The sequence below is a fragment of the Phalangium opilio genome, unplaced genomic scaffold (assembly GCF_054372755.1).
Source record: "Phalangium opilio isolate 3A_F unplaced genomic scaffold, DU_Popi_V2 ptg000013l_1, whole genome shotgun sequence".
NCBI classification, from domain to species: Eukaryota; Metazoa; Arthropoda; class Arachnida; order Opiliones; family Phalangiidae; genus Phalangium; species Phalangium opilio.
Genome location: NW_028324148.1, coordinates 3,469,071 through 3,541,159, shown reverse-complemented (window position 1 = coordinate 3,541,159; position 72,089 = coordinate 3,469,071). Strand labels below are relative to the sequence as shown.

The 72,089-nt window shown below is 37.7% G+C and overlaps 3 protein-coding genes and 2 non-coding genes across 7 annotated transcripts; 2 read left to right on the top strand and 3 right to left on the bottom strand.

The window, feature by feature from the left end:
- Positions 1 to 8,682: 8,682 nt before the first annotated feature.
- On the top strand, positions 8,683 to 10,959 carry LOC149707833 (epoxide hydrolase 1-like). Its single transcript, XM_089863816.1, has 3 exons — positions 8,683 to 8,706; positions 10,184 to 10,308; positions 10,644 to 10,959. Exons 1-3 carry the CDS (start codon positions 8,683 to 8,685, stop codon positions 10,957 to 10,959), a joined length of 465 nt encoding a protein of 154 aa, XP_089719942.1.
- A 7,780-nt stretch (positions 10,960 to 18,739) lies between these two features.
- Positions 18,740 to 39,618, bottom strand: LOC149707831 (uncharacterized). 3 transcript variants are annotated; one of them, XM_089864119.1, is made up of 7 exons: positions 39,514 to 39,618; positions 39,280 to 39,438; positions 30,147 to 30,315; positions 29,838 to 30,084; positions 29,466 to 29,649; positions 18,941 to 19,061; positions 18,740 to 18,881 (listed from the first exon to the last, which is right to left on the bottom strand). In XM_089864119.1, exons 1-7 carry the CDS (start codon positions 39,563 to 39,565, stop codon positions 18,740 to 18,742), a joined length of 1,074 nt encoding a protein of 357 aa, XP_089720245.1. In that variant the 5' UTR covers positions 39,566 to 39,618. The 3 variants fall into 3 exon arrangements, with proteins under 3 accessions (XP_089720245.1, XP_089720244.1, XP_089720246.1); XM_089864118.1 differs by having other exon boundaries at positions 39,280 to 39,618; XM_089864120.1 differs by lacking the exons at positions 39,280 to 39,438; positions 39,514 to 39,618 and adding an exon at positions 36,334 to 36,451.
- Positions 37,439 to 38,867, bottom strand: LOC149707832 (uncharacterized). Its single transcript, XM_089864121.1, has 2 exons — positions 38,290 to 38,867; positions 37,439 to 38,213 (listed from the first exon to the last, which is right to left on the bottom strand). The coding sequence occupies exons 1-2, from the start codon at positions 38,363 to 38,365 to the stop codon at positions 37,447 to 37,449; spliced, it is 843 nt and encodes a 280-aa protein (XP_089720247.1). The 5' UTR covers positions 38,366 to 38,867; the 3' UTR covers positions 37,439 to 37,446.
- Positions 39,619 to 45,411: 5,793 nt separating the features above from the next.
- On the top strand, positions 45,412 to 45,484 carry TRNAV-CAC (transfer RNA valine (anticodon CAC)). Its single transcript has one exon. It is a non-coding gene; the product is annotated as a tRNA-Val (tRNA).
- An 11,981-nt stretch (positions 45,485 to 57,465) lies between these two features.
- Positions 57,466 to 57,549, bottom strand: TRNAL-UAA (transfer RNA leucine (anticodon UAA)). Its single transcript has one exon. It is a non-coding gene; the product is annotated as a tRNA-Leu (tRNA).
- Positions 57,550 to 72,089: the final 14,540 nt, after the last annotated feature.

Sequence of the window (72,089 nt, the reverse complement as noted above, 5' to 3'; positions counted from 1 at the left end):
AGTTTTATTTTAGTAAAAAAACAACGATTTTTATCTCTCATAATTTTGTTGTCCACACAATCTAATGAAAATATTCCATAGAAAATAATTAGCCCCTAAAACAATTACGTTAATTTAAGGGTGAAACCTTTCTCTTTCATAAAGTTTTTATAATTGACCCCTAAAATATCAACGACAATTTATGAAAGGCCCCCCTTCGCAACTGTAATAAAAGCGCCATCTAGTACACATATTGGTTGAAAATATTTCCACTGTGAAACTGGATATTTCCCCACATAAAAATCGACACGCACGGGCCTAGATATCTCGGAAGCTCCGGTTTCAGAGGGAAGTTGACTCTAGTTGGTTACTTACCTCCATAGCCATTTGGCATCTTCCCATTGCGCAGAATTCTATTAGACCGAATTCCCATTAAACCGCATCCCGCCAATGTTTTTAATGAATTTAGCCCAAGGGCGGGTTTGGTATTTATAATTTGTCGAATTAAGCGACCCCAAAATGCTATGTAGTTTAATTTCTATTAATGTCGTTTTTTAATGAAACCCTTTTAAATCCATTTTTACAGCCTTGGAAACGCGCCACTATTTTTTTAATTTAGGTTAGTAATACTTATCATTTAACAATGTTACGCCTTTTCCAAAACATTGAAGTTTGACTTCTCAAATAATATGCCCTTTCCAAAAAATTACTGTTAGCAAATGTGGATGAGAGGGAAAGTATGACCATGGCCATAGAGCTTGTGTTAAAAAACGCGTACATCAAAGTTTCGCCAATAACTAGTTAGTCTACTAGTGACTGATGGACTTGCAGACTCGCGACTGAAGGTATAGTTCAGATATTGGTTTAACCATAGCCCACTCGATCACGCGCATCACGACGCAAGCTGCTCGCGCTATAGCTAAATTACCGAGATTTGTTTTAAACGAATCTAGTTTTATGTGCCCTTCTATTGCTTCGATAACCTTACTTAAATCCATATTATACCTTCAAATACCTTTTAAATCATTACCAGCTACTCTGTCCTGACTACAAACACAAATCGAGGAAGTTCTAGCATACATAATAGGAGACGGCGGTAACCGCGAATTAAAACAAGACCTATTTTAAGGGAGTGAACAGGCCCAGTATATTTACGCCAATGAAACGGTCAACTACGGCGAAACTCTGATGACTCGCAACTTTTGGCCGTTTTCATACATAGGCGTAGAGTTTCGTAAATGTTTGGTGGGGCCCGGCCCAACCGGCCCGGACCAATACATAGATAGCATCATGCAGGATGCATGCATATGTTGTATATAAATTTCTAACGAATATTAAGTACTAAATTTATATAAACTACATTATATAGTATATTTATTAAGTATATCCATGTACTATGTTTTCCTCTAAAGATAATGTAGGCCGTTTTAAAACAAATTTATCCATATTTGCGCATCACAATGCGAATGTAAAAACCCTTACAAAAATTTCGAGACCACTTTCAAAACTCTGGAAAATCACCAAATTAGGAAACTATGAGAGCGACTTAACCCATAAGACTAATTTATACTTGTGCTTCGAAAAACATTTTGAAAATTGTTTATCTACTCTATGGAGTTTTACCAGCGCCGCGCCTTACCAGGGATACTAGATGTTTAAAGAGGGATTATCAGCTTGAGCCTTTCACGTAAGTTCAGACGAGACTGCGGCAGAGGGTTTTTAACGGGGGTCTATAACGCGCGCCGTCTTGTTTTTCCCTATCAAGGACAAATTGAATTCCTTTTCCGAGAATTTCCCCATTTTTTGCGTTCCACCGGACCTAAGCCGTTCCACAGCGCGCCTATTTCTCTCAGATTTCGCATCCTCCCGCCATCATCCTTGATTTGGCTTTGAATTACACTAAAATCTACAAGTCCGGTAGACTGTACTGCGCATGACACGCCGATAACTCTGTCGCAATTTCCGTCTCCCTTCGAATCCCTCTTAAAGCAGCTAGTATCCCTGGCCTTACATTCGTCGCACTATTCCAAAAGCGGATTATGCTTCACACATAAAGTACGTAAGTCCCACTTTTCCATAGCTTTGGCCATAGATTTCATGACATTTCCGAAGTAAAAACTAAACAGACGAACAAAAAACTTTTTAACCAATCAAAAGTCCCCTAACCGTAGATAGCCTCTTTAATGCCGGACCAATCAGCGACGGCTATTACTATTTTTTGAATGGGACCTCGACTCGACGTCGTCGGTGACATTACCGGGATACTCGAAAGGCAAATTTGCGGTATCGTTCGTTAGTCGTTATATTATATTAAACGTTTTAAAGCTCAAGTTTCGAAAATTTTCGAGTCATTTAATAAGTCTTCAACTAAATATAAGATTTTTTTAATTTCAACAGAAAAATAGCTCTGCGAATAACAGTAGACTCGAAAACTACACTAAGCTTCGGCTAGGTAATCTTTGGTATTGTGTATAGTTTTAACTAAAGAATATTCAGTCTTTATAGTAGTTCCGTAATATATGTACCTGATAAATCGGAGGTATCACAAGGATCCGAAGGAGCCGCCCTACCGAATTTTATTCCTCCGCATAAGGGGGGGATTCTTTCCCAGGAGCTTGGAGAATATCGTGTAGCTCCTCCAGGCACAATGACACATGTTACGTACTTCATGTGTAAAGCCTAATCGGCTTCTGACTATACTAGACTAGACTAGAGCATGCTAAAACGGGTTATTTTCAGAAGACCAGTTGCACTTTTCAATCCCATCCCTCATTCCTTCCACTATTTGTGTCAACGGTCAACGAAATTGTTGTAGTATCTAAATTTAATTAGACGTGAAAACCATGAAAACCAGCCAATCTGGTTAGGATGGGCTGCCAGCCGCTGCTGCCTTGACCGGTCAACTCACTTTTTCAACGAAATGGAAAAAAAAATCTCTTAGAAACTACACTTTTTAACCACATCGTATGATGTACATCAACGATGTGGACATTAGTATGACCTGCCCTGTTGGCGGTGGCATTGTAGGAGTATCTCTGTACTGCCTTTGGCAGTATAAAATTTTTCTTTCCTCATTGAAGGGAGACTCAATGGGCGAGGATTGTGGTGAGGTTATATTTTTCGTTCGTCATTGAAGTAAGAGTTAATATGAGAGGATTAAGCATTGCATTAAGTTGTACTAGTAAGGCTAAGCATTGTTTGTTTCACATTTGCTCTATGTTTCAAGCGAGAGAGAGAGAGGATTATGACATAGCCTTAAAATGGAAGGTTTAATACTCCCTTTAAAATTCCTATCACCCGTCGACAAGTATTTGACGCTTTCAATCCCACTTCCCTATTTCAACATTCAAAGAAATCGTGAGGAATTTTATAAGCAAAAGCTTCTCGGAACCGGGTTATTACAATTATAACATAAGTTAATTTCAAGCTTTCTGTTTATGTCGCACTATTTCAATTAAAACATAAGTGGATTTATTGAAGTAAGAATAATTAAGTAGATAACAATGTGGCTACTATTATGGCCCAGCCCTTGGGTCGTCTTGTTTACATTTTACAGAACAAAATAAAACTATTCTGTTCGGAAAACACTGCTCTGTAGTGGTTTTAATGGTTTTTTAGGGTTAGTTAAACGCAAAAATTATTTTTATGAGGTCACTATCTTCAGGATTTCGGTATTATGGATGACAAATTTTTGGAGGGGCCCGTGGCCACTTGTAAAATTTTTGGGGGGGCTCGGGCCCCACGGGCCTATAGAACTCTACGCCTATGTTTTCATACTTTTCCTCTCATGCACTTTTGCTGTTAGGTAAGGAGGACGTCTCTTCCTCTTTGGAGCGGTTATACACTTCAAGTATATTAAAACGGCTGGCTTAAAGTATTTTCATGATGAATATAACATAAAACGCTACTATTTGGTTAAGTTAGGTTAGTAATACATTATAAATCACTTAACAATGTTACACCTTTTCCAAAATATTGATGTTTATCTTCATTAACTTCTCAAATAATATGCCTTTTTCAAAAAATTACTGTTAGGATAGGCTAGGTTTGGTTTGGTTAATAGGACATCTCTTCCTCTTTGGAGCGGTTATACACTTCAAGTATATTAAAACAGCTGGTTTGAAGTATTTTCATGAAGAATATGACATAAAACGCCACTATTTGGTTAAGTTAGGTCAGGGTTGGCAAAAATCCGGATAATTTGAAAAAAATACAGACCAGTGGTTTTTATTGGATTAAACCGGATTTTATTGGATTTATCCGGATTTTTAAAAAAACGAGTGATTTTAGGTTTTTTTGGAGGCAAAGTACTTCGGTTTAGCTCTTATTTGAGCTTTGGGGCACTCCCCGACCCCTAGCCCCGGTTCCAATACAAAATCGTCTTCCAGTTTAACTGCTAAAATGTTTTCATGAAATCTATTTGCTTCCTGAGTGCACGAGCCTAACACTAGCGCAGCTCCAGTGGATCCCTTACAAGGGGACTTTCCTTCTAAACTCCGGGTTTGGCTTGGCAAAGGCTAGTGGGCGGGATTTATACATGCACGTATAAATCCCGCCCACAAATGCCTCTAGCTTTCCCAAGACAAAACTGGAGTTCGTAAGGAAAGTCAACTATGCTTTAAGTTCGAGTAATACTGGTAATATATTGTAAGTTGTAACTGGACAGTAACTGCTAACATAACTATTAGTTTTATCATTTATAATAAGTAATCTTTAGTTATCGCTTCATATATTTTTACCTTGTTTCTGGTTGTATTTTAATTATTTTATGGCACAAAATTGATTTTCCCCATTCATAATTAAGCCGGATATTTTAGGTGGATTTTTTAAGTGGATTAATCCGGATTAAACCAGGTGGTTTAAACCGGACTGGATAGGTAGTTGCCAACCCTGAGTTAGGTTAGTAATACATTATAAATCACTTAACAATGTTACACCTTTCTCAAAATATTGATGTTTGTCTTCATTAACTTCTCAATAATTAAAGTGACCATACGTCCCGTTTTCGCCGGGACAGTCCCGTTTTGTTAAAGTTTGTCCCGGTGTCGCCGAAGAATGCCTCGGGACACTAAAAAGTCCCGTTTTCTCGAAATTGTCCCATTTTTGATTTTCGCGTGGTTTCTTGTGCACACATCCAAATAACTACTAGCGCCATCTTTTAAACTCTACTTACTACCATCCAAATTATGTAGTCTGCTAAATATTTCTTCAAATCTGTGAACATTGTCAAGGTGACTTGTGTAGTTTTTCTAGTGATGAGTGAGTCAAAATGCCTAAATGCAAATGCGTATTTAACGACAACCTTCAAAAGAATTAGTTAAGCGCCAATTTTATCAAAATTTAGCTCTTTCATCGAGATCAAATTTATAGACAGCGAAATTGCGGAGCTCACTTCGCTCGCTCTCAAGTTTTTGGACAAAATATTTTCATTAGGTTTTTCTTTTGAAAGTAAAATCCGATTAGTTTTTTTGAGATTTTTCTACATAGTTTAAGCTAAAATAGGTTTACCTATGTGGATTTTTAGTACTATATTTCCTATAAAACACACTTTCTCTTCAATAATATCATAGTTCATATTTTCCATAAGGCATTAAAATTTTTGGCTGAGCTCCCTGGTGTTGCCTTGGGCCCCAGCCCCCCTGAGAAAAACAATGATCGGCGCCCCTGCTTAAAATCATCACCAGACCTCCATAAACAAATCTGTGCTTCTGAAAAAATAAGAAAGACAATATCAACCCATAAAAAAACTCTTAGTTGTGTTTACTTCAATCCGAATTTTAGTTTGTTTCTAGTGTTTCCAAGCCGTCCCGGTTTGGGGTAAAAAATAAATGGTCACTTTACAAATAATATGCCTTTTTCAAAAAATGACAGTTAGGTTAGGTTTGGTTAGGAGGACTTCTCTTCTTCTTTGGAGCGGATATACACTTTATATTAAAACGGCTGGCGTAAATTATTTTCATGATGAATATATCATATTAAACCAATTTCTAATATTTATTTATTTTTTGGGTCATATTTTGCTGATTTATTACTATTTGGTTCTATAAAATAATAATTTAGAAAATGTTTGGATCTAGTGTTCATTTTACATAGGCCTTAAGTTAATGTTGTTGTTTGACGCAAGAACGACTCTGGGTTTAACTGGTTATAAACTCTTTATTAATTTAATTAAAACATTAGTATTAATTTCCGGGAACAATACACAGCTATCTAAGAACTGATAACAGGGAACTGATAAACTGAACTGACAAACGTTATCGGAATGTTATCCGGTTATATAGTTAAGGCATCGCGATAAAAAATAAAGATTACAACAATGACCGCGATGCATAAAAAACACAAGTATAGAAAAATAGAATCTGGATATAGATAAAAAACAACCGGTATTATCTCTAATTTACAACAGTCCCTCTTAATATCGGTGGTTTCAATCTTCTATCCAGGGGGTGGTCATTTAATTATTTCCTGTCCAAGGGCTTTGACGCAGAAGAGGTGCTTCGGACGGAACAGGCTCTTTGTACAGACGTCAGCTGGCATTCCCTCTGTTGGTAGATTCCGCAAGGCTATTTGTCCCTCTTCTTCCAGGTCGCTGGTCCATTTCTTTGCTCTGGCAATGATTGACTTGTCGAACCGGGTTGACTTGACGATTTCTTCGAGGGATTCTGTTAATCCTTCCGGGACGACCATATATATTTCCTCCTCGAGTTCGCCATTAAGATAGGCCGTGACGACATCCATTTGGTGGACTTCCAAACCGATTTCCACAGCAAGGGCCATAAGCAGTCTTATTGAGCTGGATCTAATGACGGGTGCGAACGTCTCTTGGTAGTCGATCCCTGGTCTCTGGGCAAAACCTTTCGCTACGAGCCTGGCTTTCCTTTTCTCTACTTCTCCGCTGGGTAAGTATTTCGTTCGGAAGACGAGACGATTTCCAAGGACCTTCTGGTTTTCCGGACAGTCAACGATGTCCCAGGTTTCGCACTTGATAAGCGAAACGAACTCTTTCGTTACTGCTTTCCTCCAGTCGTTTGCGTACGGAGAAGCCAGGGCTTGCTTCATGGACAAAGGTTCTGACAAGATGGCTAGGTTTGCTGACTCATCAGACAGGGTTTCTTGCTCGTCAGTAGCCTCTTCAGTAGACTCTTCTGAGACGCTCGGAATCATGTTGAACGATTTTTTCGGTCGTCCGGGTACTCCAGTTCTTATTTTCTTCGGTCTTCCGGGACCTTTCTTCAGAACGAGGGTTTCTGAGGGTTCTTCGAAGACGTCCTCGTTTTCCTGGGTATTAGATTCTTCCGGGATTTCATCTATGAACTCCTTTTTGACTTCTTTGAATTCTTCTCTGACAGACGGTTTTGCAGCGTGTGTAGTGGCCGGGACTTCGATTTCGCCTTTAGCTTTGCTTCCGTATTTCAGGTTGACTTCTGGAGTGGCGAAATCATCATATCCGCCTTGTTTATTAAATTCTCCCAGGAACTTGACATTTCGACTCCGGTAAATTTGCTTCTCGGACGGAACCCAGAGTCGATAGGCCTTCGAGACTTCAGAATAGCCGATGAAAACGCATTCTTTGCTCCTGGCTGCTAACTTCCCCTTCCTTTTATTTTCGTCCAACAGCAAAGCTTTGTCGCCGAAAATCTTCAAATGTTGCAGGGATGGCTTCTTTCCGGTCCATCTGGTAAATGGTACTTCTCCATTTATGCTCCGGGAAGGACAACGGTTTCGAATGTAGTTAGCCGTGGCCATCGCTTCTGCCCAGAATGATGGTGGAAGTTGCGCTTGTATCATCATACATCGGGCCATATCCAGGAGTGTTCTGTTCTTTCTTTCGGCAATGCCATTCTGTTCCGGGGTGTATGGTACGGTGAGCCTTCTTTTTATCCCAGAGTCTTTCAGGAATCTGTCGAATTCATTGTTGCAGTATTCGGTTCCGTTGTCGGACTGCAAGGTCTTGATTTTTCTCCCGGTTTCCACTTCAGCTCGATGCTTGAATTCCTTGAAGGCTTTCAACACTTCGCTCTTGTGTTTTAAAAAGCTGACTTCACTCCACCGGGAATAATCATCAGTGAAAACGACGATGTACTTGGCTCCGCTCATCGACGTTACTCTCATCGGCCCGCATACGTCAGAGTGTACTATTTCCAGGACATGCGAGGTTCGGCTGTCTTCGGTTTTCGGGAACGGCTCCTTCGATTGCTTTCCTTTGATACAGATTTGGCAGATTCCCAGACTCCCATCTTTTTCAATGTTGAGTCCCGTAGCCAAATTCTTCCGGGCCATTTCCTTTAAACTTCTCTCGTTCAAGTGACCGAGTAGGAAATGCCAGTTCTCCAGGTTGCTTCTAGGCTTTATTTCCGCTTGCACTGCATGGACAGTTTCTTCAGCCTTTCTCAGGAAATAAAGGTCTCCAACTCTGTCAGCAACTGCAATGACTTCCCCGGTTGCCGTTTTAATCCAGGCTTGCGACTTCTTGAATGTGACCTCATGTCCTTTGTCTGTCATCTTGGCAATGGATAGGAGATTTGTTCTTAAATCCGGGACGTGAAGGGCTCGTTCCAGGCGAAGAATTCGATTGTCGCTGCCATTCGTTGCGGGTACTTTTACTTCGCCAACACCTCGTATCTTCGTTGACTCTGCAGTGGCCAGGTTTAAAGATTTCGTGGTCTCTTCGTAAACGTTGAAGCAGTCTTTGCTGGAAGTCATATGCGAGGTGGCTCCGCTGTCCAGGCACCAGGAATCGTGATAAGCCTTCAGGTGCAATGCGAATTCTTCCTCGGCCAAATTTTCTGCCAGTACATGATGGGCGTTTTCTTTCTTTCTGGTTCTTACGCCTGAACCATTGTTTCTGTCGGGGCAATCGGCTACCTTGTGGCCGGGTTTCCTGCATCCATGACACTTGTACTTGAAGGTCGTGCTTCCTCGTCCACGTAAGCCTCTTCCTCTACCCCTACTGCCCATCATCGCATTCTGCACGGGTTCGTCTTCTTTAGACTGCTTGGCGTCCGATTCCTCCAGGATCTTTATTTTCAAGGCTTCCGGATCAGGTAACGCATCCCTGGACTCTATTGCGCACCGGAAGTTCTCGTACGATTCTGGTAGACTGTATAACAACATAATGGCCAGTAGGTCGTTGTTTACAGCTACTCCCATGTCAGCCAACTTGTCTACTGCATCGAAGAATTCTCGGACGTGATCCCGGACATCTTCTCCCTCCTTCATTTTCTTGAGGGTCAGTTTCTTCAGCAGCGTGGCTTTCCGGGCAGGTCCACTGGACTGGTAGATGGATTCGAGCTTCTGCCATAGTTCCCGTGAGGTGGTGCAGTTCTTTACTTGCTTCAACTCCGACGGACTGATCGACAAGATTAGGTCCGCTCTTGCTTTCCGATCATTACTGTCCCAGGTAGCGACCGCCTGGGCGTTTCCTTCCGTTCCCCGCACCGGAGTTGGCCTCGTTGAAGTTCCATCTACGTACTCCCAGAGGTCGTTCTTTTGAAGCAGGGCTTCCACTTGCATTTTCCAGGTATCATAATTATCCTTAGTTAACGTCTCGATTCGTCCCAGGTGATTTCCGGCCATTCTCCGTTTGACTCCGCACCTTAAAGGATAATCTTCCCGGCGTTGAACTTCTTATGACTTCTAAACCTCTGCGCAGTGGAAGCGTGCTGGGCCCATAACCTGTTGTTGTTTGACGCAAGAACGACTCTGGGTTTAACTGGTTATAAACTCTTTATTAATTTAATTAAAACATTAGTATTAATTTCCGGGAACAATACACAGCTATCTAAGAACTGATAACAGGGAACTGATAAACTGAACTGACAAACGTTATCGGAATGTTATCCGGTTATATAGTTAAGGCATCGCGATAAAAAATAAAGATTACAACAATGACCGCGATGCATAAAAAACACAAGTATAGAAAAATAGAATCTGGATATAGATAAAAAACAACCGGTATTATCTCTAATTTACAACAGTTAATTTAATTTTTGCTAGCAAAGATATAATTGCTGCGTTCCCCGGATTTTATTTATTTAAATTCCATCGGGAGTGTCCCATTGGACCGTATGGTAAATCCGCCAAAGTGCGGGATTTTGGTCGAATGAAATTGGGTTCGGTTGATTGGTATTCGGCGCAATGCTACTGAAGCTTCGATTTTGTCTAAATCTCAATAAATCTTTTTTAAGTTTATAAAATTTTACAGGATATTAAAGTGCATTATATTGCAAATGGAGACCGCAAACATCCGTTGATGCTTTTGGTTCACGGGTGGCCTGATTTTTGGTTTTCATGGAGATACCAATTAACGGTATTCAGCCAAGACTACTAGTAAATTTAATTTCTATATTAATTACAGGGTGTTCCAAAAACGAGTGAAGGACAAAAATACAGGGTTTCCACGGCTGATATTGAGTTGAAAATTTTCTAAAACGACATTTTACCCTAAGGGTAACATTTACAAGCAAAATTAGCATGGTCTTTCATATTCTTATTTAAATTTCAGGGGTCTTCAGTAAATCAATCCAGTCATAACTCGTACGCTGTGGCCCTAAATGCAAAATCACTCTTAGAACCCCTTGTACTTTAGTCTTACCACCCTTTTTTGGAACATAATGTATATTAATTAGCAAGATGACCAATTAATCTTTTGCCGTTTTTTACAGTGTTGTAGCTGTTGATCTTAGAGGGTTTGGAGACTCAGATAAGCCCAAAAACATTGAAGACTACTCGCTCCCAAGAATAGTTGATGATTTGCACCAGCTTATAAAGAAATTTAGTCGAGATTCTGGAAAAGCTATAGTTGTCGCCCATGATTGGGGCGGGTTGGCATCTTATTACTTGGCTGCAAAATATCCTGAAGTTGTGTCCCGTTTAATTGTCAGCAATGCTCCGCATCCTAAAGCATTTGCTAAAGTTGTCAGAAACTCGTGGCAGGGTTGGCACGCTGGTATCCAGTCCGGTTTTATCCACCTGGATTAAACCGGTTTAGACCACGTTGAAAAATCCACCAAAAATCTACATTTTCCAAAAAATGTGATATACCTCTAAAAACATAAAGAAATAACGCAAAAATAGTAGAAAATATTTTATTTAACAAAATTTTTCCATTTTGGAAATGAAACGCAAACATTTAAGGATTCATAATATTTCCCTTTTCAATGTTTAGATATCTATTTATCTTTACAAGTTTTTCGGCTTTTTCATAACCTAACCTGTTTCTTATATCGGTCGAAACAAGTCCATATGTCGAAAATAATCTCTCTATACCAGCGGAACTAGCTGGGCAAGACAAAAGTGAAGAAACAAAATGGCAAAAGTCAACCATAAGTTTGGAATTTTCAGTGTCTTCCTTCTATTTACTCGCTAATATTAGCCACCACTTATGTGGCTTAATAGTTTCTATGATCGTTTGCTTAAACATAGTGGCTGTAGGATAGACACCACTATCTTCAATTTTGAACGCCATAACAGCGGGCAAAAAGGGTTCATGATGTTCTGAGACCCAATTCTCAGCAATTTCCTCTTCTTTAGAGGTTAATCGCTGTCCCTTATAACGTGGATCCAACATATTTGCTAGCAAGTGGCAAGGATGAATTGCATCTTCATAACGTTTTTTAATAGAGTTTTTATATTCTCCAAAGTGTTCGTTGTCCAGAAGGTTTTTCCATATTTCTACCGCTTCACTTAGTCCACAATTGTCCGACTGCAACCTGTTTAGACAGTCAGTGACTACTCCTAGTTGTTTTGCCATTTGAAGAGCCCCGTTAAATATTTGAAAATTATCCAGAATTTTTTCAATATTTCTATCAAGTGCATTAGGATTCTCTGCTCTTATTTCTAGATATTTGCTGTGATTCGAAATGTAAGTGGATACAGTTGCTTCTTGACTGTTCCATCTCGTGGCATTTGGTATCTGCGGCATTTTCCCATTTTTAGCTAATAACCAACCTATTGGCTGGTGGTGATTCCTGAAGTATTTGTTTACTTCGACTAGGTGTTTTAATACGGTTTTGGGGGTGACTTCTTTTTCTAGAAGGTTCATAAAATGCGCGCTGCAACCGTAGGTTATTAGTTTGGGATATTCCTTTTCCAGATCCCTTCTCATTTTTTTCATTTTATTTTCATTGTTGGTTACGATTGCAAATACCTTAAGGTTAAATTGTTCCTCTACCAGCTTCATGGATTTTATGGCCGCCTCTTTACAGTATTCACTGCTTTTTCTCTCCTCAGCTGAATCTTCAGAGGTTAACAAAAACACATTCTTCCCAGTGTGGATACTGCTGGCAAGAATCGGATCATTTTTGCAACTTGACCATCCGTCTTGCATCAAGGTTATTGTAACGAACTTTTGATTCTGTAAATCTGTTTGAAGAGCAGCTTGAACTTCTTCAGCAACTTCATTTAATAATTGTCCCGCCAATTCTTTTCGATTTGGTGGCTTATATCCTGGTCGCGTTTGTTTCATCATTTCTACGAAATATCTGCTTTCAGCTGCATTGAATGGAATGTTATTACTGAAGAAAAATTTTGCTACAGATAGATCTATAGCGTGTTTTAGCGAAGCAGAGGTTTTAGTTGCATATTCCGTAATTCGAGGCTGATTTCCAAGACTACTACTAAATGAAAAATGTGTCTCTCGACTCTCTCCACTTGCTTCCTCAAAACTTTCATTTAGTGGAGTTAGTGAAGAAGAGGGTCTAGGATGTGCTTCTGCAGCGGCACCTTGGCTTGAAGACCAGCTTGACCAAGACCTTGAAGAAAGTGAAGATCCAGGTCTACCAAAGTCCTGGTTAATTTCAGTTTCAGGATAAATATTAATTTGCCTTTTTCTACATTTTTCCAAATGTGATCGAATTCTTTCAGCTCTTGCACTGATTTCAGAGTTACAATGTTTACACCGAGCTTTTACTGATAAACCTTCATTCGAAATTTTTTCTACTTCAGTCCATACGGGATCAACCTTTCTTCCACCAGAGTGATGGCCACCACCAACTTTAGGCATCCTGGGTAACTTATTCCTGACACTGTGACACAACAAGTCACACAAAACTACAAATGGGAAATGTCTAAAGAGTTTTATCTCAGTGAATCTCAAACAGCCGACGTAGCAGACGACAACTGACGCAAAAAATTGAAAAAATGAGCCAGAAATAAGCACGAGAGATTATTTTTCTTCTACTTTTTAAAAAGCAGGATAAAACCAATAAAATCCGGTTTAAACCAGCAAAAAACCATACCACTGGTTTTTTCGAGAAAAATCCGGATTTTTGCCAACCCTGACTCGTGGAAACCATTTCTATTGTGCTGGTAAAAATTTATTAACAAAGTTAAATGAAGGAAATTGATAATTTTTAATGAAGTTTTTCTCTAACCACATTTGTCAATTGGCATATGTTTTTCTTTAGATTGTCTTACTTTCCAGAAACATTTTTGAAATCTGAAGATTTGAAAATATTTAACGATATTTTCAAAAATGGAACGAACAAGTTTGTTTCGGATGAAGAAATTGCAGCTTATAAATACATATTTTCTCGACCAGGTATATTTTTTCACCACTAAAAAGACTAAGTTTTTAAGTTTATTTAAATGAAAGTGTTAATTTTAAATATAACCTTATGAAAGCAACGTGAAACTAGAAACAATTGTCACCCATTCCTATGGGTCTTTAATATTTTTGTCCCTATAGAATAAAGTCGAGGTTATATTCAAATTTCACAAGCCTTTAGAGCGAATCTTTGCTGTGGTTTGGTTTAAACAAAGTAACTAGATGCTCCCATAGTCCAAGGGGACCGGCTCGCTAAACTTGGCAAAGGCTAGTTTAAGCTCCGCCCTCGTGTAGTAATTGTGATTGGTTCCTGCTTTTGGCAACGGTATAATTAGTGTGTGAAAGATTAGGCAGCATGCAATTGGCGCCACAGGAGTTGTCATTTGCTTTACTCTCTAAAGGGTGTTAAGTTATAAATTAACGACCATGGACTTAGATTTATAAAGACTTTATTTAAAGAAAAATATCATGACTGGACAATACCACCGCGATAACGCGAATGCCTCCAGGAGCGCATTCTTGTCTCTCTCTTTAAGAGAGATGAGGTTATCCCTTTGTAGAGAGGGTGGCGCCATCTAGTGGCGGCTATGGGAGTTACAAGTACTTTATAACTTATGGTACAAAGGGGTCAAGAATAAGGAAGCAGTTACTCAATCCAAAGAGGGTAAGAATGAATGAATGAATGAATGTTTTATTGACCCAAAAAAATAATAATCCCTTTTGAATCAGGGAGGAACCCGCAAGGGGTTCACAGGTCAAAAATAAAAAAAAAATTTCAAGCAAAATACCGACAATAATAATAATACAAAACAAATATCAAATTAATAATACAAATATCAAAATATGCTAACCACAGAACAGGCTAAGGAGGGCGCTGGAGGCGAGCATTTGCCCATTTAGCAAGAAGACATTTAGTTATAACACTTATTGCAATATTTACATCTACATTTACATTGGGACCAAGTGACAGTCTATCAGCCAGCGTGGCAGCCCCAACTTCTTGGTACGGCTCTCTCTCTTTTTCCAAGGCTGGACAATATAAAAGTACGTGGGCGACATCCTCCCTATCCGCCCCACAGAGCGGACAGCTACTCTCCGCACTACCAAAGATTTGGGAAGAGGGGGAGTAGAAGGCTTGGCTGGAGTGTTCTCGATTTGAAAGTTTACCTCTAGGCTATCTCTGCCCTCTTTTTGGTTGAAATACGGTGAACCGGATATTAGGAGGTAAATATAACAAATAAATAAAAAGGAAAAGCGAGAACACCCAAAATGCCTTGCCAAAGCCGCAAGCTATAACTCCCCCTCTTTCTACCCTCTTTGCTCAATCTTTCATAAGAATGCGATGAGCCAGGGGGGAGTCACTTACAAATTTGTACAAGCTCCTGCTCTGCTATCGTGGTTTACTGGAAATTGTGATGATAATAGTTGCAAAAAATCTGGTAATCGTCTACTGAGACCATAAGGGAAAACTCGTGCACTATTTCATAGCCTAGCTCAGTTGAGAAAGAAATGGTCAGGCAACCATTTTTTATTTGATTTATATTGATAAAATAACATCTAAATCATAAATAAAACTTACAATAACAATCCCATTAACTCTTTATAAATCGTGGTAAAAACGAGTAACCAATTAGAACCGTCACCTTATGCGAAATATTAAAAAGAAAAAGTCGAAGCATAGTCTTTGATCACGATATAAATCATTTGAGGTGATGGTTCTAATTGGTTACTCGTTTTTACCAGCATTTACATAAATAACACTGTTTTCGTTTTTTTTTTGAAAATGAGAGTTAGACAAAGGTTTCAACTTTGACAAATTACATGAAATTAACAAAAATCGTGTGGTATTTTATATTAATGATTTCGATGTTATTTTATCAATATAGATCCATTGAAAAATATTTGCTGACCATTTCATTATCCCATTAAAGGCGATTCAATTGGCCAGGGGCCCATTTCTAAACGATTCAGATCGATGAAATAAGACGAAAATCATTAACAAAATTTACCACACGCTGTCTGCTAAATACATACAATTTTTATAACCCAAAATTATTTCATTCTTTAAGTCCCTGTTACATAGTTAATGATTTAATGTCATTTTGTCAATCTAGATCAATTAAAACGATTGTCTACCATTGGGTCGAATCCCATTAATCGAATGTCTTGTTCGACCGAATCCCATTAGACCGAATACCGCAATTTGGGCGGTTTTCCAATCATGAATTTTCCTTTCATTCCTATTTTTCAATTGATTTTCTAATTAAACTTCTTGATATTGCAGCAAATAATATTTATGTTCACCAATAACATTCTACAATAAATTTTAGTAATTAATTTTCATTGTTGGACATATCTAACCTCACCTAACCGAACCGAAAATAACCGAACCTAACCTAACCGAACATAATCTAACCTAACCTAACCAAACCTAACCTAACAGACCAGACCAGACCAGACCAGACCAGACCGGACAATAAAATTGATATTCTTATTAAACTTCTTGATATTGCAGCAAATAATATGTCTAACCCCTAACCTAACGTAAGATAACCTTACCTAACGTAGCCTAACCTTACCTAACGCAAGAGATCTCCCTCCCAAGTACTGACGGCGCTCGATGCTGCTTAACTTCTTCGATCATCCAAATCACTTAATCCATTGCGCTACTGGAGCTCGGCAACTCAAGGAAAACGCTATGATTTTAAATGTGTACACCCATCCCATTCAGTCGAAAGCTCTTCCATATAAATATTCCCATTCAGCAGAAAATCGCTCCTTGGGCTATAAATTGTTTTAAATTTGGCTACAATTGTAAAAATCTAAATTCGGTCCAACGGGATTCTATCCAATAGGAGTATACCATTAAAACACTGTTAGATGGTCATTTCTTTATCCCATTAAAGCAAAGAGCGTGTCCGGTAGATCCCCGCTTTGCTTTAACCAAGGAAGATGGAGATAGGGAAGTTTCGTGTAACGCTATAACTCCGGTCGCCCAAAAATCCCGTTTTCGGCTTGGATGTGCATATGCGCACTTTCTCGCGCATCGTGCTGAGGATAGGCGGCACTACTGGTTTCCAACCGAGACTGCGCAGTTCAAACTAACGCCGAATATAAGTCATGTGACCTGCTACATTTCGTGCGAGATTCCTATACTGACCAATTTTCCCTATCTCCATCTTCCTTGCTTTAACAACCACTTGCCACTTTACTCGCCATAGACGGCAGTACTTATTACGTGGTGTAATGGTGGAGTTCCATACACCATGAATTTATTCATCCTATGAAAAACATAAACATGTACAAAAATGAGCCAAGCCTCGCCTCGTGCCCTCTTCGCCGTAATACGTTCTGAGATCCAATGTAGAGCCAAGTCTGCCTTTTTGTTCTTATTCAATCGCCAATTGAACAATTATGTTATAAATTATGTCCTTTTCCTAATTAATAACCAATATTCTTAGACTCTATCATTATTATACATCTTTGTTCGTATCAAAAATATCTTGACTTGACAATTCTAGGTTAAGTAATATTAAAAGGGAGTCGAGGGGATATTCACTAAATCGTTTATGGTCGAGGGAATATGTACAAGTTTATAAGATGAGTCATGCATAAACCTATGTACACGTTTATAAGGTAATTACCTGCGATTGCCAAGTCACGATATTTGTTTGTTTTAGCGTGGTGTTATAATTTAATTAACTAATCAGTCTTTGTCTTAACATTTGGTTCGTTGAAAAGTTTTATTTACATGAAATCATTGGTTTTATTCTCTCTTGCTAGCCACACGTAAATTATTATTAAATTTTTACAGATGCAATAACACATTCAGTTAACTACTATCGTGCCAATTTCTTGACCGAGGTCAAGCGCCATACAAATGACGCCTATCGAGTCGTTGTTCCGGTTCTATTAATTTGGGGCGAACAAGATAGGACTATGGATATACTCTGTGCCACGCAATCCTCTATGTACATAGATACATTGCATTTGCGGGTTTTACAAGGATGCGGTCATTGGTCACCAGAAGAATACCATAAAGAATTTAATGATCACATTAGGATCTTCCTACAAAGTCAAACGTAAAGTTCAAAAAGCCATGTTTTTCGAAAATATTATTATTATGATCTAGATATTTGTTTACTATTCGGGATAATTTCGAAACTCTACACAAGTTGCTTGTAAAAATCATGACATATAAAAGTTTCTATGATAATAATTCGGACTTTTCTTGTAGTTCAAAAATTATTCTCAGAATCCGTATCTCCTTATAAAATATTAACTGAAAGATATTTTGTCCCTAATTTATAGTTTGGTAAGGCTTAACAATACGGCTCCTATAGACAAATTCGTTCGTTACAAAAAGAGAAACCAACACGTAGGGGTGGGACCACCATTGAGGTATTCTCCCTCTCGACAAGATATTCCGCCAGGTGAACTCGGGCTCGGTCTGCCGTTGCTTCTTGCACAGCCGAACAATACTGCGGAATGGCAAATAATCAAAAATTAATTATACAGTAAAACAATACGAATTATGCCTCATGAAGTACAGTTTGATGTCTGTTTGAGATGGACAAAGAAAAGACCAGAAGGTGGTGTTGTTGGAAGTCAACAAATACAGATTTGTCACTTGTGTTCATGTGGGATAGACAAAGTACAGAACTTGGTGGTGTTAGAAGACAATATGTACAAATTGATGTTAAATTAATGGACCACAAACTTGACAAGTAAAAGTATGCATTGAATTCAATTGAATAACTAATGTAGTGAAATACAATTTTCCAAATTTTTGGGCACTGTGAATGCGGTCCGGAAATGGCGAGTACGTTTGCTCCGATTTGCAAACTGCGAACGCAGCCCCTGGTAGAGAGACTAGGTCGTCGAGAACAGAACCTCGCAGTGACATAAGTCACTAGAATAGATTATAAGAAGTACATATTGAATTCTGCTTCAATTCCTTTGTCTGAGGTGTTTTTCAATTAAATGTTTCACGGCTTTTCGCAATCATTGATTCTTAGTTCGTGTTAACTTAGTTATAAAATTTAATTGGTTTGATTATATTTCACTGCAGACTTTTTCGTTTAAATATAATTCCAAAAAGAAAAGGTATCATTGATATACAGTTTTTTTCTACAAAATGATTGTTATCGAAATTTCTAGAAATTACCAACAGTTCATAAAAACTGTTTCCATTAAGAATTTAAAATTTTAACTCTATTCATTTTTAAAAGCATCTTGTGTGCTTCTACCGTAGCCATAGAAGATGTTTTCGTTGTAAATTCTATCCTTTAAGCGGTATGTTCCATGTAACTTGTCCCAAATATCAAAATTAAATCCAAAATTTACGTGAAAAAACCTTCAAAATAAAATTTCATCGTTTACGTAAGAAATGTTTACAATATTTGGAATACTAACTCATGGTGATATTCATGGAATGTTGTAGAGGGCTGCCACGGCCAAATTGATTCCAGTATGACCCCCGAATGACCAAGGACGTTGTAATAGTACAAGTACAGAACATTTCCGACAAACACCGCTAAAATATGTAATAACACATTATAGTGGTTAAAGAGTTAATTTGGTTTCCATTCTCGAAACCTTTTACAAAACTAATTTTTGAGTTTTCCTTAACGTGCATACCCGTACAAAAATTTACGGCTGCATTTTTGCTGTTAATTAGATTTTTTAGAATCTGCAATATATTGCAAATAAACTGGAATATTCTGGAAAAATACTGGAATAAACCTGAAAAATGTTCAATTTCAGACAAAATTAAGGTGATTCCAGAGAGCAATGCAGAACATTTTAGACGTTTTGCAGAAAAAATATCTTCCGTTGGAAAACTCAGTACAACAGTATACAAAATTTAGCAACTCTAGAGTCATAAAATAGTAACCTTACAGCTAGAAAACAGAGGGGAAATAGTAACTCCCGTAAGAAATCAGGATGTTTGTAGGCTCATTACAAGTACTGTACCTTCCAAATATATTGTATGCATGTTACAGTCAGAAATTGCTAAGTTTGTAGGATAATTGCAGGCGTGTTTCGGATACTTTTTACGATAATTGCAGACGCGTTTCAGATACTTTTCAGGATCATCACAGGCGCGTTTCAGATACTTTTCAGGATCATCACAGACGCGTTTCAGATACTTTTCAGGATCATTACAGGCGCGTTTCAGATACTTTGTAGGAAAATTGCAGGAGCGTTTCATATAATTTTAGGACCATTACAGGCGCGTTTCATATACTTTTCAGGATCATTGCCGGCGCGTTTCATATACTTTGTAGGAAAATTGCAGGCGCGTTTTAGATACTTTTTTGGATCATTGCAGGCGCGTTTCAGATACTTTGTAGGATAATTGCAGCCGCGTTTCAGATGATTTGCAGGATCATTGCAGCCGCGTTTCAGATAATTTTTAGGATAGTTGCAGGCGCATGTCAGATAATTTTTAGGATAGTTTCAGGCGCATGTCAGATACTTTGCAGGATAAATGCAGGCGCTTTTCATATACTTCGTAGGAAAATTGCAGGCGCGTTTCAGATACTTTTCAGGATCATTACTGGCGTGTTTCAGATACTTTTAAGGACCATTACAGGCGCGTTTCAGATACGTTTAAGGACCATTACAGGCGCGTTTCAGATACTTTTAAGGACCATTACAGGCGCTTTTCAGATACGATAATTACAGGTGCTTTTCAGATACTTTTTAGGATAATGGCAGGTGCTTTTCAGATAATTTTTAGGATAACTGTAGGCGCGTTTTAGATACTTTTTAGAATAATTACAGGCTCTTTTCATATACTTTGTAGGATAATTGCAGGCGCTTTTCAAATACTTTGTAGGATAATTACAGGCGCGTTTCAGATACTTTGTAGGATAATTGCAGGTGCTTGTCAGATACTTTTCAGGATAATTGCAGGGTCATTGCAGCCGCGTTTCAGATACTTTGTAGGATAATTGCAGCCGCGTTTCAAATAATTTTTAGGATAGTTGCAGGCGCATGTCAGATAATTTTTAGGATAGTTGCAGGCGCATGTCAGATACTTTGCAGGATAAATGCAGGCGCTTTTCATATACTTTGTAGGAAAATAGCAGGCGCGTTTCAGATACTTTTCAGGATCATTACTGGCGCGTTTCAGATACTTTTACGGACCATTACAGGCGCGTTTCAGATACTTTAATTTGTACGATAATTGCAGGTGCTTTTCAGATGCTTTTTAGGATAATTTCAGGCGCGTTTCAGATACTTTTTAGGATAATTGCAGGCTCTTTTCATATACTTTGTAGGATAATTGCAGTTGCTTTTCATATACTTTGTAGGATAATTACAGGCGCGTTTCAGATACTTTGTAGGATAATTGCAGGCGCATTTCAGACACTTTTCAGGATAATTCCAGGAGCGTTTCATATACTTTGTAGGAAAATTGCAGGCGCGTTTCAGATACTTTTTAAGGATAATGGCAGGTGCTTTTCAGATAATTTTTAGGTTCATTGCAGCCGCACTTCAGATACTTCGTAGGATAATTACAGGCGCGTTTCAGATACTTTGTAGGATAATTGCAGGTACTTTTCAGAAATTTTTAGGATAATTGCAGGAGCATTTCAGATACTTCGTAGGATAATTGCAGGCGCTTTTCATATACTTTGTAGGATAATTGCAGGCGCTTTTCATATATTTTGTAGGAATATTGCAGGCGCTTTTCATATACTTTTTGGATCATTGCAGGCGCGTTTCAGATACTTTTTAGGATCATTGCAGGCGTATTTCGGATATTTTGTAGGATAATTGCAGGCGCGTTTCAGATACTTTTTAGATTAATTGAAGGCTCTTTTCATATACTTTGTAGGATAATTGCAGGTGCGTTTCAGATACTTTGTAGGAAAATTGCAGGCGCGTTTCAGATACTTTTTAAGGATAATGGCAGGTGCTTTTCAGATACTTTTTAGGTTCATTGCAGCCGCACTTCAGATACTTCGTAGGATAATTACAGGCGCGTTTCAGATACTTTGTAGGATAATTGCAGGTACTTTTCAGAAATTTTTAGGATAATTGCAGGAGCATTTCAGATACTTCGTAGGATAATTGCAGGCGCTTTTCATATACTTTGTAGGATAATTGCAGGCGCTTTTCATATATTTTGTAGGAATATTGCAGGCGCTTTTCATATACTTTTTAGGATCATTGCAGGCGTATTTCGGATACTTTGTAGGATAATTGCAGGCGCGTTTCAGATACTTTTTAAGGATAATGGCAGGTGCTTTTCAGATAATTTTTAGGTTCATTGCAGCCGCACTTCAGATACTTTGTAGGATAATTGCAGGTACTTTTCAGAAATTTTTAGGATAATTGCAGGAGCATTTCAGATACTTCGTAGGATAATTGCAGGCGCTTTTCATATATTTTGTAGGAATATTGCAGGCGCTTTTCATATACTTTTTTGGATCATTGCAGGCGCGTTTCAGATACTTTTTAGGATCATTGCAGGCGTATTTCGGATACTTTGTAGGATAATTGCAGGCGCGTTTCAGATACTTTTTAGATTAATTGAAGGCTCTTTTCATATACTTTGTAGGATAATTGGAGGTGCGTTTCAGATACTTTGTAGGATCATTGCAGCCGCGTTTCAGATACTTCGCAGGAGCATTTCAGATACTCTGTAGGATAATTGCAGGTGCGTTTCAGATACTTTGCAGGGTCATTGCAGCCGCGTTTCAGATTCTTTGTAGGATCATTGCAGGCGCGTTTCAGATACTTTGAAGGATAATTGCAGGCGCGATATAGATACTTTGTGGAATAATTGCAGACGCGTTTCAGATACTTCGCAGGATCATTGCAGGTGCATTTCAGATACATCGCAGGATCATTGCAGGTGGATTTCAGATTCTTTGTAGGGTTATTGCAGGTGCGTTTCAGATATTTTGTAGGATAATTGCAGGTGCATTTCAGATTCTTTGCAGGATCATTGCAGGCGCGTTTCATATGCTTTGCAGAGTCATTGCGGGTTGTCCTATCAATTATTGTGAATAGTAGCCTTATATACCCTAAATTTCCAAAAAAAAATTAAAGAGGCTTACGCTTGAGTTCAAACGTCAACAATAGCTATGTTTAAAATGATTTTAGGAATAAAGTTTCTTAAAACGATTTAACTAGAATTAAGGTAAATTAATGACGATTAAATTAATGAATATCATTTATATTTATTTAAATATTTAAAAATAGCCTCTAAATTGCGTCTCGACTTGGAGAGGTTTATTTTGGATTCCCAACTTGTACTCATCTCTTACAAAAATATTAAGCTGCAATTCATCTGAATACACGCTTTTCTGACTTGCTAAAGTAATATCTGAGATGGTCCAACTGTTTAGGTACATGTACATTAAGTTCTCACCACATCTAGATAAGAAGGTATTTTCGTCTATCTAACATCCACAACATACACACTCAAAGAACGTAATCGAAAAATTCTTTCAAACTTATAGCTAAAAACCGATTACAACTGAAGGGAAGGGTCCCGACAGGCTTGTTTTACGTCTATCCGCAACCAGGAAAACTGCTGTAAACTTATATGATAGCGCTAAAGTACTTTGGTTCGCAATTTCTTTCACATTTCGAGCGCCATGGTGATAGTAGATCTTGTCTTAATCGGTTTCTATCCACGCTTGTTTTTCGTGTACCCGGGGCCACAAACACACACATGCACACACACACAGAAAGCTAGGTCTGGTCTCAAAAACTGGAATAAAATCACTAAAATAAACTGAAATTAATTTTATTTACTTTTTTTGGATGAAAAATTGTTTTTCTACGACTTTTTACCTCAAATAGAAGTAACTCTTATTTTATTAGGTTTTGAATCTATAGAACTTGACTGCCAACACCTTTGAAAGCTAGGAATCCTTATGTTCTTAGCATTGGATACACCTTAAACATAACTGCATAAGTTCGTAAGATGTGTTCCATAAGTTTGTCACTGGTTACTTCATGAAGTGGTGTAGGTGAAACGTCATATTCTCGTAAAGCGACGCCTGTTGAGCCATTGTCAAAGGCTTAATAAGGCTAAATAGGAAGTTGGACTGCAAAACCGAGTGTATTCAATTCTCGCGTCATTCTCGAACTAGCTCTCAGTAAGTCTCTAGCATTACGAAGTATAGGCAGTGTCATACTTATTGAAACATATCTGATAAACTTATGATAACTGTATATACAATACTGGCCCATTTATGACCAAAAAATGTTTCAATTTTCTATCTTTTATGGTGGTTTAAATATTTTTAGGATCGAGACGTGACAGTATTAGATCAAAAGATTTTATTAAGATGAATGAGTAAAGCTTTTTTAAGATGCCTTTTTAGGCCTAACCAATTCTTTATTCAAATTTTAGAAAAATAAAAGCAGTAATATTAATGCCTAACAGAAGCAGATAAAAATTTAGGGTGCGCTCGAAGTTGACTTCCCGTACAAAAATTTTAATCTGTAATTCATCTGCATACGCGCTTTTTTTATCGCTACCACGCTGTAATAGGTATACATTAAGGCTACATTTCTGCAGCTCAAAAAACGGGAAAATTTCACAGCAATTCTAGAACTGCAAATTGACTGCCGTTTCTTCATTTTCTGTTTGTTAACTGTTAACTGTCTAGCCTGGCAGAAATATGCAGCGCAATTCTGCAAACGCTAAGCAAAAGTAGAAATACCAGCTGTTAGTTTAAAACTGTAATTTGACCGTTTTTTCTAGAGGGCCGGTAGGCCCTTCTAGATAAGATCCCACACCCTCCCGTAATGTTAAATGAAAATTCACAGATTTTCGCCGATTTTCCCATAGGAATAACATGGGGTTTTTGGTGCTCCTGTACATCGAATCATTTAAAAACTAAAGCGAAGTTACGTTTCGGAATACTTTCAAATTAACAAGTAACTATTCAAGGTGTGCCTTTTTCAAGTTTCATCAAAATTAATTAAGTCTAAGTATGTTAATTTAATTAAAAATGTAAGTACCTCAAAAGATTATTCTACAGCAGACGACGCTAATTGTTCATTACTCTACAGTAGACGACGCTAATTTGCCCTTTCACCGCCTTGAAACTTTAACTTGATATTTTTCAATAAATATAACACTATATTTATTAAAAATTTCTTTGGCGGGTCTATTTTTCGTTTAATTATGTGTCTCGGTTGAAATTATATACTTAAGATACCTTTTTAATTTATATTTTAGATGTTAGTTTCGACCAAGGCTTAAGTTGCCTTACTTAGGCCATGGATTTATAATAGAAGATTACGCTTCATGGATATTTCACTGTAGCCTTCAGTAAGGATCAGATGGATCAGTGTTGGAAATAAGGATTTTTTTTTTAAACTGGACCTGTGGCCTAGGTATTTTTATTAAAACAACTGGCCACGGTGCCACTCACTGTAAACGTACAAGGGCAGTGAACGCAATGTCATGGATAATTGTAATCGTAGAGTGGACTGTAAAAGATACGGATTTGATAGTTTAAAAATCGTGGCAGGATGTTGGTTTTGAAGTTGACTATTATGCTCGGGTTCTAAAACGAATTGTGAGCCGTATCTTATAAGAATTAGTAGAAGTGTAGAACCATTTTTAACCTCGTCCTAGAAGTGAAAAATTTCGCATTTCAGGCAAAAAATTGTTTTATAATAGATTAATACAAATGCAGACTGAAGGAACAGATATTATATAAAAAAGGACTTGGTTTGCCCAAGCCTGAAAAACAAATCGATAAGAGTTTTTTCCAGTTGACTGAAGCGCGGATATTTTATTTTTCTATATAATTTTAAAGACAATCCGTATTTTACTACTCTTTAGAATTTAATTCAATCTCCTGATTTTACTGGTAATGGATTTATTTCCTATAAATTAATTGAAATAAAAAATTACTTATCTCAGATTTTTCAACAATTCCATTTTCGTAAAATTTTATCCTGAAAAATCTGAGATAAGTAATTTTTTATTTCAATTAATTTATAGGAAATAAATCCATTACCAGTAAATTCAGGAGATTGAATTAAATTCTAAAGAGTAGTAAAATACGGATTGTCTTTAAAATTATATAGAAAAATAAAATATCCGCGCTTCAGTCAACTGGAAAAAACTCTTATCGATTTGTTTTTCAGGCTTGGGCAAACCAAGTCCTTTTTTATATAATATATAGATATGATACAGGTCTGCAAAAGTGATGGAAAAGTAGAAATCCAGCTGCTAATTTAGAACTGTAATTTGACCGTTTTAATAGACATGTTACAGGTCTGCAAAAGTGATAGAAAAGTAGAAATCCAGCTGCTAATTTAAAACTGCAATTCTACCACATTTATAGACATGTTACAGATCTGCAAAAGTGATGGAAAAGCAGAAATGCAGCTGCCAATTTAGAACTGTAATTGGACCTTTTTTTATAGACATGTTACATGTCTGCAAAAGTGATAGAAAAGTAGAAATCCAGCTGCTAATTTAAAACTGCAATTTGGCCACATTTATAGGCATGTTACAGGTCTGAAAGAGTGATTGAAAAGTAGAAATCTAGCTGCTAATTTAAAACTGCAATTTGACTACATTTAAAGACATGTTACAGGTCTGCAAAAGTGATGGAACAGTAGAAATACAGCTGCCAATTTAAAACTTTAATTTGACCTAAATTGACCATTTTTATAGACATGTTACAGGTCTGCAAAAGTGATGGAAAAGTAGAAATTCAGCTGCCAATTTAAAACTGTAATTTAACCACATTTAGAGAGATATTGCAGGTATTCAAAAGTAGGAAATTCTACTTTTGAATACCTGCAATATGTCTATAAATGTTGAATCGTTACAGTTTTAAATTGGAAGCTAGATTTCAACTTTCCCATAACTTTTGCAGACCTGTAACATGTGTATAAATGTGGTCAAATTGCAGTTTTAAATTGGCAGCTGGATATCTACTTTTCCATCACTTTTGCAGACCTGTAGTCTATATAAATGGTCAAATTACAGTTTTAAATAGGCAGCTGGATTTCTACTTTTCCACCGCTTTTTCAGACTTGTAACATGTCTATAAATATGGTCAAATTACAGTTTTAAATTGGCAGCTGGATTTCTACTTATCCATCACTTTTTCAGACTTGTAACATGTCTATAAATATGGTCAAATTGCAGTTTTAAATTGGCAGCTGGATTTCTACTTTTCCATCACTTTTTCAGACTTGTAACATGTCTATACATGTAGTCAAATTACAGTTTTAAACTAGCATCTGGTATTTCTACTTTTCTATCGCTTTTGCACACCTGTAACATGTCTATAAAAATGGTCAAATTACAGTTTTAAATTGGCAGCTGAATATCTACTTTTCCATAAGTTTTGCAGACCTGTAACATGTCTATAAATATGGTCATATTACAGTTTTAAAATGCCATCTGGATTTCTACTTTTCCATCACATTTGCAGGCCTGTAACATGTCTATAAATGTGGTCAAGTTGCAGTTTTAAACTAGCAGCTGGTATTTCTACTTTTTCATCACTTTTTCAGACTTGTAACATGTCTATAAATATGGTCAAATTGCAGTTTTAAATTGGCAGCTGGATTTCTACTTTTCCATCACTTTTTCAGACTTGTAACATGTCTATACATGTAGTCAAATTACAGTTTTAAACTAGCATCTGGTATTTCTACTTTTCTATCGCTTTTGCACACCTGTAACATGTCTATAAAAATGGTCAAATTACAGTTTTAAATTGGCAGCTGAATATCTACTTTTCCATCACTTTTGCAGACCTGTAACATGTCTATAAATATGGTCAAATTACAGTTTTAAATAGGCAGCTGGATTTCTACTTTTCCACCGCTTTTTCAGACTTGTAACATGTCTATAAATATGGTCAAATTACAGTTTTAAATTGGCAGCTGGATTTCTACTTATCCATCACTTTTTCAGACTTGTAACATGTCTATAAATATGGTCAAATTGCAGTTTTAAATTGGCAGCTGGATTTCTACTTTTCCATCACTTTTTCAGACTTGTAACATGTCTATACATGTAGTCAAATTACAGTTTTAAACTAGCATCTGGTATTTCTACTTTTCTATCGCTTTTGCACACCTGTAACATGTCTATAAAAATGGTCAAATTACAGTTTTAAATTGGCAGCTGAATATCTACTTTTCCATAAGTTTTGCAGACCTGTAACATGTCTATAAATATGGTCATATTACAGTTTTAAAATGCCATCTGGATTTCTACTTTTCCATCACATTTGCAGGCCTGTAACATGTCTATAAATGTGGTCAAGTTGCAGTTTTAAACTAGCAGCTGGTATTTCTACTTTTTCATCACTTTTTCAGACTTGTAACATGTCTATAAATATGGTCAAATTGCAGTTTTAAATTGGCAGCTGGATTTCTACTTTTCCATCACTTTTTCAGACTTGTAACATGTCTATACATGTAGTCAAATTACAGTTTTAAACTAGCATCTGGTATTTCTACTTTTCTATCGCTTTTGCACACCTGTAACATGTCTATAAAAATGGTCAAATTACAGTTTTAAATTGGCAGCTGAATATCTACTTTTCCATCACTTTTGCAGACCTGTAACATGTCTATAAATATGGTCAAATTACAGTTTTAAATAGGCAGCTGGATTTCTACTTTTCCACCGCTTTTTCAGACTTGTAACATGTCTATAAATATGGTCAAATTACAGTTTTAAATTGGCAGCTGGATTTCTACTTATCCATCACTTTTTCAGACTTGTAACATGTCTATAAATATGGTCAAATTGCAGTTTTAAATTGGCAGCTGGATTTCTACTTTTCCATCACTTTTTCAGACTTGTAACATGTCTATACATGTAGTCAAATTACAGTTTTAAACTAGCATCTGGTATTTCTACTTTTCTATCGCTTTTGCACACCTGTAACATGTCTATAAAAATGGTCAAATTACAGTTTTAAATTGGCAGCTGAATATCTACTTTTCCATAAGTTTTGCAGACCTGTAACATGTCTATAAATATGGTCATATTACAGTTTTAAAATGCCATCTGGATTTCTACTTTTCCATCACATTTGCAGGCCTGTAACATGTCTATAAATGTGGTCAAGTTGCAGTTTTAAACTAGCAGCTGGTATTTCTACTTTTTCATCACTTTTGCAGACCTGTAACATGTCAATAAATATAGTCAAATTGCAGTTTTAAATTGACAGCTGGATTTCTACTTTTTTATCACTTTTGCAGACTTGTAACATGTCTATACATGTAGTCAAATTACAGTTTTAAACTAGCATCTGGTATTTCTACTTTTCTATCGCTTTTGCACACCTGTAACATGTCTATAAAAATGGTCAAATTACAGTTTTAAATTGGCAGCTGAATATCTACTTTTCCATAAGTTTTGCAGACCTGTAACATGTCTATAAATGAGGTAAAATTACAGTTTTAAATTGGCATCTGGATTTCTACTTTTCCATCACATTTGCAGGCCTGTAACATGTCTATAAATGTGGTCAAGTTGCAGTTTTAAACTAGCAGCTGGTATTTCTACTTTTTCATCACTTTTGCAGACCTGTAACATGTCAATAAATATAGTCAAATTGCAGTTTTAAATTGGCAGCTGGATTTCTACTTTTCCATCACTTTTGCAGAACTATAACATGTCTATAACTGTGGTCAAATTACAGTTTTAAACTAGCAGCTGTTATTTCTACTTTTGCATCGCGTTTGCAGAATCGCGCTGCATATTTCTGCCAATACAGACAATTAACAGATAATAAACAGAAAATGTAGAAACGGCAGACAATTTGCAGTTCTGGAATTTCTGTGAAATTTTCGCGTTTTTCGAGCTGCAGAAAATGTAGCCTTAATTTATACCTATTACAGCGTGGTAGCGATAAAAAAGCGCGTATGCAGATGAATTACAGCTTAAAATTTTTGTACGGGTACTTACACCAATGGATGGGAATGAGAAAAATTGGCGAAAAAATACATAACTTGTAAGTCAACATTTCAATTGGATTCATTGCTGTGGATGCGAATGGCGTGGGTTGTTTGTAACGGTGATGCCATTTTTGAATATGCTTGTACAACAGTGGAAAATGCATCATTCTATGAGCATAGTACAGACATAGTTCCTAAAAATAAAAAGTATTATAATAAATAGGTAAAAAAAACTTTTTAAGGTAAAGCCCATAAGATTATTTTCGTTCAATTGATTTCTACTATAATAAAATTAATTGAATTAAAAATAGTGATGAATGAGACTTTTCTACAGAACATTTAACATAATTCTTCTGCTATAAATTTTAAATGCACTTCTTACCGTTAACAAAGAAAGACATGGAATCGATAATATATAGTAAATCCATCCCATCTCGGATATTGTATAATAGAGCGTTGAGTACCCTCCGTTTCCGATATAACAGGATAACACTCCCGATACGCATGAAACGAAAGTTAGAACCAACATGCCTGACAGTATAGCGTGCTTCTCGTCTTGCCAAGACATGAACTTTTTCGGTTGGCATTTCCATAATTCAGGGCAGTGTCTTTGTCTAATGTAAAAATACCTAAGCTAATGTTTAGATCTTCAGATGATTCATGCCGCAAAGTGAAGATGTAAAAGTCTTACCAATGAATGAAAAAACTAATAGGGAAATATACAGCATACGCAGCCGTAATGCTTCCAAGTATATAAATTGGAAGTCCCTTGAATACATCTATATTGTTAGTTTCAACACCACTATTCTGATCAGCAGCGAACTGTCTTTGGAAACCAATGTAAACCAGAAGCCAGTTACCTATATTTCAAATAAATTAAAAACTAACATTATATGCTTATTATTTGAAATACTATAAAAGACATTTTAATGAATGTATATTCGGAGTAAGATTAAAGGAAAGGAAACACGTTAAATTTTAGAAGTGTTAAAGTAAATGTTGTTTATCGAAAGTCATGCCAATTAGGCAGTGTTCAGCGATATCTGGATAAAGGTACTTAAAATACCAATGTGGATCCGTTTTTAATAATTCTAGTTTTAAGTAGACCTTATAAATAGATAGGTACTACCTGATCAAACTACCATGTATGTAAATAACATACAGTATCTATACATTTCATCTATACCTACAATCACTTACAACAAGTTGGGAAACCAAAATAAACCTCTCCGAGTCGAGACTAGGGCTATCTACCTAATTAAGAGGTTTTTCAATAAATAATTAAATGAATGTAATTGATATTAATTATTTTAATCGTCAGTAATTTACCTTAATTTTATTTAAGTCGTTTTAATAAACGTTATTCCTAAAACCATTTTAAACATAGCTATTGTTAACTTTTCAATTCTAGTGAACACCTAGGTCAAGGAACTTTTTTCCAAGTACAACACAATGTACAGCCGCCGTCGAACGGGACTATAGTTCTAGGGGTCAAATTCAAACACCAAGGCGTAATCGATTGGACGATAATATGTTCAAATATAACTAAAATATGGTAGAATTACGCATATAATAATCGAACAACTTTGCAATGTTAAACAATTAAAGGCCGACTTCCATCGAAAAGAGTTCTAGCGAACTGAAAACCGAGCATCGAGACTAACAATGGAGTGACAGTGCCGATTTTAGAATCCCCGCTGCGGTAAAAATGGAAGGGTTCTAGCTAACTGAAAGCCGTGCAATGTGGTTCTAGCGAACTGGAGATACAAAATAGAAAGGGGGAAAGCAAAAATTCGAGAGGAAATAAGTTTAAAAGGATTTCTATTGTTAATCTTCAGTTCGCTAGAACCACATTGCACGGCTTTCGGTTAGCTAGAACCCTTCCAACTTTTGACCCAGCGGGGCTTCGAAAATCGGCACGGTCGCTTCATTGTTAGTCTCGATGCTCGGTTTTCAGTTCGCTAGAACCCTTTTCGCTGGAAGTCGGCCTTTAAGTAATGGAAAATTTGAAGCGGCGAAACACATGATTTCCTACTCCATTATTAATTTGATTGCACAAACCTATTGTGGTAACCATTAAAACGAAAAAAGTACCCTCATCCTCTCTAGAGACTCAAAGCATAATATCGTTTACGAAAAATATCTTTGTTCTAGTACAAAGTGTTCCAAGAGGAATCCAGACTTCTCCACCCTAAGAGTAATGCGTATAAAGATCCGAGGTGTTTCCGAAACGTCTGAATTATGTGGGGTGTTCTTTGGGCGATTTCGAGTCGAAAACGTCCTATAACATTTTGACGTTCGGACTATTGTTTTAAGTTAAGTTTGGAAAGATAAACGAATGACTCCCCAATTTCCATTAAAGGGATAGGATCAACGTTTTCCGACTAGTACAAGATGAGGGCAGTTTTAGGTAAAAAAATGTGCCTAAAATTATGTGTGCCAAAAAAAAATCGAATTAAAACGTTTAAAATTAAGAAAAGTAAGTTAGATATTTTGAAATTCAAACTAGCCGCGAAATACCGCCCAACTTGTTTTTCACACTATGACGTTGCAAATGTCTCTTGATTCATTGGTTGTTTGGAAATAGGAGAATGTAGGGGAACTCAAGTTGAGGATAGTAGGTTTTTTTTCCGTCGTCTGCTACAGGAGCCAAATAGAAAATGTCATCGTCGACGTCGAGTCGTAGCTCGGAATCCGAAATATCAGACGGGCCTGACTCTATAGTAGAATCCGATAGTTTAGACTCGGTTGAATCTTTCGAAATTCGTGAGTCAAGTGCGGAAAATTCAAATTCGGATAATGATGGTCAGGAAGAATTTGGTATTCAACCTTACCAATTTTAGCCTTTGCTTCCGGGAGAGCCTGCTGTGGAAGGCGAAAACTTGCCTGCGATGGAAGTCAAAAACAACGCACTTTCTACGACATGTTGGCAAAGGCTTAGTTTCCATGATCGATTTTTTTTATTCTAAGTGGCCCTAAATTCAAGCTTTTAAGATTTATTTTTCTAATTAAATATGCTAAACCTCTTACTTAAACGATTTAATTGCTATGAAACTATTTAGCTTCTTTCACGCCTCTCAAAACACGTAAATCGAAATAAAAGTTAAGGCCAAGTTTATTTGTGATCCACAAGTGAAATAGTATGAAAACTACTGTTAGTCGTAAAGCTACCATATCTTCAAATAAGAGGAGCGTATGGAGGGGTGGGTAGATGTTTCAACCGTGTTTTTGCCAAACGACGCAGGAGGGGGTAGTGATCGGAGCAGTCCCAAAAAACAATACTTTTAAAAATTAATTAAAAATAGTTAAGTTATTAAAAGTATCAATATATATATATTTTTGAAAACGTAATTTTAGGTTCTATCTGATTTTAAAATATGAAATCTTTTCATTAGTAGCCAAAACATCGATTCTATCCCTTTAAGAAGCTGAAAGACAATGCTAATTATTCATTTAAGGGATCACCCGCAAAATACTTTAATCATAGCTTGAAAATGGTGGCCCGGATGTCAAAATATCATGGAATTTTTTTGACTGAAAATTGACTAAAGAACAGCCCTATAAATTCTTAAAGTCGTTCCAGAAACACCCTGTATTGTAAAATTAAACCTCGAGGAATCTCATGGCATTTCTGTTTTAGTACAGGAAAAATAGGTTTTAACCCGCAACAAATTGAAACAAAGCTGAAAATTTCAGATCTTATAGATTTTTGGGCCCTCTTTAACGTGGTGTGGTCTCCCACACTCTCCCATTGGAGGAATTACCGCCATATTGGAAAATGGCGGACAAAATCGAGAAAACGTTTAACAACTCCGGTTCTACTTAACCGATTAACACGTAATTAGGCTTCAATTGTAGATCACCTTCAAACACATAATTCACCTCTTAAGATATTTTGTCCTACAACTAACCGGAAGTTCACAATCTGACCCTGAAGATTAGCCTCATATAAAAAATGGGGATTTAAAGCATTTATGGTTTCTATTTTCAGAATAAGTTTCCAAAATTAAACATATAGTTCCTATTACTGACAAATTTTGTTTCTTTTCTGACCGGAGCTATAATGTATAGTATGGGAGAGGGTAAAACAGCCTTTGTACTATCATAAAACTAAATGTTTTAATATATACCATTGTTCGCCCACACTTGTCAATACGGCTAAAGTTGAGTTAAAGCGTGTGAAACAAAGTTGACATAACCAAGTGTATACTTTCAATGAAGATGAGCTTTTGAATTAGCTTCTCTTCCACCAACAAGTGCGGCAGCAAAGCAGTATTCAAATAGAGTTTATCGCAAAGTTCAAACGTGGCTTGGAAGCAGCCTAAATGCTAGAGAATGGGGTTGGAGACAAATAGGATCTGAACTGAAATATGAATGCGGTAAAACTGGTCCAGTCTGTTCTTCAATTTGTAGACAATGCAATGGAGTATCTTGTTCAAATGAACATAGAGATTTTGAGGCTCAGCCTCAAGTAGAGGACTATGATTAAACTTAAGCTTAACCAATATTGATAAATATACTAATATACAAGTTGGTAAACCAAAATAAACCTCTCCGATACCAGACGCAATTAAGAGGTTATTCTTAAATAATTAAGAAAATATAACTGATATTAATTGCTTTAGTCGTCAGTAGTTTAACGTAATTCTACTGAAGTCGTTTTAAGAAACTTAATTCCTAAAATAATTTTAAACATAGCTATTGTTGACGTTTGAATTCTAGCGTATGCCTCTTTAACAATTTTTCGAAAGTTTAGGGTATATAAGGCGATTGATTCACAATAAATGATAAGAAATCCGCAATTGCATGAACCTTTGGTTGAAGCCCTGCAATTGGGAGGCTAGACGTTTCTCGTAACCCTAGCCGATCGCCACTCACTTCTTGATTCTAACGTTGGGAGTAGAAGCCAAAAATTACTGCGAACACGTTTTGCTCCGATTTGCCAACTGCGGACGCAGTGACCGACACACAGACAGATAGACACCCCCCACACACACGTCCAGTATAATACCTCTCCGTGACGTCATCGTCACTTAAAGAGGTAAAAATATAATGGGAATAATATATTTTAGGTTTAAAACCCTCTTTGCATTTATTTCGCTTGAAACCGTTTCGAAATACTCGAAAATTAGATTTGCCTTAACTTCCGGGCTGGATTGTGAACTTCCGTTTAGTTGTTGGACAACATATCTTTAGGATAAATTATGTGTTTGAAAGTAATCTACAATTGAAGCCTAATAACTTGTTAATCGGGTTAGTAGAACCAGAGTTATTAATTTTTTCTCGATTTTGGAAATGTATTCTGAATATAGAAACCATAAAATGCTTTAAATTCCCATTTTTATTTGAGGCTAATCTTCAGAGTCAGATTGTGAACTTCCAGTTAGTTGTAGGACAAAATATCTTAAGAGATGAATTATGTGTTTGAAGGTGATCTACAATTGAAGCCTAATTACGTGTTAATCGGTTAAGTAGAACCGGAGTTATTAAACGTTTTCTCGATTTTGTCCGCCATTTTCCAATATGGCGGAAATTCCTCCAATGGGAGAGTGTGGGAGACCACACCACGTTAAAGAGCGCCCAAAAATCTATAAGATCTGAAATTTTCAGCTTTGTTTCAATTTGTTGCGGGTTCCCTCTGTTTTTGAGCTAAAATGACTGTACTATTTGCTAAAACTCCGTTATCCACATGAAATATACTTCAATCATAGGCTCGAGGAAGCTTCGTGCATAAATTGTAGTTTCCACACACACGCGTACAGTAGCTTGCCGAAGTGCAAATGCTGTTAAATGACATTTTGTGTATTTGTATATCCTAAGTAGGTTCCAAGTTTAACAGATGTGCCTATGCATCTGTTTTTTGGTATCTTGTATATAGATGGGTCATTTCATATGGTTTCACCTAGGCATGCCACCATGTGTCGGCCGATCCTAATAAAAGTTGGCACACTTGCAGCTATGCTTAAATAACTACGATTTCCAGATTTTCAGGTGAAACTAAAAATAAATGAATTTTTAGAAAGGTTTTGAGTAAACCCCCGCGAACTCACGTGATATTTTGGATATGTTTATGAAATTTTACACACATGCTATAAAAGGCGAGGAATCCGACCGTCATCTTGAAAAATGTCTATCTTTTTTAGAACTTTTATTATAAATTAATTAATAATTAGTGGGGGGGGTCTAACACTGTGACGCGTAACGGCAAGTGGCCCAACTTAAAAAAAAATTTAGCTTTTTCGAGACCCCAAGGGCGTATCGTTCACCTCCTTTATGATTGGTTTGGTGTTTTTGTCTCCCCTTTAACTGGTAACAAAAAACAAAATTTCAAATTTTGGGAATTTTTAAATTCTTTTATTATGACAAAAGCTATCTTTAAATTCAAAAGCCAATGTGAATGTATGAAATATTTGATAATTTTGAGGGTTTTAATGTTTTATACATATGACGTAGCTAAGCAAAGCAAGTAAAACGTTCCTTGATTTTTTTTTCATCGGCCTTTTTTAAATGAAACGTTTTCGTCTTGCCAATACATACTGGACTCGACAAAATACAAAGAATATTTTGTAGTGGTACAAAACATTTATCTTCTTTCTTAGGCCACTGAAGAGAAAGAGGGTTAACCGAATGTTTCATAAAGTTTAGTAGAAAATCGTTCTCTTCGTAGATTTTCTGCTCGATGAGAGCCACATACATTCTTTATCATAAACTGCGGCAACATATTGTCCTACAGAAATGTCATCAAATGAAACAGCTATGGATTCTGGACCTGAAGAATCAACTTTTACTGTTGTACTGAAGTCATCGAAAGATAATCTGAACATACTTAATTCGGTAGTTGTGAGAGGTGAAAATTTGTGATGAGATCTGGTACCAACAATTGTCGATACAGTTGAAAGTCGTCCTGAAATATTTTCCTTGTGATTGCCAACAGCTGCTTTGGATACATAGATGAACTTCACTGATGTAACATTTTTGTTGGCCCATTCAAAGAATTGTATCGGCGTTAGTATCTCATTGTTAACGGTTTCTTGTAATGAAGCTCTTGTAACTAGTCGTTTCACTGTTCACCCTATTCCATCGCAAGGGCTTTTCCCATGGCTAGTGGCAAAAAAGTTCCACTCCACAGTTAAATTGAAATCCGTCTGATGGTGGCACAGATTCAAAAGGTTTTTGCAATTTTTATATTGCGACGCAGCACCATCACTAAAGTAGTGGATATGTTCCAAATTTGGTATAGTTGTTTTGAGAAACTCCTGATAAACTTTCAGGAAATAATGGACAGTTGTTGCTCCATGGTCAGTTTCGTCACTAACAATGCAAAAACTTACGCATTTCAAAGAGTTTTCTGTATCGCAGAGATAATAGGTGACAAAAGGGTGGATAGTAGCTTGGGTAGTTTCCCAATGAAAACCCTGAACAGCATCTTGAACTACAAATGAATAGTTTTCCGCATAGTCCATTAGGGTTATAGCATGATTTCTCGGCAGGTTTTCCTTTAATTTTCTCAAGTAGAGGGCTTGCGATTTAGCAACGAAATGATGCTCTAGGACTTTCAGTAAAGAGTTTGAAAAGTCTTCAATAAATTCGCTGACTGACTGCGTCAGCTCTTGAAGCCTTGTTTGTCCATTTTGATTCAACCACTGTTTAAAGCAAACCTTGTCATCCTGGTCACTGCCATCCTCAGCAAAAAGGGATTCTAAATAGGTGATGAAATGCTCCTTTCCAGGGCAATCATCAATCTTTGCAACATGCATTTCCTGCTTTCTGCTGAACAAACAAACTGGAGCATTACATCCTTGTACGTTTCTCGCCTCGGTAAAGCCGTTGTTTTAAGTTTCAAATTCTGGTGAATTTCACAAACACAAACGTTGTGAATTCCCCGTGATGCAACAGTAACACACCATTTAGGGCGTAGTTCGAAAAATTTAGAAAAGCCCACTTTTAAATCAGGATTCCTCTCTTTAAATTGAATATATATTTCTCGAATATTAGCAAGTAGGAGGCGTTTCGGTTTTTTGCTTTTGAATTTTCACTCCGTCTACTCGCACTGACACAAACTCCTTTATGCCGGGACACATTCTAGAAATTTCATCATCCTGGTAGAATGATATTATTTTGTTTACGGTGTCATCACTAACAGAGTGTCCCTTCTTTTTGGAAATGTCCGGAAGAATGCCGTATTCTAATTTCAGTTGACGTGACTTCTTTGCAGTATATTCACTCACGTGGAATTCGTCACGGATTTGTGATATAGACCACGACATTGGGATCAAAGTTAAAAGTTTGCATTTCTCAAGCTGAGGTAAAGTGTCAACTTTGGCTTTAATTTCAACTATCAGACTTTGAAAATCATCTTTAATGGAGTTATTCGGATCACACACATCCTCTGAAACGTTTAACGCTTCAGCAACTTTGATTTTAACTCCTTCTACTGCCTCCTGTACTTTCCTTTTAGCATAAGCTGACCTTTGATGTTTAGCAATTCCATGAAGTTTTAGAGGGCTGGTATTAATTAAACACAAAGTTTCGTTTAACTCGTCTATTTTTGAAGTAGAAGCCGGACATATTTCCATTGAGTCACAATCAAGAGCGTCTGTGCTAGTACTTGACTGACTTGCAGGAAGGGAACTCGTTGTTAATTCATTGAATATTAAGCAACAATTTCGACAGAGTTTCTCTCCTGGTTTCACATCTTTATTAGTCTTATCTGAGAGTAGTCTAGCTTCCTCAATGGATAGGATCTTCTTTAAACAGCCTTTTTATGCATAAATTAAAAACATGTGTTTAAATTAATAGGTACATGAACTCCTCAATGTATAAATTTTACATACTAGAAACGGATTTTGTATGCTTTTGAAAAGGATTACAGCATTTCTTCTGGTGATCGGAGTATTTTCTTAGCAGCATTGCATGATGAGGTAGGATTTTACTTTACCTAACTAACTCAACCAACACTTGATTCTGACTAATTAGGCCACGGGGAGTTCGAAAAAAATAGTGAAAAAATTCTAAACCCGCCGCAAGTTGGTCAAAAAAGTTTTTGAAAATTTGAAAATTGCATGCACTTACCGCCATTAAGACCACTACGCGCCTAAACGCATTCAGCCCTCGATCTTGAAAAACTATGTAAATATAATAACAAATGAAGATAAACCACAATATTTTGGAAAAGGCGTAACATTATTTGGGAAATAAATGAAGATAAACAAATGTTACGCCTTTTCCAAAATATTGTGGTTTATCTTCATTTACTTCCCAAATTATATTATACCTTTTCCAAAATATTGTGGTTTATCTTCATTTACTTCCCAAATTATATTATACCTTTTCCAAAATATTGTGGTTTATCTTCTTTTATTTCCCAAATAATGTTACGCCTTTTCCAAAATATTGTGGTTTATCTTCATTTGTTATTATATTTACCCCCCCCCCCGGGTAGTTTTTCAAGATCGAGGGCAGAATGCGTTTAGGCGTGTAGCTAAGTACATGCAATTTTGAAATTTTCAAAAAAACGTTTGACCAACTTGCGGCGGGTTTAGAATTTTTTCACTATTTTTTTCGAACTCCCCGTGGCCTAATTAGTCAGAATCAAGTGTTGGTTGAGTTAGTTAGGTAAAGTAAAATCCACCAACTTGCGGCGGCCAAATAATTTTTTAACTATTTTTTTCGGACTCCTCATAGTCTAATTAACTAGAAATCATTGTTAGTTGGGTGGGTCACGTAAAGTGCAATCCTACCAAACAGCCTTTTTATGCATAAATTAAAAACATGTGTTTAAATTAATAGGTACATGAACTCCTCAAAATATAAATTTTACATACTAGAAACGGATTTTGTATGCTTTTGAAAAGGATTGCAGCATTTCTTCTGGTGATCGGAGTATTTTCTTAGCAGCATTGCATGAGGATGATAACAAACGCATTTAATAAGGTTCGACTCAATACCTGATCTTTGACTAATAAGAATTTGACTCTCGAGATCTAAATAGTTGAATTCATAAAATCCTTTTGTTTTACACTGACTTAATTTATGACATTCTTCGTTTCCATATTCACCGAGAGAACATTGTTTAAAATTGGTTTCTTCGCCTAACTGATTAGCCTCCATCTCCGAACGAGTTTCAAATTTTTTCTCAGTTCTTAGGAACTTTAATACAGAATCTCGAGCAGACGACAAAAACAAACTAAGAGAGCTAGATATAAGAGTTCTTATAAATTAAGATGAAGCACATATTTTGAAATTTTGTTTTTTGTTACCAGTTAAAGGGGAGACAAAAACACCAAACCAATCATAAAGGAGGTGAAAGATACGCCCTTGGGGTCTCGAAAAAAGCCTAAATATTTTTTTTTAAGTTGGGCCACTTGCCGTTACGCGTCACAGTGTTAGACCCCCCACTAATTATTAATTAATTTATAATAAAAGTTCTAAAAAAGATAGACATTTTTCAAGATGACGGTCGGATTCCTCGTCTTTTATAGCATATGTGTGTATAATTTCATAAACATGTCCAAAAAATCAACTGAGTTATGGTTACTTTTGCCAGGGCCCAAAAATGTTTCGCGGACACTGCAGAAATCGCGGGGGTTTACTCAAAACCTTTCTTAAAATTCATTTATTTTTAGTTTCACCTGAAAATCTGGAAATCGTAGTTATTTAAGCATAGCTGCAAGTGTGCCAACTTTTATTAGGATCGGCCGACACATGGTGGCATGCCTAGGTGAAACCATATGGAATGACCCAGATGCGATAGCACTGAACATTGCAATTACGTGCAGTTTTAGAAAAAAATCTACCAGTAGCTCATCTATAGTGAAACCGACGCTGGCTTTGACACAAAACTGGGCCTTTAAATTTATTTATCGTATATTTTGGACAAGGACACATTTTCACTCAGGGTAGGCATGATATAGAATCACCCATCGAGAAATATCTACCTTTTCTTTTAATTTCATTTTTATTCATTTAGATAAGACCATTTTGCACATAAAAGAAATATCGTCATAAGAGTTTTAATGTTTTATTTTATGCAACTTTTATCAACGAGTGAATGACCTTCAGGTTGTATAATAGACACAGAAAACAATTTGTTTTTTGTAAACAGAGGACACCACTTTATTTATAAAATTTACATTACCATTGACTGCAATCCCTGATCCAATAATGATTATAGAAGCAACTACAAAACTTGATACGTTACAAACATTAAAAATAGACGAAACTCGCTCAAAAACTGAATAAAATTTCTGTTGGGCAACATCAAATTTATTTAAATTTTGAGTTTCTATTCTATAAAAGGGCTTCATATTCAACGTGATTCTGGTTGACGTCTCTAGATCTAGGAAATTTCGGGTTATGAGATATGGAAAAGATAAGGCCTAAAATTTCTTGTAACTACTAACGCAAAAGGTTATTGCTTTCTGAAAAAGCGTTAGCTAAATAACTTGCGAGAACACAAGTTATCTGTTCCTTTATAATAGAAGGGACGGTTTCATTTTATTCGAAGATAAACAATTATATGGTATAGTGACGACGTACACTAGGCGTAGGCGAAACTAGAAAAAAATTTCAATATGGCCTGGAGATAGTCAGTTTTTAGCCACATCGTATCTCTTTATTACGGTGAGACTCTTAGTTTGAATTACCCTGTAATAGAGTTATAGTAGTGACAAATATTTCGTTCGTCTTTGAAAGGATATTTATTGGTGAGGTGGTATTTTTCGTTTTTTTTATTAAAGGGAGATATTTATTGTAGTAAGGTTAAGCACTGAATTGAATTGTGGTAGTAAGGTTCAGAACTGAATGGAATTGTGGTAGTAAGGTTGAGCACCGACTTGTTTTTTGGTAGAATGTAGGTTAAATATTGTGAATTGTGACATTAGTGGGCTCGTTTGCCGAGAAAAAAGGTTATGGCTTAATCTAAATGGGATATGTCATTCTCCCTTAAAAGTTTCTCACACCCGTCGACAAAAAGGATTTTACGCTTTCAATACTTCTCCTATATTTCAAAATTCAATGAAAGCAAAAGAAAGTATATACTGCCGGCCGAGTTTATTACGAGCTCAATAGTTACTTGCAATTTGTCCGAAATCTCGAAGAACTTTAAAAGCATAATCAAGTACATATGGCCCCGTAAAGAAGAAGTGTGATTCTTTCCTCATTTATTTTACAGCTATTAAGGGTTGCAGTTGCACATTGTGATCATAGAACAACAAATAAGTGTACCAAAACAAATCATAAAATTTTCTAGAAAAAAAACCATAAACTAATGTGTATAACTCAGGGTTGGCAAAAATCCGGATAATTTGAATAAAATCCAGACCAGTGGTTTTTATTGGATTAAACCGGATTTTATTGGATTTATCCGGATTTTTTAAAAAAACGAGTGATTTTAGGTTTTTTTGGAGGCAAAGTACTTCGGTTTAGCTCTTATTTGAGCTTTGGGGCACTCCCCGACCCCTAGCCCCGGTTCCAATACAAAATCGTCTTCCAGTTTAACTGCTAAAGTGTTTTCATGAAATCTATTTGCTTCCTGAGTGCACGAGCCTAACACTAGCGCAGCTCCAGTGGATCCCTTACAAGGGGACTTTCCTTCTAAACTCCGGGTTTGGCTTGGCAAAGGCTAGTGGGCGGGATTTATACATGCACGTATAAATCCCGCCCACAAATGCCTCTAGCTTTCCCAAGACAAAACTGGAGTTCGTAAGGAAAGTCAACTATGCTTTAAGTTCGAGTAATACTGGTAATATATTGTAAGCTGTAACTGGACAGTAACTGCTAACATAACTATTAGTTTTATCATTTATAATAAGTAATCTTTAGTTATCGCTTCATATATTTTTACCTTGTTTCTGGTTGTATTTTAATTATTTTTATGGCACAAAATTGATTTTCCCCATTCATAATTAAGCCGGATATTTTAGGTGGATTTTTTAAGTGGATTAATCCGGATTAAACCAGGTGGTTTAAACCGGACTGGATAGGTAGTTGCCAACCCTGGTATAACTAATGTATATAAATTATTAGCTCTTTGGTGATTGAGCTAACTCATCGACGTCAAATTTTTCCTATTGTACCCTTTTTCGCGTTACCGGTTTTGATGTCATGATGCTCAGCACTTGCTCACAAAAACCATTTGAAGGAAATAGTTCTTTAGACACATCGTATATACATAAGATTGGCTGTAAGTTAGCCCTGTGTGTTGAAAAAGAGGAGTTACTTCCGTTAATTTTAAATAGTAATTCTCGAAACCACCCCTAGGCGGCGCGGGCTTTTAGTTGTACTGGCAATAAATTGTTTGTAATATTTAAAGTCTCCTACACTGACACGGAGATTCGAACAGCAGACCTTTGTATCGCCCACCCGAAACTATACTGCCTCGCCTAAAGACATATAAGTGGGTAATATGTTTTCTGGTACAATATTACTATAAATGCACCGGTCTTATCTAAACAAATGTTCAATATCAGTATTTATAACAAGAAATATTTCAATAAATGAAATTTAATAGTCATAACAGATAAAATTATCACATAAAATGAAAGCTGTTACATAGAGAAATAAACGTAACCACTTTATCTATATAACGATTTTTAGACATAGGCTTATCTTATCTAAGGCTCCCCTTCAGCACAACGGAGCGGAGCCTCCGAAATGAACTAGGCCCATGCATGTCAAATTTTATGTGGCTAAATATCCAGTTTGTTAAGGAAAATATTTTCACCATAGATGGCGCTCATTTTACCGTTGTGACAGGGGTCTTCCTTAAATTATCGTTGATATTTTAGGGGTCAGTCATAAAATTTTCATGATAGAGCAAAGTTTCATTCTAAAATTAACGTAAATGTTTTTGGTGCTATTAACTTTTTATTGCATCTTTGGTTAGATTGTATAGATGACAGCAAAATTAAGTATTTTAATTTAGAATTGCTATTTTTAATAAAACGAAACTTGTTGAAGTTGAAAAATCAGTTTTATTTTCATACTTTCATAACTTTCCTGCATAAAGGTTTACCTTTTGTTTTTTTAACCTTTTCTATTCGATCAGTTACATCTTTAGCATGGTTGTTTAAATAAAATTAGATGTTAAATTATTTCAATTAAAATAATTCAGTAAGAGTAATAAAAACGTATACTTACAATCCGCGACCTTGGCCCAAATACTTAAGCAGTCGACAGGGTCACGGGGTTGAACTTTGTTTATTTTACGGCCGTGTAAGCGCCCCAAGCGGGAAAACACTGCGAACTAAATAAGTTAAAAAAAATATTCTCGCTTCGTCACACGCATGGGCCTAGTTCATTTATAAAAAATATCGCTTTAATGAAAACGGTTGCTCGCGTAGTGGGTGCGAGAATTTTTAACTTTTCTCGCACCCGCTCAACTTTCCCTCAACACGCGCCTTCGAAAACGCACCATTAGATCGTGACGTAGTTTATGGACGGTCCCTTTGACAGGAAAATTTGTAGAACGTTGTCCACTGAAATGTGCAAAAATTGCGTCGCGTCTTCCTAGTCAAGCTGTCAAAACGTGGAAAAATTTACTGGTCAACCGTCCAGTGACTCCCATAGTTTTTAAAAATTTATGGGACATTTTAAAATTTTATTGGTCAATGTCCTGTGTCCTGTGCTTATTTCCGGACCTGCTTAAACATACATGACATAACCAAAAAGTATGACTCTCAATTATGTCAGTTAATTGAGGTTTATATCTAAGTTAAATATGATTTCCTCCAATCAAACTTCTTATTAGTCTAAACTGGGTGATGCAAAATGAAAATGCATAAACATCAAAGTAACCTAGTTTGTTGTTGAGAGGAACCATAGCATCAAGACCATAGGAAATGTCCTACCTTCTATAATAATATTATATATTATTTACGCCTTATAAATTCTAACATGTTACCTGCATTGAAAACCCCATATTGATTGCTTTGTTGCGTGTCAAAAAGATATAACTATTTACAATACACTCGCCGTCCACTCTATATTCATATATTCAATTATAAACTCAATTAACTCAAACCAGCCTCAAAAGGCTTTCTCAGTACAATATTTTTCCACAGTAAATATTTTTTTAATTATCTTTACTATCATGAGTTACATAACAGCAATAAGTATAACAACCAAATACGCTAAAGGGAGGTTGAACTGGAAATCATATCTTTCCTAATTATAAGACCAATCTGCACAGTGAAACATGCAAGAAATAAAACCGAACAATTTTAAAATTACAAATAGTTTGTAATTTCATTGATAATTTTACTTAAGTACCTCCGACCAATCGCGTAACACCCTGCCTTTTTATTAACAAAATTCTCCTCACACGTTCCGTGACGAAAGAAATTTATCGCGAGACTTGATATAATTGGCGCGCGATGTGACAATCGTTTCCAGAGAAATGGAGCGTGCCACGAGAATTTTGTTTGGTCGGAGGTACTTATTTAAAATTATCCATGAAATTTCAAACTTATTGTAATTTTAAAATCATTCGGTTTTATTTCTTACATGTTTCACTATGCAGATTGGTCTTATAATTAGTAGAATCGATAAAAAATCACTTGATTGTCCATTTCACCCTCCCTTTATTAATTTGTGTGTTCCGACTAAAATATGACTTCCTTCGACAATTCTACAGGGCCGGTAGGCCCTTGTAGATATGACTTGATACCGTTTTGTAACGTTAAAGTAATATTCACCCGCTTTTGCTAATTTCGTATGGAGATTAACATGGGTTTTTCGTGATTTTTCCCCACCGATAACTTAAAAACTACAGCGAAGATACTTTTCGGAATTATCTTAAATTAACAATTAAGTATTCAGGGTGTGCTATCAGCCAGTTTGATCAAAACAATTAAGTCTAAGTATGTTAATTTTAGTTAATTACAAAAGTACGGCTTTGACCATCGTGATTGGACATAATGATTAGCTAGATCTCTTGGAAAACTCAGTGTTATTACGTATCTGTAGTGTGGGGGTTATCACGTCCGCTTCACACGCGGAAGGTCCCAGGTTCGAGCCCTGGTAGATACATGTATTGACCATCGTGATTGGACATAAGAATTAGCTAGATCTCTTGGAAAACTCAGTGCTACAGCGTATCTATGGTGCAGTGGTTATCACGTCCGCTTCACACGCGGAAGGTTCCAGGTTCAAGCACCGGTAGATACATGTTTTGACCATCGTGATTGGGCGCTTGAATTAGCTAGATCTCTTGGAAAACTCAGTATTACCACGTATCTATGGTGTAGTGGTTATCACGTCCGCTTCACACACGGAAAGTACCAAATTCGAGCCCAGGTAGATACATGTTTTAACCATCGTGATTGGACATAATAAATAGTTAGATCTCTTGGAAAACTTAGACTTACCACGTGTGTGTGGTGTAGTGGTTATAATAAATATTTAACAATTATTTCACTTCACTTGGTTTAATAATGTGACATAGGTAGCATACTTTTTCCCTACTTTTAAAACCATTAAACTAAGTAATATTAGAAGTTCAACAGATTGTCAAAAAAAAAAAGATGTTAAAAGCCACTGTAAATGGTGCTTAAATGCCTAATATTTCCTTAATACTTCCAAATAATATTAGTAAATGGCGTGAATTGATCATAGAAATGGGGTTAAAGTACACCCTAAATGATGTTTTTTTTGGCACTGGAAAAAACGGCATATATGGTGTTTGAATGCACAGTGGCGCCGCTAGAAACTTTTGCGGGGTAAGCGGTATTTTGTGAATGGGCCCCCTACCCAGCCGTGATCCATGCGTGGTGAAAACGGTGGTAAATCTAAGGTACACCGCGGTGCGTGGGCGCTGCTTTCTCGCGCACAGTTGACGTAAGGGAAGAGAGAGATAAAGCGAGGAGGTCAATCCCCCATGCGTAAATGATGTGCGTCCTAAAACTAAACGTAACAAAAATAGTTTTTACTACCCCCCTATTTTTCGGCGGATTTTATAAAGCGCGTTTCTATCTCCCTCTTTCTCTGTAGTATTGTTGTATTTACTATTTCGAAATAAGAAGTAACAGTAGAGAGTTTAAGTTGTAATACGTGTAATCTTCTAAAGTGCATTGGAGAAATGCACTGTAGTAGCCTACAAGTAGTGTAGCATAAACTCTCTAATTATAATCCTCGAGTCAGCGCCGTCTCGTTGATGATCCTTATCAGTACACTAAAAAGTAACACAATAGAGCTGGTCGAAGTGAAAAGTGCTCGGTCGGTGCAGGAGGTTTCTATCAAGTGAAAGTATTTTCGCCTCTCACTTCTAGGCCCGGTAGGACTAAAGGTCCCCATCCCCAAAGCGCATTCTTTACTAACCTATTATGATAGCGTCGGTCTACAAAAGTCGGCCAAGCCTGTAATAGCCACCGCGGTATTCCACCTGCGACTCCAGGACTAAATTTTGAATATTTTCAGTAAAATCGTATTTTTGTAAATGAGGCCCTTCCTCCAAAATTAGGCCCCATTCAAACTTTGAAGTAAGCAGTCGCTTACCGCGATTACCTCTGGCGGCGCCACTGGTAACGAGGCAGTTCTTATCCTACACGTGACGATCGACATAATGTCCAAATAAACTTTAATTAAAACAATACCCGAGTGTGTCTTCATTCACAAACACAACATGGTGTCAGAAGTGGGGTCTCCAGAATTATCCATGCCTCAGTAAACATAGGCCGTCTCAGATCAACTTTATCATCCAGCATGGCCAACTCGCCGCCACTGAATCAGTCTGCCATTTTTCACATTACGCCACCACCGCCGTTGAACTTTTCAAGTCCTCATGATTGGCCGAAATGGATCCAACGCTTCGAGCGCATCCGCACTGCGTCAGGCCTTCACTCCAAACCAGAAGTCGAGCAAGTTAACACGTTGGTCTACCTGATGGGGGACGCCGCTGACGATATTTTTACCTCGTTTGCATTAATAGGTGCAGAGCAGAAGGTATATCAAACTGTTGTCTCCAAATTTGAAAGTCACTTCATTGTCCGACGATATGTCATATATGAGCGCACAAGATTTAACTTACGGTTCCAAGAAGAAGGTGAATCTGTAGAGGAATTCATCACGGCCTGCCGTCTTCAGGCCGACAGATGCGAATACGGAACGTTACGGGATGACTTACTTCGCGACAAGATAATCATGGGGATCCAAGATAAGGCACAATCGGAAAAACTACAATTTGAAGATGCCACGACACTTACATTAGAGAAAACCATGACCATCGTCCGGCAAGCAGAAGAAATACGAAGGCAGCGTAAAACACTCCACAGACCTGCCGTGGACGCAACAGCAGAATTAAACAAAGTATCGGCATATCGAAGACCATAATCAGCAAGCCAGTCAAATTTTACTTCGACCGACCAAGGGGCCAGATACGGCCACAGACACACTAGAATTCCATGCCGATATTGTGGACACGTTGAACAGCACGGAAGAGAAAAATGTCCAGCGTCTAGTGTTTCCTGTCGCAAATGCGGCAAGATGGGTCACTTCGCCAGAGTTTGCCTATCCGCCGGCCACAATAGAGAAATCACCACCGAACCAACTCGACAGTACGAACCGTCGGAATCCCAGACACTGGTTGGATCCGTGACGACCAGACCTCACCAATATATCGATGATGCATTCCTGGGTGAAGTCTCGACGACAGTACTAGGCGAGAAATGGATGGAATGCGTATCAGTCAATGGAGCGCTCATTAAATTCAAGATAGACACGGGGGCAGACGTCTGCGCGATCCCAGAAAGAATGTATAATGATCTGCTACTCGGCCAAAAGTTGCTCAAGCCAGATAGACAGCTTTTTGGGCCTGGACGGACCCAATTGAATTGCATCGAAATGATACGGGCCGCCTTTGCGTGGAAAAACGTCATACACCACGACCACCTCTACATTGTCAAGGGACTGCAAGTTCCGTTGTTGAGTCTTCAGGCCAGCCAAGGTCTCCGCTTAATTCAACGAACGGATTACGCTGAAGTCGCAACAGTAGATAGCCTCCAACCTCTGATAGAGTTTCCCATGCTTTTCCAAGGACTAGGATGCATTCCGCAAGTCTATCGGATCAAACTCATGAAGGAGGCCGTACCACATGCTATATCCACGCCACGACGCATACCGATTCCGTTGATGAAGAAGGTGAAGCACGAACTGGACAAGATGTTACAGCAAGGCGTAATTCAAAATGTCGAAGAACCTACTGATTGGTGTTCACCAATGGTCGTCGTCCTAAAGCCTGACGACAATGTCCGCATCTGCGTCAATTTAACGAAACTAAACAATTACATTGAACGGGAAAGATACCAAATTCCGGCAGTAGACCACACTTTGGGAAGATTGGCTGATGCCATAGTATTTAGCAAACTGGATTGCAACTCGGGTTACTGGCAAGTGCCTCTTCATGCGGATTCCCAGAAACTTACAACGTTCATCACACCGTTTGGGAGGTTCTGTTTCACTTGTCTCCCCTTCGGGCTAAGTTCTGCGTCAGAACACTACCAGCGAAGAATTAATGAATACATCGAAGGAATTGAAAAAGCTCTCAGCCACCAAGACGATATACTAGTGCACGGGAAGACTGTAGAGGAGGATGATGAAAATTTGAGAAGGGTTCTCCAACGGTTAAGCGAAAATAAAGTCACGCTGAATGTAAAGAAATGCCAGTTTCGGGTCCCAGAAGTCACATTCCTAGGCCACGTCATCAATGCGTCGGTCATCAAGCCTGACGAAGAGAAGATCCGGGCCATAGTCGACATGTCAACTCCGACAAACGTTTCGGAAGTTCGCCGACTCTTAGGAATGGTAAACTACGTTGGAAAATTCGTTCCCAACATGGCTCACCATCTACAGCCGTTGAACAGTTTGCTTAGCAAGAAGAATGGATGGACATGGGACCTGTCCAAGAGAAAGCCGTAGATTATCTGAAATCAACGCTGACGAGTAAACCTGTATTAGGCTTATACGATCCAAATATACCAACTACTGTGTCGGCCGACGCCTCAGCTTAAGGGATCGGCGCTGTTCTTCTTCAGACACCCAAGACGATTGCATACGCCTCGGCTAACTTGTCATCGACGGAGCAACGATACGCTCAAATTGAAAAAGAAGCACTAGCGCTCGCATGGGCGTGCAACCGATTCCGCGACTACATCCTGGGCATCACCATCGTATTATAGACAGATCATCAGCCACTGTGCGCCATCCTGCAGACAAAACAGTTAGATGACCTATCACCAAGACTACAGCGGCGTCGCTTGAGGCTGATGCGTTACTCATACACAGTTCGACACATACCAGGGAAGCTATTGATCGAAGCAGAAACTCTTTCAAGAAGTCCGTTGCATGACACAACAGAAGTCGAACTCCAACAAGAAATAGAGGCTCACGTTCACCTCCTCATGAAAAGCATACCTGCATCAGATCCCAGACTTGCTGTGATCCTGTAAGACCAACAAACCGACGCAGCATGCATATCCCTCAAACAGTATTGCGCGACCGGATGGCCAGAAAAAAACGCGTCATGGCCTCTGTGCGGAGTTTTATGCGTTCCGCAACGACATTTCAATCCAAGATGGCATTCAAATGAAAGGAAGTCGACTCATTATACCACCAATACGACGCCAGGAAATACTGACTAGACTTCATGAAGACCACTTGGGAATAGTCAAATGCCGCGCAAGAGCCAAGGTGTCCGTATGGTGGCCAGGTCTGTCACGAGACCTCGAACAGAAGATACAACGATGTGAAACATGCATAAAACCAGCGACAAATCGACACCAGCCCATGATGCCATCGGAAATCCCTGATAGACCGTGGCAAGTTGTGGCCTTAGATCTTTTCCACAACGACGGACTGTGGTACCTGTTAGTCGTTGACTACTTTTCTCGATTCCCAGAGGTATCGCAGATCAAGGATCAGACTACCGGAACAATCATTAAAATGCTAAAGATAATCTTCGCCAGATTTGGGATTCCCGAGGTTATCCGAAGTGATAATGAACCCCAGTTCAATTTTACAAAGACCCGAGAGTTCGCCAATTTTGCAAAGACGTACAGTTTCCAGAGCATTACCAGCAGTCCCCGATACCCACAAAGCAACGGCTTCATCGAGATTTCGGTCAAAACAATCAAGCCAGGTTGAAGAAATATGACGACATACATCTGGGACTCTTGGCCTACAGGTCGACGCCACTGAGTAACGGCTTCAGCCCTGCAGAACTCCTGATGAACAGACGCCTCCGAACGACCATTCGCACAAACCCAACCTTACTCAAGTAAGCAGTTCCTTCAAGGACCATGATACGACAACGACATGAAGCCGAACAGGAAATACAAAAGCGCAATTACGACCGTCGTCATGGAGTGAGGAGACTACCAGATATCAACATAAAAGACAGAGTCTGGATCATTGACTTAAGGAGATAAGATGTAGTCAAAGAAAAAGCCAGAGAGCCTCGTTCTTATGTCATTGAAACCTCTAAAGGAGACATCCGCAGAAACCGGCTCCATCTTGTAAAAATGCCGAACACAATGCTTCAGACATCAGAGAACATAACTTTTGACAATTCGCCATCGATATCCTCACCACCAACACCAACCATCCCGGCAGTTCCGGACATAGAACTGAACAACCCGACTGATGCGAACACGGCACCAACAGCAACAACCAGCTCCAGCGTTCCGAATCATGACATAATAGGCCAGGAACTAACCAGCCTGACAGATGCGAACAAGGCACTAACAGCAACGATCAGCTCCAGCGTTCCGAATCATGACATAATCAGCCAGCAAATAGAGTCGCCGAGCACTTCGAAGAGTCACATCAGTTCAGACTGCGAGACAAGTATGGAAGTACGAGTCCCAACTGTCAATCATGGAAGAGACTCAAAAACGCGAGATCCAAACGCAGCCGTAACAGACAAAAGATCACTAATAAGAACTAGATCCGGAAGAAACATAAAACCGCAGTTTAGGATGAACTTATGAAAACGAACGTAGAAGGGAGAGAATGAAGGATGTTGTAAAAACATATCACACCCTGTATATTATTAATATTAGAACTAGTGTAACACCCTGTATATATTCTATTGTTTTTTATACTACAAAGATAATGTATGTCACATGATATTTAGTCTACTGATATGAGTATAAAAGACCCATCGTTAATATAAAACGAGGCAGTTCTTATCCTACACGTGACGATCGACATTATGTCCAAATAAACTTTAATTAAAACTATACCCGAGTGTGTCTTCATTCCCAAACACAACAATACAAGACTAGCCTTTTCTGAGCATGAGATACATGTGGTTAAAATGAAACAACTCGTTGTCAGAAGTGTGGTTCGAACTCACGTCCTGATACGTGGATCATAGCTTAAAACTGACGCCTTAGACCACTCGGCCATCCTAACACAATCGTTTTCCTTGAAAATGAAGCAATAGTACAACCCCGAAATAGCTCTCAGAGTTCTACGCTCCATAAACCCACTCCTTAGTTGCCATACTAGAGAACCCTATCCTGAGTATGAGATATAAGTTATTAAAATGTAACAGTTCGTTGTCAAAAGTTGGGTTCGAACCCACGTCCTCATACGAGTATCAGAGATTAAATCTGACGCCTAAGCCCACTCGGCCATCCTGACACGCTATTAAACGTTTTCCTTGAAAATGAAGCTATAGTACAACCCCGAAATACCTCTCAGAGTTCTATGCTCCGTAAAGCCACTCCCTAGTTGCCATACTAGAGAAGCCTTTCCTGAGTATGAGATATATGTTATTAAAATGTAACAGTTCGTTGTCGGAAGTGGGCTTCGAAATCACGCCCTCATACGAGGATCAGAGCTTAAATCTGACGCATTAGACCACTAGGCCATCCTGACACGCTTTTAAACGCTTTCCTTGAAAGGAAGCTATAGTACAACCCCGAAATACCTCTAAGAGTTCTATGCTCATACTAGGATCAGAGGTTAAATCTGACGCCTTAGACCGCTCGGCCATCCTCACACGCTTTTATACGTTTTCCTTGAAAATGAAGCTATAGTAAAACCCCGAAATACCTCTCGGAATTCTATGCTCCATAAAGCTACTCACTTTTTGCCGTACTAGAGAAGCCTTTCCTGAGCATGAGATACATGTTATTAAAATACAAGTTGGGAAAACCAAAATATTACCTCTCCGAGTCAAGAGGTCTACTACTACAAAGTTATTTACCTAGATATGGAATTATTTCTCTTTTTTGAAGTAAACATTTACGAAATATTGAAGCAGTATTCCAAGCATAGCGAATATAAAGTTAAGCAGACGACATTTTGCATAAAATAAGGATAAATCTTGGACACATGGAAATCAGTTAATGGCAAAAAGAACAGGAAATGAAGTCTACGCTTCAGCTGTTTACCCTATATTCTGATAGCTACATTCACAACTGGTTAGCAGTGTAAACACTATCGTCTCGTCTCACCTCAACAATATTATATAAAAAAGACTTGGTTTGCCCAAGCCTTAAAAACAAAAGGATAAGAGTTTTTCCAGTTGTCTGAAGCGCGGATATTTTTTCTATTGAATTTTAAAGACAATCCGTATTTTACTACTCTTTAGAATTTAATTCAATCACCTGATTTTACTGCTAATGGACTAGTTTCCTAAAAATTAATTGGAATAAAAAAATTACTTATCTCAGATTTTTCAACAACAATTCCATTTTCCTGAAACATTTTATCATGAATTTTCTTTTCTTTTCAATGGAGAACGTACTTTAATTTTCAAATAATATTCTCATTAATTATGTATTATATGCGGTCTTTTCGAATACAAAAGGGGGCTGTTATCACCTTTCTTATATTTGATAAAGAGGTTCGTTTCTTCTTTAAGCACAGTCACAATTATTGAACTGTGTATATCAGTACTTGTGAGGAAGATTTTAGAAGTGTTGGTTGAGTTTACACGATATCCCTCAAAATAATAAATGCATGATTAAATGTTTCAGGAAAATGGAATTGTTGTTGAAAAATCTGAGATAAGTAATTATTTTATTTCAATTAATTTTTAGGAAACTAGTCCATTAGCAGTAAAATCAGGTGATTGAATTAAATTCTAAAGAGTAGTAAAATACGGATTGTCTTTAAAATTCAATAGAAAAAATATCCGCGCTTCAGACAACTGGAAAAACTCTTATCCTTTTGTTTTTAAGGCTTGGGCAAACCAAGTCTTTTTTATATAATATCTGTTCCTTCAGCCTTAATTTGTATTAATCTATTATAAAAATAATACTATGCTTGTCAAACGTCATTAATTCGATGTTCCAGTTGGCTCACTCCAAGTGCCTCTCATTATTTTATGGGAAAGATTAAAATTTTAAATCATTTGGCAGGGAAGTGGTAAATTAATTAACCATTGGTAGAAGTGTGGTAAATTAATTCACCATAGATAGGCGGGTGGTAACTTATTTCACACAAAAAGGCGGTTGGTGACTCAATTAAGTTTAGTTCACCTTTTTGTATAGGTTTAAAAAAACGTTATTTCTAAACCACGCGCCAGCACGCGCCTATTTCATTGAAAGTTTGTTATTTAAGAATTTTCCCTTTTATATACTAAGATTCTTCATCAAAAATAGACAACGCGGTTTCCAAGACTCGAACCTGCAATGTTTTGCCTCGAATGCAAACGCGTTATCCATTACGCCACAAGCCCGTATTTCGTGACAAAAAAATTATCCAAACATTGTATTTATAGGATTATATCATTTATGTTGAATAAAACATCTGTAAAAATAAACACCGAGCTTGCCAGGACTCGAACCTGCAATCTTCTGCTCCATACGCAGACGCGTTATCCTATGCGCCACAAACCCGACGAAGGCTGAATAAAATGCTATGCAAACAGTGTAATATATGTAACGGTTTTACCATGATTTTTAAATTAATTAAAATAAAATACTTAGAATTAATTGTTCTTAATCAAACTTCAGAAGTTCAACATTCAATAGTTGCTTGATAATTCAAAAGTGTTCCGAACCTTAACTTCGAAGTAGTTTCTGAGTTATTCGATGGAGTGGACCACCAAAAATCCCATGCTTTTTCTATGGGACGCTAAGCCTAAAATCTGTGAATTATTTCTTTAACATTACGGGAGGGTGTGGGTTCTTATCTAGAAGGGCCTACCGGCCCTCTAGAATTCTTAGTTTGCCAACATGAGTGTTAACGTTAAATAATACCAAAGCTAAATTGTAGCTAGACGCACTGATAGTCAATGCGCACCATTAAGAGAATAAAAACTCTGTAGCTTAGCCCTACTAATCTAATTGCCACCATGATCTTTTCTTCTATTATAAAATCTTAACCTGATTATTTAAGAGTGTATTTAACTTTCGGCTCACTCTGAACCGTTGATGTCTCTTCATTTCAGACACGAAAATCAAAACCCAAAGTTTACTTCACCTCAGGCCTCAATTATTTGCTCTATATTTCACTAAGCTTATTGCAAGTAATACTAGATATACCCGCCGGAGTCTAGATCTTAGCTTTCTTCATGAAATTTTTGAACCAAGGATTATTCTATATACAGATGTAGTATAGCTTAAGTAATATATAAACAGCCATTTCAAATAATAATATTAAAAAAAATCTTTGGAATATCAAAATGAAACAAAGCTTTAAAGCTACAAAAGCACTAAATTCATCATAATTATGAAAAATATTTCAACATATTCACTTTATATTAAGGATAAAGGGAATATTATGGTTCTGTAGGATTTCTTTACACATCAAAACAAAACTAACTTCTAACGCAGCGCACTGCGGCACTAGTGTAATAACGGACGGACACACACAGACAATAACATAGACTGCTTTTTAACTCTTTCCGTATTAATTTTGAATTGAGAAACAAGATTATCTTAAATATTAAAATAAATATAATTAATATTTAATATTTTCTTCGTTAGTTATTCGCCTTATTGAACGTTACATCGTTTTAAAAAAGAACAATTAAACATTCTTGAGAGACTTGACTAATATTGGCGTTTGAAATGAAGCATACGCCGGTTGCTTCGCCTTACTAATATAGGTAGTATATAAGGGTTTCGAATCGCAGCTTTGGATAAGAACAGCGCAATTGCGTGAACCTTTGGTGGAAGCCCCACCTTAGGGAGGCCGGACGTTTCTCGTAACCCTGGCCGATCGCCGCGTATGTCTTAACCTTAAGGATGATGATGGAGTAGAAGCCAGGTGTGCAGACTGGTGTCCATGTGGAATGGACAAAAACAATGACCAGAAGATGGTGGTGTGTAGAAACCAGTGTGTACAGGCTGGTTTCCATGTGGGATGGACAAAGACTAGAAGATGGTGGGGATTAGAAGCCAGTGTTTACAGACTGGTGTTCCATGTGTGATGAACAAAGACCAGAAGATGGTGGTGTGTAGAAGCCAGTGTGTACAGACTGGTGTCCATATGGGATGGACAAAGAGCAGATGAAGGTGGATTATAGACGTCAGTAAGATGGACAAATGGCCTGAGGATAGTGGTGTTGTTAGATAGGCAATGGATATTAGCCATTGTAAGTGGAATACAATTTTCCATATTTCCGGGAACTGTAAATGCTGTCCGGAATTTGGGAAAACGTTTGCTCCGATTTGAAAACTGCGAACGCGGTCCTTTGGGGTGTAAGTCAATAACAACAGACAGACACACAGACACACACACACAGACTGACACGTCGAAATTAGAACCTCTCCGTGACATACGTCACTCGGAGAGGTAAAAACCAATCGTTGTCAGAAGTGGGCTCGAACGCACGTCCTCATACAAAGATCCGAGCTTAAATCTGACGCCTTAGACCGCTCGGCCATCCTGACACGTTTTTAACCGTTTTCCTTGAAAATGAAGCTATAGTAAAACCAGAAGTAATATAATAAACCTCCCTACGGGAGGGAAGTATACAAGACGCCATAGGCATAACGTTAAAACTCGCGAGACATCCTCGAACCGCCAAATACCATATTCAGACACTATTGCTCATGGACAAGGTACGGTAGTCCTTCGGTATGGTCGTTGGAAAAGGAAAGAGGAAAAAGCGCTTCTAACTAGTGCAGTCTGCTTAGCCGTCTGTCGTAAGAAACCGATGATTCCTGATTTTACTAATAAATATTCACATACGGTTATTTCGAAACGAAAATCTAGTTTGTTGTGTAGCCAAGAAGATGAAAATGATGAATACAAGAATAAAATGTCGAGATAGATAATAACACCATTTGAAAATCTATCTATGTATAGTGTAAGTCATAAACCTTGGCAAGGTAAGGGTTTAATTCAAATTTTATGCAAAGACCTATGAAAATCAAATAATCTAGTCATGAAAATCAAATAATCTAGTCACTGCCTGTCTATTAATGATTGATTATCATCAAAATCTAAATACTACACGAATTATTTCATTGGAAAAGTTTAAAATTACAATGAGTTTGTGAAATTGACAAACTTAAGCAGCCGACGCAATCGCGAGATCAGAGAATGTATTCCTACGCTCTACGCGGCCCAGCCCTATTTTTTAAACTTTGTTTACGGCCGTATAAGTGCGCGAGGACATTCGCGGTACGAGGAGGTATCGGGAAAAAATCGCCTTTGTACACTTTCCTCCCGTAGGGAGGTTTCTTATATTACTTTTGGTAAAACCCCGAAATACCTCTCGGAATTCTATGCTCCACAAAGGCACTCACTTGTTGCCAGACTACAGTAGCCTTTTCTAAGCATGAGATACATGTTATTAAAATGAAACAATTCGTTGTCAGAACTGTGGTTCGAACCCACGTCCTCATACGTGGGTCAGAGCTTAAATCTGACGCCTTAGACCACTCGGCCATCCTAACACGCTCTAAAATGTTTTCCTTGAAAATGAAGCTATAGGACAATCCCGAAATACCTCACAGAGTTCTTTGCTCCATAAACCCATTCCTTAGTTGTCATACTAGAGAAGCCTATCCTGAGTATGAGATATATGTTATTAAAATGTAACAATTCGTTGTCAGAAGTGGGGTTCGAACCCACGCCCTCATACGAGGATCAGAGCTTAAATCTGACGCCTTAGACCGCTCGGCCATCCTGACACGCTTTTAAATGTTTTCCTTGAAAGTGAAGCTATATATAGTACAACCCCGAAATAACTTTCAGAGTTCTACGCTCCATAAAGCCACTCCCTAGTTGCCACACAGAGAATCCTTTCCTGAGTATGAGATATTTGTTATTAAGATGAAACAATCCGTTGTCAGAAGTGGGGTTCGAAATCACGCCCTCATATGAGGATCATGCTTAAATCTAACGACTCAGACCGCTCGGCCATCCTGACACTCTTTTAAACGTTTTCCTTGAAAATGAAGCTATAGTACAACCCCGAAAGATCTCTCAGAGTTCTATGCTACATAAAGCCACTCCCTGGTTGCCATACTAGAGAAGCCTTTCTTGAGTATGAGATATATATTATTAAAATATAACAGTTCGTTGTCGGAAGTTGGGTTCGTACCCACGTCCTCATACGTGGATCAGAGCTTAAATATGACGCCATAGACCACTCGGCCATCCTGACACGCTCTAAATTGTTTTCCTTGAAAATGAAGCTATAGTACAACCCCGAAATAACTCTCAGAGTTCTATGCTCCATAAAGCCACTCCCTAGTTGCCACACAGAAAACCCTTTCCTGAGTTTGAGATATATGTTATTAAAATGAAACAATTCGTTGAAAGAAGAGGAGTTAGAACTCACGCCTTCACACGAGGATCAGAGCTTAAATCTGACGAGTCAGACCGCTCGGCCATCCTGACACTCTTTAAATTTTTTTCCTTGAAAAAGAAGCTATAATAAAACCCAGAAATACATCTCGGAATTCTATGCTCCATAAAGCCACTCACTTGTTGCCATACTGGAGTAGCCTTTTCTGAGCATGAGATACATGTCATTAAAATGGAACCACTCGTTGTCAGAAGTGTGGTTCGAACCCACGTCCTCATACGTGGATCATAGCTTAAAACTGACGCCTTATACCACTCGGCCATCCTAACACAATCCAAAACGTTTTCCTTGAAAATGAAGCAATTGTACAACCCCGAAATTTTGAATATCTGTACTGTACTTCAGGCAATTAATTTTTTACACTCATCTTTTACACTTTCCCGTCTTTGTTAACAAGGACATTTTTTATTAATAATGTTTGGCTTCATCTCTTTTAATTTTGCCTTTCATTATTTTTTATCTGATTAGCTCTGATTAAAATCTATTAGATGCTCACTGAGAACAAGTGCTTTGCCCCTTATTTTATAGCATTGATGCCTAAGCGAACACCAAATGCTCATATATAAAAACAACAAGTTGGGAAAGCCAAAATATTACCTCTCCGAGTGGAGATGACTATCACTACCCCTTAAACAACCTAAATATATGCATCTATCGCTTTTTTTAATTCTTTGCAAGTGCAGGAATTCAATTTTAAAATAGTCAATTGTTCAAGCCTTTTCAATATCTCTCAATTGCTGGGGAAACTCTACTCTCTTGCTATACCTCAACCGTATTCTTAGTCTACCAGTATGATTTGTAACATTTGTCCATATCAAAGCTGAATCATACATCGCCACACAAAAAGCAAATGTCCCCAAAACATGGAAGCCACAACCCAATCACACATAAGCTAGGCTCGTACTAGTTCATCGCTTTCGATGATTTCACTAATATTAGCATTAACATTTTGTACACTATTGGGTTCCTTATTAATAGATATGCCTACGCCTACACTACTTTCAATAGAACATTTATTTAATGCATTATCTTTCGTACGATCATGGCCAACTGGCCTCGTGGTAGGACCAACATTTTGCGTGCTAGAACCTGTTCCAGAAACAGCCTTTTTTCCGCGGCTAACGCTCTTCTCCTTTCATTTTCTCGTTTCCTAAATTCAGGATCTGACCTTTTTGCCCTCATTCTTTCCCTTGTCTTTCGTTTTCTGATTTCCTCTTTACTTAAATTATTATCTTCCTCCATTTACTTATTAATCAGTTAAATACTCACAAAGGTTAGCAAAATCAATCTCCTTAAATACTCACACAGGTTGGCAAAATCAATCTCCTTCAGTAATACGTAAGGCTTAATTATATTATTTGCCGAACAAAATTAATCGAGCAAATTTAACACTTAACTTTTTCCTTCGAAATTCTATCAAAGAATGAATCAACTATTTAAAAAAAGGTTTTTTTCGCGAATAGGGCGCTATCATACCAACAGCAATTCCGTCATATTTAAAAAATATACATTGCCAACACTTTTTTCAAATAAAGAATGATAAAAGTGCGTAAAAAAAGGTCTTTCACAAATAGGCCTAGGGGGCGTATAAACTAAACAGCAACAACGCTCTACAGCTACACTAATCTTACACAAACAAGGAGTACTATAAACCCGCTACTGGAAGCGGTATTTTTATTCAAACGTAAAACAATTTCGCTTAAGCTTAACATCTCTAGACATCGGTAAAAATGTCTCTATCACTCCTAGACATTTTAACTCAAATTCATCTGATTATGTTTTAACAAGGTTAAATCTAACTGGGAGTAAGATGAAAGGAGTAGAAGCTTATCTGTCTAAGGAAATATGAAATTTTATCTTAACAGTTCGTTAAATCATAAGTTTATAACGAAAAAACGCGGAAGGGGAAAACGAGCAGACAACTGCGATTTTTGGGGGTAGAAGGTTAAGAGCGCCATCTGTCGTCCGTGCCAAAGTTGAACTTCCACTCGAAACGCAATGAGAAAGTGGATAAAATAATGCCATCAGCTATTTAACTGCGTCGATATATTTAACGACTTGACCCATGACATGCCCATAACACTGGCTTCTATGAATCCTATTTATTCTTGGATGCTAGGAAACTTGGTAGACGTAACAGTCTGTACCAAGTACCCAAGCATCCTTCAATAAACGCCTGGCAACATTGTGGTACGCATGGTACAACTAAAAAATAGGATGTGTATCTATCTTTCCAGTCACTCCAAGTCGTTAAGCCCTCATTACAGAGGATTTGAAACACTATCGTAATTCCAAGTGTCTCGAATCTCTAAGTTCCTGTCCATTATGAACAGTGCTGAGAGAATGATACATCAGAAAGAGCCATTCAAATCGAATTGCCGAAAATATTATCCATATTTTCATTTCATATAACAGAGAGAGGGGAGCTTCCCATTTTGGTTGTTGTTCTCAAAAATATATCGCAATGCACGGGCCTAGATAGATACAGGGGGCAATGTAGGAAATATAACGCAATGCACGGGCCTAAAAAGATATAAGAGACAATGTACGAAATATAACGCAAAGCACGGGCCTTGATAGATATAGGAGGCAATGATTTAACGACTTCGGTACTTGGGTTTATCTTTAATATTTAAATAAATATAATTATTTTTAATTATTTTAATCGCCAGTAAATAACTTTAAAAATAGTTAAATCGTTTAAAATAAAGTTGTTCCTATTATCTTTCGAAACTTTGCTAATATTGACGTTTAAAGTGAAGGGTACCCCTCTTGCCCGCTTTTTTCAAATTTTGGGGTATATATACGTTTCGATTCCATTACAATAATAGATAAAAACGCATTCGCGTGAACCTTTGGTGGAAGCCCTGCCATTGGGAGGCTAGACGTTTCTCGTAACCCTAGCCGATCGCCGCGTATATCTTAAAACCAAATAATAGATAAAAACGCATTTGCGTGAACCGATGGTGGAAGCCCTGCCATTGGGAGGCTAGACGTTTCTCGTAACCCTAGCCGATCGCCGCGTATATCTTGAAACCAAACGATGACGGAGGAAAAGAAGCCAGAATGTACTGACTGGCGTCCATGTGGAATGGACAAAAAAGACCTGAAGATGGTGGTGCATTGAAGCTGGTGTCAATGTGGAATTGACGAAGAACAGAAGATGGTGGTGCATAGAAGCTGGTGGCAATGTGGAATTGACGAAGAACAGAAGTTGGTGGTGCTTGGAAGCAAGCACGTACAGACTAGTGTCCATGTGGGATGGACAAAGACTAGCAGATTGTGGTCCTTAGAAGCCAGTTAGTAAAGACTGGTGTTGGTAGATGAATGACCAAATTTCCGTGAACCGCGAACGCGTTCCGGAAATCGGGTATTTGTTTGCTCCGATTTGTAAACTGCGAACGCGGTCACGTGGGGTCTGACAGACAGACAGACACACACACACACACACACAGACACATAGACAGACAGACAGACACGGCCGGTGTAATACCTCTCCGTGACATACGTCACTCGGAGAGGTAAAAAGTACACTTCATTGAAGCTTGCTCGAGCCGTGTAATATAATACAAGTTGGGAAACCAAAATAAACCTCTCCGAGTCGAGACGAATTTACTTTCCAAACACAGGTCCACCATGGACGAACTAATACTGAAGGACGGATGGCAGATGGAGAAAGTTGAAAAATACTTGTTGATTCGCCTTCTAGCGGCAGATAGTAGCAAACCGGATAGTGGGGGAATCAACGTTCTAACGAGGGAAGCAGCTAACGTCTTATTTTGTCTAGATGGCGCTTGCGTTTTCCGGGATTTGACTCCGCATTTTCATAACCCCCTCCATTTTGGAGCTGTAAGCTTTAGATTGGTTGTTTTGTCGCTTAGTAATGGGGGCAGTAATGGGCTGCCATTGGTTTTTCAGTATTACTTCGTCCATGGGTCCACCAGCCAATGAGAAACCCGGAAATACGTAGCTCAAATTGGCGGGATATTGCGAAGACCATTTGTTAAGGATTAATCGTTTAACATTTCCCTGTGTATTCTCATAAGTCTAATGAGGACCTAATATCTATCACTTAAGTGTGTATTTAACTTTCGGCTCACTCTGAACCGTTAACACCTCTTGTACGAGGACACGAAACAAGTTCAATTCTAGTTTAATTCTAGGGTATCTTGTTTCATAGGCTCAATCGCTTCAACACTTACAGAGAGACGAAGTATTGAAATCCTTAATATGTAATGAAATCAAAAGTTGCGTTTACACTATATATAAAAGTAGTAAAGCTGAATTAAAAAGTAAACACCAAATTTGAAATGTTAATATCAAAAGATGTTCTTGGAATATTGAGATGAAACAGAGCTTTATAGCTACACAACTACTAAAAGAATCGTAATGCCGAAAATTATTTGAAATATTTCCATTTAATATTCTGCAAAAAGGAAATGTTATCGTTTTGTAAGAGATCTTATCATCCTACTCGCTTTATATTAACTTTGAAATGCGTGTAGTGTTTCGATTCAGATGCAATCTTCATTACTCGTTCTATATAAACTCTCACTTGTGTCACTTCAAAGAAATAAGTTTATCTTAAATAATTAATTAAATATAAATGATATTAATTATTTTAATAGCCCCTTCCAAAAAGTTTGACTGCCTTGTGCATCTTGTTGTTTAAGTTCTTCGCGCATGCGCACTTGGAGCTAAAAACCGTCATATCTAGGTTGTGAACTAGGCTATGCGGGGAAACTACTTCCTGTTTGTAGGAAGAACTGAACTGACTCAGACTAAGAACATTTTTTCGAAACTTTTTGGAAGGGGCTATTGCCAGTAAATAACTTTAAAAATAGTTAAATCGTTTAAAATAAAGTTGTTCCTATTATCTTTCGAAACTTTCCTAATATTGACGTTTAAAGTGAAGGGTACCCCTCTTGCCCGCTTTCTTCAAATTTTGGGGTATATATACGATTCGTTTCCATTATAATCTATATCTATATAAATCAAAGTCCTGACTGACTGACTGACTGACAGACTGACTGATAATCAACGCCCAGCCCAAACCGCTTGCCCTAGAAGGCTGAAAATTTGCAGGAACGTTACTCATAAGTAGTAGGCGCGTACTAAGAAAGATTTTTTCAATCCGCCGCCATCTTAAAAAATGGCGCCCAGAAATGTAAAAAATATTCTATATGCAATTACGCGCGTTTCAACCGATTTCACAAATATTTAGTACACTGGTTTGCTTTAACCTTAAGACGGGCTGAATGGTCTTTCGGGTTTGAGTTTTCGCCATCTTTTAAAATGGCGCCCAGAAATGTAAGAAAATATTCTCTATGCAATAAAGTCCGCGCGTTTCAACCGATTTCACAAATATTTAGTACAATGGTTTCCTTTAACCTATAGACGGGCTGAATGGTATTTTGGGTTCGATTTGTTGCCATCTTTTTAAATGGCGGCCAAAAACTTAAAAACCCTTCTTTCTGGAATAATGTAAGCGTGAAAATAATAAAAAATATCCCGACGGGCTGACAGACTGAGCCGAGTGCCTTCGCTCCTAGGGTGCTACAAAAATATTAGTCATCAGTAAAATCTACACATTCTTTATATCATTTTAGATGGAAGTTCTTATTAAACGCGAGCGACGCCGCGGGTAACGGCTAGTAATAGATAAAAACGCATTCGCGTGAACCGATGGTGGAAGCACTGCCATTGGGAGGCTAGACATTTCTCGTAACCCTAGCCGATCGCCGCGTATATCTTAAAACCAAACGATAACGATGGAGAAGAAGCCGGAGTTGACAAAGACCTGAAGATGGTGGTGCATAGAAGCTGGTGTCAATGTGGGATTGACGAAGAACAGAAGACGGTGGTGCTTACGAGCCAGCAACTACAGGCTAGTGTCCATGTGGGATGGACAAAGACTAGCAGACAGTGGCGCCGCTAGAAACTTTTGCGGGGTAAGCGGTATTTTGTGAATGGGCCCCCTACCCAGCCGTGATCCATGCGTGGTGAAAACGGTGGTAAATCTAAGGTACACCGCGGTGCCTGGGCGCTGCTTTCTCGCGCACAGTTGACGTAAGGGAAGAGAGAGATAAAGCGAGGAGGTCAATCCCCCATGCGTAAATGATGTGCGTCCTAAAACTAAACGTAACAAAAATAGTTTTTACTACCCCCCTATTTTTCGGCGGATTTTATAAAGCGCGTTTCTATCTCCCTCTTTCTCTGTAGTATTGTTGTATTTACTATTTCGAAATAAGAAGTAACAGTAGAGAGTTTAAGTTGTAATACGTGTAATCTTCTAAAGTGCATTGGAGAAATGCACTGTAGTAGCCTACAAGTAGTGTAGCATAAACTCTCTAATTATAATCCTCGAGTCAGCGCCGTCCCGTTGATGATCCTTATCAGTACACTAAAAAGTAACACAATAGAGCTGGTCGAAGTGAAAAGTGCTCGGTCGGTGCAGGAGGTTTCTATCAAGTGAAAGTATTTTCGCCTCTCACTTCTAGGCCCGGTAGGACTAAAGGTCCCCATCCCCAAAGCGCATTCTTTACTAACCTATTATGATAGCGTCGGTCTACAAAAGTCGGCCAAGCCTGTAATAGCCACCGCGGTATTCCACCTGCGACTCCAGGACTAAATTTTGAATATTTTCAGTAAAATCGTATTTTTGTAAATGAGGCCCTTCCTCCAAAATTAGGCCCCATTCAAACTTTGAAGTAAGCAGTCGCTTACCGCGATTACCTCTGGCGGCGCCACTGCTAGCAGATTGTGGTCCGTAGAAGCCAGTTAGTAAAGACTGGTGTTGGTAGATGAATGGCCAAATTTCCGTGAACCGCGAACGTGTTCCGGAAATCGGGTATTTGTTTGCTCCGATTTGTAAACTGCGAACGCGGTCACGAGGGGTCTGACAGACAGACACACAGACAGACAGACAGGCAGACAAGGCCGGTGTAATACCTCTCCGTGACATACGTCACTCGGAGAGGTAAAAACACCCTTTCAAAATGAGATAAATGCTAATAATGAAATGAGATGAGCGCTAATAATAAAATGATGTAAGATTGAAGAAATAGTTATGAGTTCAAAACTAAGGCTTCATGAGTGTTTAAATGAGATGAGTGAAAAATATCAGATGACATTGCAGGGGCTTAAAATGAGATGATATACAAAACTCGGGATAAACTCACCGAGAGATATATCTACTAGAAAAAAAAACTGAAAGGAGAGGAGGAGAGGAGAGCCAAACTAAGGCTCTGATTTGAGGGCTGGAATTGACCACACCTCACAAGGCGTCGCTTCACGAGATTTTATGACGTTTCACCATCGTCACTTCATGACAAGCTCATTTAATTTGTCTTAAAAACGAGGACTACTGTACCGTCATTGGTTTAGTGGTGTCTGCTAAATCGAACCTCTTACTTGCGTATCGAGTGGGCTACCTTACCCTGTGAGAATTCATCCAATCCCTTTAGGGGTAAGTAGTTTCATTTAGCAGACGCCACTAAACCAAAGGTGGTGCAGTATTCCTCGTTTTAAAGACAAAAAAGCCATTATTTTAAAGTATAATTTTATGAGTTGCAATCGGACCTAGATATTGCATCATTTCTGTCATTTGAAGGGGTGACTCCCATAATCCCCCTGGACATAATCCCCCCAAAAATTTCCCCCCGTCCAAATGCGCATAAGACAAAATCCCCCCATTTGCAGACAAAATCCCCCCAAACTGGAGACAAAATCCCCCGCTTACGGAACGAAATCCCCACCTTGGAGACGAACCCTTCAGGGGTCATTCCTATTTTAGAGGTCGTTTTCCACAGTGGAATTTTTTTTAGTAGGATAGTAGTAAAAATAGTAGTATTCCCCCTACGAGGAAAAGCGGAACCAATGATGGAGAAAATAGTATGAATTGCCGACTAGCCATAAATTTTCGCCTTTTCCAAAATATTGCTCACTAACCATAAATTTCCGCCTTTTCCAAAATATCGCTCACTAACCATAAATTTCCGCCTTTTCCAAAATATCGCTGACTAACCATAAATTTCCGCCTTTTCCAAAATATCGCTGACTAACTATAAATTTCCGCCTTTCCCAAAATATCGCTGACTAATTATAAATTTCCGCCTTTTCCAAAATATCGCTGACTAACCCTAAATTTCAGCCTTTTCCAAAATATCGCTGACTAACCATAAATTTCCCCCTTTTCCAAAATACTGCTGATAACCATAAATTTCCGCCTTTTCCAAAATATTGCCGACTAACCATAAATTTTCGCCTTTTCCAAAATATAGCTGACTAACCATAAATTTCCGCCTTTTCCAAAATATCGCTGACTAACCCTAAATTTCAGCCTTTTCCAAAATATCGCTGACTAACCATAAATTTCCCCCTTTTCCAAAATACTGCTGATAACCATAAATTTCCGCCTTTTCCAAAATATCGCTGACTAACCATAAATTTCCGCCTTTTCCAAAATATCGCTGACTAACTATAAATTTCCGCCTTTTCCAAAATATCGCTGACTAACCATAAATTTCCGTCTTTTCCAAAATATCGCTGACTAATTATAAATCTCCGCCTTTTCCAAAATATCGCTGACTAACCCTAAATTTCAGCCTTTTCCAAAATATCGCTGACTAACCATAAATTTCCCCCTTTTCCAAAATACTGCTGATAACCATAAATTTCCGCCTTTTCCAAAATATTGCCGACTAACCATAAAGTTTCGCCTTTTCCAAAATATAGCTGACTAACCATAAATTTCCGCCTTTTCCAAAATATCGCTGACTAACCCTAAATTTCAGCCTTTTCCAAAATATCGCTGACTAACCATAAATTTCCCCCTTTTCCAAAATACTGCTGATAACCATAAATTTCCGCCTTTTCCAAAATATTGCCGACTAACCATAAAGTTTCGCCTTTTCCAAAATATAGCTGACTAACCATAAATTTCCGCCTTTTCCAAAATGTCGCTGACTAACCCTAAATTTCCGCCTTTTCCAAAATATCGCTGACTAACCATAAATTCCCGCCTTTTCCAAAATATTGCTGACTAACCATAAAATGCCGCCTTTTCCAAAATATTGGAATTTTGGAAATAAGTTAAAACAAAATCAGTAGTTTACTTCTTTTGGTTTAGGAACATTGTTTCCAATACCTTTCACTCTTGTGAATTATACTTTTGCATTATTATTAAAGATAATCTTTGGATTTGGGCTTCCGTTTACCTTTACTTCTAAATGCCTATTATCTGGGGGATTTTCAATAAAATGATCCTTTCGGTAGGATTTTGTTGAACAGTTTTCCTTTTGGGGGATTTTGTCCTGGACGTTTTCTCTGGGGGGACTTTGTACAAACACGTCTAAAATCGGGGGGAAAAAGTCTTGGCAAATCCAAAATAGGGGGATTTTGTCCGGGGGGATTATGTCCAGGGGGATTATGTACGAGACCCGATTTGAAGCAATAATAAGATATTGTAATCTTTGAAAGTCGACGCGTTAATAATTGTAATCTATGCACGTGATCATTTCAAACGTTTTGCCTGTCATAATCAAAATGAAATAAGGCAGTTCAAGGGTAATATTTTTTTACCTATATAAGAAGTGAGATGAGACTAGAAGTACTGAGCTAACCAAATTGATCACTTGGGCACTTGGCGAAAGTGAATATTCTTGATAACACACCAACGGTTGGCCCTCTGGTAGCGGTTTCTGAGTTTTCCTTCCAAAACGTGAGGCGTTCACGGCGTTAGACGGCCGAACTAGATTAAAGCACCCGCGTCCGTGTTCCGCGGCTTTAGCTTGAGGGGAAGGGGGTAGGAAATGTTTTTGGAACTCGACCAATTTTTTTCTCTCTAGTGTAGGTGCGATGGAACTAAGCGGCATAAAATCCTCAAAATTGTTAACTAGTGCCAGGATCTATTACTAATGCTAGAGCTCAGTACTTCTAGTCTCATCTCACTTCTGCCTTTATTAATGAATATCCTGTGATTCCTGTCTGATTACTTATCAACACTATGGGACCAACTCTTTAACATTATCGTCTACAATTTGGTTGACCTAATTTATATTTTTGGTACTTGTGAATCCAATTTGTAAAATTAAAAGCAATGGACCGTTTTTGAAAAATAGTCTGGTGAACTGTTTATAACTTTGTCTTAAGACGGTATATCTAGTACGCAGGTAGGGTCCTATAATTCCTATATTTTTGAGCATGTCCTATATTATCCTATAATTAAAAGTACTTGTAATTGTACTTTTACTTGCATTGCCTGGTTCGAGATTTGACTGCTCAATTAAATTTCCACAATTTTGGAAAAATATTTACAAGTACTTGTAATTGTATTTTTACTTGCATTGCCTGGTTCGAGATTTAACTGCTCAATTAAATTTCCACAAATTTGGAAAAATATTTACAAGTACTTGTAATTGTACTTGCATTGCCTGGTTCGAGATTTGACTGCTCAATTAAATTTCCACAAATTGGGAAAAATATTTACAAGTACTTGTAATTGTACTTGTACTTGCATTGCCTGGTTCGAGATTTGACTGCTCAATTAAATTTCCACAAATTTGGAAAAATGTTTACAAGTACTTGTAATTGTACTTGCATTGCCTGGTTCGAGATGTGACTGCTCAATTAAATTTGCACAAATTGTGAAAAATATTTACCAGATTTTTCTGCATAGTTAAGGTCAAAATTGTATTATATAATAAGCATTTTTAGTCCTATATCTTCCCATAAAACAAATTTTTTCTCCTAAAAATCCTATAATTCGCGGAAAAAAATTTAATTAGTATTTTACTGATAAGAAACATATACCGCTCGGCTCCCTGCGGTATGTCGACAACAAAGACTTTAGAAATGGCTTCAAACAATAAGGACTTCTATGACGTCTTTTCTTCTACATTCCGGATGTTACGCTTTGACTCTAAATCAACTTAAGCCGTTCCCAGTTCGATATGGGTCTATTTACACTCTTTAATCTTTATCAAAAAGAGTTTCTATCCTTGTGATTCTTTATATTACGTTTAGGAACCATTTCCCAGCCATTTCTTTAAATATTCCTGACAGATTGAAAAAATGGAGGGAAAGCTATCTATAACGAGGTTCAAATGTCCGATTTGCTTTGATATTTCCGGACCGCTTCTGCGTGACAGTGACCATTCCTCTGACCATTTTGCTGAACTCCCAGAATCCATATTCTTAGAAATAAAGATCCGTATTTCCCTAGTACAGTTATTAACCTGTAGACAATACTATTATAACTGACTATTCAATGCTTTTGTCTATTAAACAGGGGCGGTGTTTTTTCCCGGATAAGGTGGTACGATCCATTTATTACTTTACGTTATGCTTTGTGATTTAATTAAAACCATTTAGTCAAGAGATACTGGAAGTTTCGATAAGATCATACGATGTTCAATGCTGCTTCACCTTTAGAAGGGGAATTATCTTTAATAATTCATATCGTTATCGAATTATTTTATAGAACAATTGAAGTGTTGTCATAGTATCTAACGGGGTTGTTTAGGGGAAAGAAACCCAGGGAAGTTGGTATAGAGATGAACCTTAGGGGAATTTGAGTTAGAGAAGAAATCCAATGAAAATAGCAGTTGTTTTGGAGAATTAGGAAAAATCGCAATCATTTTGCAAGCGAAAAAAAAGAAAACATTAAATCCCAGGTTTTTGCAAAAATTCCGGGAAAAGCGGAAATCTTTGGCAAATATTTGGATGAAACCGGAAAAATCTCAATTATTTGGAATAAATCCGGGAAAATTGCATTTTTTTTGCATAAACCCCGGGAAATTCGGAATTCTTTGCATAAACCCGCCGAAATCGCACTTCTTTCGCATAAACCCGGTAAAATTGCAATTATTTTGCACATACTTGACATAATTACAATTTTTTTGCAAAAACCAGGAAATCGAAATTATTTTGCCAACACCGGGAAAATTGCACTTCCTTTGCAGAACACCGGGAAAATTGCATTTCTTTTGTGAACAACTGGACAATCACAATTATTTTACAAAACCAGGGAAAATTGCATTTCTTTTGTAAACACCGGGACAATCACAATTCTTTTGCTAAACCAGGGAAACTCGTAAATATTTGAAAAAATCAAGTGAACTCTCGAAAACAATCAGTAGGCCAATTGTCGCATTCCACTCCACATCGTAAATTCTCTACGATTATTAAGCAATGAATCGTCAACATTAAAACCCAAACCAACCATTCCCCAATTAGATTAAAATCAAAATTGTGGATCAGAATAAGGGCAAAATGATTGGAAAAGGTAAATGATTTGCCTTGATAGAAAACGACCTTATAATATTTTATAAAAACGAATACATAAGAAAACCCCATATCGTTATAAGTAACAAGTATAACAATAAGTAAGACACCCAATATGCAAGTTTTCTTACGTAGTACTGAAAGTACATATTATTATTATACTCCGTGTATGGGGAAAAAACCCTGGAAAACTCAGCGAAATCGGTTTTCCAAAAGTCGTATAGCGATAATTATTAAAAAAAAATAACCATACTAATTTCATATGTGAATAACAGCTATAGTTTTAAATAGGTTTTAAGTAAATACTTAATGCTGTTACGTCACTTATAAATCATTTATAATATTAATTTTTATATTTATTTCGTTACCTGAAAGAAGTCTCAATTTTAAAGTCATTTAAAATCCTTACTTTAATGCCGTGCAAAGTTGCATGAATATTTCAAATGATCAATTCCCACCCCATTTTATCCATTAAGTCTAAATAGCGTTGAAATAATATAACCCTGAGCGTTCTTTAAAGGGAGAGTGAAAATTTAAATAAAGTTATTTTCTTATCAAGTCTTTTACTAATTAATTATAAAACAAATGATTTTAAAATTAAAATTAGTTGAGATTTTAAGGATAATTTGAAACTTGCACCTCCGACCAATCGCGTAACGCCTTCCCTTCTTGTTAACAAAATTCTCATACCAATCTCCATGGCATAATTAAATATATCGCGAGATTTGATCAAATTTGCGCGCGGTGTCACAATAAAGAGCGTGTCACGAGAATTTTGTTAACTAGGCCATAGATGGCATTACTTAACACGATTGGTCTGAGGTACCAGAAGTAAAATAAGGGACTAGAAGTAGAGTGCTTTAGCATTGGTAATAGATCCTGGCACTAGTGAACAAATTTGAGGATTTTATGCCGCTTCCATCGCATCTACACTAGAGAGAAAAAATGGGTCGAGTTCCAAAAACGTTTTCCTACCCCCTTCCCCTCAACCTAAAGCCTCGGAACACGGACGCGGGTGCTTGAATCTAGTTCGGCCGTCTACCGCCGCGAGCCTCTCACGTTTTGGAGGGAAAATTCAGAAACCGCTACCAGAGGGCCAACCGTTGGTGTGTTATCAAGAATATTCACTTTCGCCAGGTGAAGAATTTGGTTACCTCGATACTTCTAGTCCCTTATTTTACTTCTGGTTTAAGTAATAAATACCAGGGATAGATATAATTTTACAAAGCAGGAATAGGCAACAGGTATATTGGGCGCGCGTCAAAGTCCCGGACCCCTTCCCCGGGACGGAGGGAGGGTGTAAAAAATAATGGGAGAATCAACGTTTTAAAAATTACTGAATAACCGGGAGAACGACATTAGCCACGTGACAAAAATGTCAGTTATGATTGGTTCATAGTTCATCCAGTTTCTTATTTTGGAATCAGCTGATGTTTAGACCTAACAACGCCTCATTTTGTCTAGATGGTGCTAGCTTTTTCCGGGATTTGATTTGGTATTTTTCATAGCCCCCAGAAGGGCCAGAACCCCGCGACATTTTGGGGGGCTGAAAAGGGGCAAGTAAGCTTAACGTTG

What these genes read in the sequence shown, in the direction of transcription:
- LOC149707833 (XM_089863816.1), top strand. Translation starts at nt 8,683, where the DNA reads ATGCGAGGTGGCTCCGCTGTCCAG. An exon ending in GAGGTGGCTCCGCTGTCCAG is followed by an intron (nt 8,707 to 10,183) that starts GCACCAGGAATC and finishes AAAATTTTACAG; the next exon opens with GATATTAAAGTGCATTATAT. An exon ending in GTATTCAGCCAAGACTACTA is followed by an intron (nt 10,309 to 10,643) that starts GTAAATTTAATT and finishes CGTTTTTTACAG; the next exon opens with TGTTGTAGCTGTTGATCTTA.
- LOC149707832 (XM_089864121.1), bottom strand. Translation starts at nt 38,365, where the DNA reads ATGCTGCTAAGAAAATACTCCGATCACCAGAAGAAATGCTGTAATCCT. An exon ending in GCATACAAAATCCGTTTCTA is followed by an intron (nt 38,214 to 38,289) that starts GTATGTAAAATT and finishes ATGCATAAAAAG; the next exon opens with GCTGTTTAAAGAAGATCCTA.
- LOC149707831 (XM_089864118.1), bottom strand. Translation starts at nt 39,565, where the DNA reads ATGGAGGCTAATCAGTTAGGCGAAGAAACCAATTTTAAACAATGTTCT. An exon ending in TCTCATTCCCATCCATTGGT is followed by an intron (nt 19,062 to 29,465) that starts GTAAGTACCCGT and finishes TACATATTTTAG; the next exon opens with CGGTGTTTGTCGGAAATGTT. An exon ending in TTCCATGAATATCACCATGA is followed by an intron (nt 18,882 to 18,940) that starts GTTAGTATTCCA and finishes TTTATTTTGAAG; the next exon opens with GTTTTTTCACGTAAATTTTG.